Below are 72,089 nucleotides of genomic sequence, written 5' to 3' on the forward strand. Positions count from 1 at the left end.
TGCCGAATCAATCACAGTTGAATCAATCATAAGCTCTCCATAAAGTATAATTTAATGCTTAGAATATGATAATTTCGGGGGACAAAGGCCTGTTTTTCTTCCCTTCCCTACCTTTTGTTTTGCCATTCGAAGGGAGCTGCTAAAAAGGAACAAAGCAAACCAGACAATCTCTCGGAAGCCACCTCAGATAAGGATATTTTAGAAACTACAAACAGAGAAAAAAGAGTTAGGGAAATCACCTAACAACCCGACTCACGTGTCGGTGACTTCGTGTTTCATTTTTGAAATATGACTAGAAAGGAAAATGGAGAAAATACTTATATTTTCATCATGTAAAAAGAGAAGTATCTTCTGTTTTAATGCAGAGCGTCCCCCCCCCCCGGGGGGTTTTGGCGGAGCAAATGTATAGCAGAAAAGACTTACTGGTTCTTGTCTTGCAAAACCATATTTTGTTCCGGATCTGTAAAAAGAGAAACAGATCAGATATGAATATTAGCTTATTCAATTCACACAAAAGACATAGCAATACGAAAACAATCACCTTGGAAGAAAAGTCAGCCACATCTAGCAGCAGCAACTTTGATTCAAAGTGATGTGCTAAAGCCCTGGCAAGCGCTTGCAGGTAAAACTCTGCCCAAAAAGCAGATTGAAAAATGAAAATGACGCTTACGTGGGTCAAACAAACATGAAAACCCAACACAATCTTGTGCAGGAACATAATCAAGAGAGTACATAAGACATCTACATAACATACCTGCAGGCCCATGAAGCAGAATTGCCCTGCTTGCTGGTGAAAGGTTCCTGGTATGTTTGGAGAAGGAAGGTGTTTTAAATGAACAGACGCAGCACTTTTCAATAGCTCTCGGGTTCTTTCACTGTCAATGCCATTGAATATGACTTACGTTATAATATATATATATATATATATATATATAAGAGTAATAATAAATCATATTCATATAGGATTTGAAATCTGAACCAGAAGTGCTGGTCAAAAAAAAAAAAAGAAATCTGAACCAGAAGGAACCTGGTGTTTACAAAGTCATGCTACTTAAGAATAGAAGTCTCAAGTCAATCACATCAAACTCCTTGAAAGTAGAACATAACACCATGTTCACCAGTATATTACAGCATCAGGAATCAATCAGAACCGCAAAAAAAAAAAAAAAAAAAAATCTCTTTTAAAAACTAAAAAAAAAGTGCAGCTGAACAGAACATTCCGAGATGAGGAAATGCTCAAACGCTAAATCACCTTAAGTAATAAGGAAAGTCTTGGAAAGTTTCCTTGCATTCTTTTCCATCAATCACCACCTCGAAAGTTCCTGCTCGATCTGTTCGCCATAAAGCTTATCAGCTGACTCGCGATTCCCTCCAACAAGGCCTGAGCTCAACCCAAGGCCTGCTCCGAGACCAACTCCAACACCCAATGCCGACAGCAAAACGTGCTTGTGTTCCATCTCTCTGAAAGAATTTGATCTTTGCCCCTTTTAAGCAAGCAAAATTCCACCCTTGTAGCTCTGATTTCCGGGAGGAAAAAAAAAAAAGGGCAGAGGCTAAATTTTGAGAGTTCACGTACCCAACATGGGTCTCACTCTTATATAAGCAAGCCTCGACTTGGGTTGCCCGCTCCAACTCCTCAAACGGAGAAACTTAACCAACAAGTTGTTTACAAACTGAGAGACGTGGGCACCAAGATGAGAAAACTGATCCTATCTCCCTGCATTTTTACGTTCATTTAAAATCAGCCCCTGCTGTTTCATCCTCTCTAAATCGATCCAGTCCCGGAACCTTTTTTTTTTTTTTTTTTTAAACTCTGTTAATGTAATATTTTAACGTGAAGACAATGGAAAATTTTGTCTACTAGTTTTATTTAGCTCTCCCTCTCTCCGTCACTATTTTACTCATGTTACCCAAGAACAAAATTATGTCGCATTTTCCCTCTCACTCAAAAATTCCTCCCATGGCATTGAGGTTTGGGTCTGTCTCTCTAATTACTATATATACATATATGAGAGACGGGTTTTTCCACTTCTTTTTCTCTCTATTTTCATCCAATTTTCATCTTAACCATAAGATTGAAGTTTTAAAACCGTCCAAATTTCATATTTTATAAAATTATGAACAAAATGTTAAACTTTTTTAAAAATAAAAAAATTAAACTAGTAAATTTTAATCTGGATAATTCAAAACAAAAATAAAAAATATTTTATAAAATTATTTTTTAAAATGTGAAATTTGAACCGTTAAAATTTCAATCTTAATAGTCGAAATAGGAAATGAACAGAAACAGAGGAAAATGGAAGTAGAGAGACCCTTTGCATTTATGGGCTCGTTTGGATTGCTGTTACAAATGGCAAAAACACACAGGAAAGCGTGAAACTGAGATTTGTAGTTTATTGTAGCTCGGAAGATTGTTTGAATGGGACTTTTTTCCTAATTGACTTATGGAAAAAGGTAACTTTTCTAACTGACTTATCCAATATAATCTGGATCAACTTTTCTAACTGACTTATGGGAAAGTTATGCAAAGCTTACGATCTAATTAGTTATGTGATTCTATTTACTTTAATTAGAGATCAAATAAATTTTAATTTATATTCATGTTTGTCCATTATATATTTTTAATTAATTATCTACAATGTATTTTCAAGTTTTTCTCCGTAACAAATATTTTTATTCTATAATTTTACAAATAAACTATTTATATTTTATCATAATAATTTTACGTGTTTTTTTAAACTATTATCATATTAAAAATATAAAATTTCTAACATTACTCCATGCCCTTTTCAGTCATTTTACAACTAAACTAACTTTTCTATTAATCATCCAAACAACTTTTAACTTTTTCAACTGACCTTTTAAAAGCATCTATCCAAACATAAATTGCATTATACTAACTGACTTTTACTCTAATGTCAGTTACAAAAGTCAGTTAGATTAGAAGTCAATTTTACCCAATGCGAATCCAAACATACCATATATATATATATAAGTTGTATATATTGTTCAATATTCACTTTAAGCAAAACTAAAGTGACAAAACTCTCCACAAAGAAAACACTTGAAATACCACAGAAAGGGAAAAGTCTGTAAAAGTAAATTTTACTTTACAGAATAATTCTAAATCTTCATGCAACTAGTCATTAGAGAAGTAGGGAATTGGAGTTGATGGTTCGCTTGGTAGAGTTGTTAGTCAGTGAGTCTTTCAATATGTATTGATGAGTTAAGCTATTTGGATTTTAAACAGAGCTCGATCATTTTCAACAGATTTGGATATACTCTCTATTTTATCTTTAAAGAATGTGAATAGAAAGTAACAAACTATTTTGAGAAAATTTCAACTAAGGACCGCAGATGAGAACTAATTTCAAACTGTTCCAAAAAATTCTGAAATTTCACCTAGAGATTCTGAAATACCACTAAAAGACCCAAAGGGCAAACTGAAATTAATTGCAACCCATTTTACAAAAATGCTCTGCAATCTGATATGTTCGAAACAAAGAAGAAAGAGGGAAAAATGATACTTGGTGTGTGAGGTAAACTGTTTTTCTCAAAATTTTTTGTTCTTTTGAGCTAACTTGTTAAGTATAGTTGGGTTGTAATAGTTAAATAATGTAAAAATGAGTGTTTAAATGCATGAGTGAATAGGTAGTGATGGAGAAAAAGTCTGATATGATTTTTAAGTTTAGAGAGAGATTGTTATCTTCTTCTTCTTTAAAGTTAATAAAGATGAGATGTTAGTGATTTTTAAAAAGTGAGTGAGAATAAGTGAACACTAACTGTAATATGCTCTTAAAGGAACTTAGGGAGCAAGAACTGAAAGGGAAATGAGTGACTGTAATAGCTGAAATGTATTTTCAGATTATATTTCTATCGCACAGTTTTTCTTTTTCTTTCTTTTTTTTACCCCAAGAAACCTAACAATCGTTTCATATAAGGTTTTCCCTTGTCCATTGCTTTGAAGTTTCCTAGCGACAAGATCAAATAAATTAAATATAAATAAAGTTAACAAGTTTGAACACAGAGACTGTTTTGGTCGTTTTAGTCAATAGTCATCGTTTATTTCAAGGTTCAAACCACAAAATGAAAAATTAAAAGGATTAATGCACAAACTTATCCTGAAAGGTTTTCAGTTTAGAGCCCTAGCCATCCGAATGTTTTTTCAGTTAAATATTACCTCAGAAGTTTAAAATATTACTCCTCCGATCCTTAATATAGGACTGAAGTTGATTTTGATCCTAAATATAAGATCTATTTTTTATATCTATCAGTTTTTTCCAAATCATCCCTACTAATACTTCCTCAACCATAATTAAGTATGAGAGGGAGGAAATATATAATGAAAATAATTAAGATATTTTAAGAAAAACATGTCATATTTATTATAGTTAACTAATTTACCTAATTTTCTTAATCTAATCAAATTAGTTAAATAGGTTTTATGTTAAAGATCAGAGGAGTAGCAATTTTACCTCCTAATATTAAAAAACTAATATTGACCATTAAGGTAGTGCTACTAATCGTTAAGATTTTTAATTATAGGAAGCAAAAGTACTACCATTTTAAATTTTAGAGGCAATATTGAACTCAAAAAAAAAAATTTCCAATGCCCAATACTTTTGGATAAGAACTTTGGAAATAAGTTTCCATCTTAACTCTAAATTATATATAAACAAACCTACCAAAAGTATGAATACAAAAATTGTACTGCTCGCTCTAATCAAGAGAACGTACGTCGTTGCTTATTTTAAACAACAGATGATGATTTTAAACTTGCTTTTGAATTTCTATCATGGGTTATGCTGTTTTGTCCATTTATGAGACAAGTTTCACCGCAACTCTCTCTTGTTTTTTCCGTCCTCAAGTCCTTTTCCAATGGGCAAACGCAGCATATTTGGTTAATTACTTCCCTAGTCATATTCACAAGATAGGGAGAGAAGGTTTTTTTTTTTTTTAATTCTTTTTGCAAGTCACAAATTAAATATTTGCATAAATATGCTATTTTATTATTTATTTATTATTATACTGTTATTTTATTAAAAAATGTATATTTTAAATAGACACGAAGCTGAAAATTTCTTAAATTTTAAGGCAAAGTTAATTAAGTTTAGGGTTTTTTTTTTTAAATTTTGGTGAAACTTATTGAAAGTGACTAATTGATTAAAGCTTTTGTTTGCCTTGGCTGTTTTTCTCTTCTTATATTTAGCCACCATTACAATCATAAAATTATCGCTTATACAAAGAAATGTGTCATTAGCCTTGAAGCCTAAAATCTCTTTTGTAAAGTGGAAAGTTGTGGTTCAATCCTAAAAGGATTTGATGGTTCGCTTAATAGAATTGTTAGTCAGTGAGTCTTTCAGCACGTTTTGATGAGTTGAGTTATTTGGATGTTAAACAGAGCTGGATCTTCAACAGATTTGGATATACTCTCTATTTTATCTTTAAAGAATGTGATTAGAAAGTAACAAAGTATTTTTTAGCACACTTTTGTTTATTATCTCTCTCATGTCTCTGGTAATTAATAGAGATATAAGGGGGCAAATATAATTAATTCTCATGACAACTTTTTAAATGTTAGATCATAATTTCATTATAGACTTCCTATGTTGTACTACAGTGACAAATGTAGGTTAGGCTCTTTAATCACGTGTATTGGATGATAAGAATTATCTTTTGGTAGGAATTCTTTACAATCAACCAGGATATTTTGGAAAAAATAAAAGACAAAGTGAACTGATATCTTATATTTACGATTAAATCTATATCCCAACTAGTTCTTTATAAAGGATCAACGATAGTACTCAGAGGTAGTAAGTCTATTTTTGGTTGAACCTTATTTTTTAATTAAATATTATGTCATTAATCATTCATCTAATTTTTTAAAGCAAAATTCCAAAAAAAATATCTCTAAAATTTTAAAATCCCAAATTAGGAATTACTATAAAAATTTATTGTTATTTGCTTTTTAAATGTCGTTAATTATTATCAAAGTATAGTAAGTAAAGCTGATTTAAAATTTTGAAATTAAAAAAAATTTAGGATATTGTACTCATTTGATCCTTAATATAAGACCCATTTAACTAATTTGATTAAATTAAAGAAGTTAGGTAAGTTAGTTAATTATAAAAAATATGACACATTTTTCCTAAAACACTATAACTATTTTTCTTAATACCCCATCTTCCTATTTTACTTGATTATGATTAAGAGAGTATCTATAAAGATAATTTAGAGAAAATTAATAAATATAAAAAATAGATCTTATATTTAAAATTAAAATTAACTCAATAATTAGATCATATATTAAGAATCGGAAGAGGATGCAAGAGTGTATTTTATTGAAAATGGCCACCATATGTCTCGCTCACTATCACGGTGGTCCCCCCGCCGCCGACTTGGACTTGTTCTCAGAAAACCTCATGACCAATAATCATTACTCATTGGCGCCATGTCGGCAAAGAGGCCAATACGGCAACCTCGCCATTGTATTGAAACCAATTATTATAATACCTACTCATCCTGTACTTAATATAAGATTTAATTATTGAGTTTGTTTTATTTTTAAATATAAGATTTATTTTTTATATTTATTAATTTTTCTAAATTACCCCTATAGATACTTTCTCAACGATAATCAAACAGAAGAGGGAAGGGGTATTAAGAAAGATAATTATGGTGTTTTAGGAAAAACGTGTCACATTTATTATAATTGACTAACTTACCTAACTTTCTTAATCTGATCAAATTAGTTAAATGGGTCTTATATTAAGGACCGAAAGAGTATTTGATTAATTTAAGTAATTAAAAAAATTAGTTAAATTAGTTATTTATAATAAAAAGATGTTGCCTTCTCTAAAGTACCTTCACTAATTATATGTGTTAGTTAGGACTATTATTTGATGAAACATTTAATATATGCAACTATTATAAAATCTACTTTAAAAATGAATAAATATGAGAAATGAAGGGGATTGGGTCTTAAATTTACGATCAAATTGAACGTCAAACTAATTCTCATATCAAGGAGCAGAGGTAGCTTTATTCATTTTCATAACATCAAATAACTGAATTGTTCAGTTTAGGAGAACTATTAAAATCAGTTTAAAATAATAAATATGTAATAAACATATATTTTTAAATATGCTCTAATTTATAAGCGGGTAGGTGAGAGTAAAGAAAAAAAAAGAAGAGAGAATGTATGAGAAAAAGATAATGGGAAAGAATATATTAATTATGAGTAAAATGATAAAGGGGGAAAAAAAAAAAGACAAACCAATTTAAAAATTTGGTTATAAGACAGAGGGATGTATTATAATTGTTACAGCAACTTAAAGTTTTATGAGAGAAGTTTCATCCAATTTGAATTCTTCTTCCGTCTGGGCTTTGGATGTTTTTAGCTGTTGACTTGTGTTGACCCCACAAATATTTGGGAATACATATGCACATATGTACATGCATGTATATCTCAAATAGCCAGCTTCTCTCTATTTTTCACATAAAAACTTCTCTCCATAGTTTTTTAAGGGTCATTTAAACCGAAAATTTATAGGCTAAGAAAAAATAAATTTTTGAGAAATGACAGTCGAGCCACAAAAAATTAATTTAAAATAATTAAATTCTTGAATTCTTTGAAATGAATAGGGCATATTAAGACAAATAATTACAAATTTAAGAAATTTCGATCATAAATCAAGCATTTAAATTTAAAATAAATTCTAATTTGCAAATAAAATTTCCACTTACAGCTATTTTGGAGATTGAATGTATTTTCAAATTATTTTTTTATCGCACACTTTTCTTCAAGAAACCGAACAATCGTTTCATATAAGTTTTCCCTCGTCCATTGCTTCGAAGCTTCCTAGCGACAAGACCAAATAAATTAAATATAAATAACTTTAGCATAAGTTTGAACACAGACTGTTTTGGTCGTTTTTAGTCAAGAGACATTAGATTGCTCGCTCTAATCAAGGGAGCGCACGTCGTGGCTTATTTTAAACAACAGATAATGATTTTAAACTTGCTTTTGAATTTCTCGCATGGGTTATGCTGTTTTGTCCCTTTAAGACACAAGTGCCACCGCCCCTTTCTCCTGTTTTTTCGGTTCTCAAGTCCTTTTCCAGTTGGCCAACGCAGGTGTTGAAATAGAAATGAAACAATAGTTTTAAAAGTGATTTTATGATATACAAAATAAATATGTGGAGGAGTTTGTTTTAATTTTAGAAAAAATTCTTTTAAAAAGCACTTTTACAGCTTCCCAAACACCCTAATAGTTAACTATTACTTTCGATCTTGATTATAAGATCTTGTAGACTACAAACAAGATCTTATAATAAGGTTTCTAGTCATATTTATAAGATAAGGAGATAATTTTTTTTTAAAATTCTTTTTGTAAGCCACAATATTTAATATTTGCATAAATATACTATTTTATCACTTATTTCTTATTATTATACTGTTATTTTATTGAAAAATGTACATTTTAAATAGATGTGAAGTAGAAAATTTTTTAAATTTTAAGGCAAAGTTAATTAGGTTTAGGGTTTTTTTTTTTAAAATTTTGGTGAAACTTATTGAAAGTGACCAATTGATTAAAGGTTTTGTTTGCCCTGGCTGTTTTTCTCCTCTTATGTTTAGCCACCGTTACAATCATAAAATTATCGCTTATACAAAGAAATGCGTCATTAGCCTTGGAGCCTAAAATCTCTTTTGTGAGTGGAAAGCTGTGGTTCAGTCCTATTTGTAACCTTAAACTCTCAGTGTTTATCTTCAATTCATATGCACACACATATATATAACTTAAAATATAAAGGAAAAAATAATTTTTGATCATTCAAATATTAACTTAGTTAGGCTTAATTTCTCAATTATAACTCGATGAAATTAAGTTTCTAAATTTTTAACTCAATTAAAACTGAGTTCCTAATTTTTTCCATACTTAATAAATTAACGCTTATCATACATAACTCACTCTTCCATTCTTCAGTTCCTTGGCAGAAATTGCTTTGTTCGACACCTTCGCAACCATGGGTCCTATTTTCACATCAGTGCCATCTCTCTTGAACTTGTCTTCAGCAAATGCAATAATTCTCTTGTCAAACGTGCAAAACAGAGGGTATCTAATTTAATAATCAATAATATCACATATTAATTGCTAGTTTAGATTATGGTATATTGATCACAAATGAGGCACGGAAAAAATATGAAAAAAATAGTTATGTATGAAAAGGATTAATTTATTAAATATGAAAAAAAAATTAAAGACCGGGTTTAATCGAATTAAAAGTTTAGAGACTAAGTTATTTTGAGTTATAATTGAAAAACTGAATCATAACTGAGTTAAAAATGAAAGACGAAAAAAATTAATTTTCCTGATAAAATAAATATAATTAAATTTAGTATGAACACAGGCTGTAATCACAAAAAGTATATCATTGGGCGCTGTAATCGAGAGAAGGTACATCATTCCTTATTTTAAACTACAGATAATGATTTTAAACTTGCCTTTGAGCACCTAACACACGTTACTCTGTTTTGTTACTTTTTGATTTTGTCCCCTTATGAGGCAAAGTTTCACCGCAACTTTCTCTTGTTTTTTCTTTGGTTCTCAGATCCTTTTTATATACACACACGCGTGTGTCTATAAATATATATATATATATATGTGTGTGTGCGCGCGCGCGCGCACGCATATATTTTCACTCAAAAAAAAAGTACTCTTCCTGTCCTAATTATAAGACTCAATTGATTTATTTGAGGAGATTAAGGAAGTAAGTTAAGTTGGTTATTTATAATAAATAAGTGTTGTCATTCCTAAAATATCATTGCTAATTAAATATGTTGGCTAAAACTATCATTATTAGAAGGATTATCTTGGAAAAAAATGCATAAATATAATAGACAAAATGGATTGGGGTCTTATAATTAGAACCAAATAAAAAGTCAAATGGGGTCTTATAATAAGGACCGGAGGAGTATATACGTATATATACGCGCGCATAGCTTGCCCTACTTGTTTTCTTCCTCTTTTTTTTTTGGGCCAACTCTTCCTCTCATATTTAGCTACCAATCCCCGTTCCTTAATATAAGACCCATTTAACTAATTTGATTAGGTTAAAGAAATTAGGTAAGTTAGTTAATTATAAGAAAAGTAATACATTTTTTCTAAAATACTATAATTATCTTTCTTGATACCTTCTCTCCCTCTTCTACTTGATTATGGTTGAGGGAGTATCCATAGGGGTAATTTAGAGAAAATTGATAAATATGATAAATGAGTCTTATATTTAGAACCAAAACTAACTTAAGAATTGGGTCCTATACTAAAGACCGGAGAAGTATTATATTACAATCATGTGACAGACTTGCATCTTGCCCCTTCGCATTACTCTGAAGCTTCATCACGACACACATAAAATAATTAAATTTAAAGAAATACGCAGAAAGTATGAATGAACACACAGAAATATGGGGATTTTTTGGTTAAACTAAGGCATTAACTGTACTTTTCTCGAGTCCCTATCAGCATGTGAATTTTGCTTCCTCCTTATGTTTAATGTCTTACTTCCCATGACTTGTTTTATTCAGTTGTCCTCTATGGTAATCAACAGATCGCCATAAATTTTTGGCCAATAAAGTATCACTGATCATGCCAAAAACAGATTCTCCCCAGAGAATCTGAATAGTTTTTAATTGATACCTAGAAGAAGCCAAATGATGCTTGACATTAGCTTTTTGTATTCCTTTTTAAAATCCAGACCGATGTATTTGGAGTTGCTAATGACCCAACCAGACGCTCTCCCATAATCCTACAGTACCTTCTTAACTAAGCCAACCTCCTCCGATACCTCAAAGAATAGATACGATTTAATACATAGAAATCAATAACTTAATTATATATAATTTATTTCCAAATTAAAGTTCTCAATTATTTATTCTAACCTCTTGAAAAAATTTTCCTCAGTCCAAACAATTCGTTTGAACTACAAGCCAACCTCAAATTTTATTTTATTCAATTGTATAAAAATTCTTAATTTGTAATTTAAGCTTCAGACTTCAAAAATTTTCTGATTATATGTCCTCAGCATTTTCAACGTTATAGACTGATTAAAATCTTCATAATATATCAACAAACCAAATAAATTATTTAACTCGAGTTCAATCATATAAATATTGTATATATATCTTAAATAAAAAAATTTTCAAATAAAATTTTAATTTTAAACTCTAAAAATATCTAATAGACGAATCTAAAACAATTAAAATTGATTACTAATTTACTTTTAAAATCTTATGGTCATATATTGTCAAATTTAATATTTATTCCATACTCAAATCCCAAAAGTTTTCTCTAATCACCATAACATTATAAGTAGATCTAGTTAAGTAGAATAAATTTTATAAAAAAAAAAATTTTGTAATTATAAGTAGTTCCACTTATCAAAATTGGAAAATGAGAAAAATGGCGGAGATCAGCGCGAGAGAGGGGTTTTCTCTCTCCTCACCTTAACGTATAATATAGCAAGGGGTATATTACACCAACAACCCCATGTAATGCTTCAGAAAGTTAGGGTTTAAAACCCCTTTTTTTCAATTTTTTTTTGTAATCCTTTTATTCCAACAAATCATGTTTTAGGTAAATCCTGGTTGATCTAGTACCCTTAAATATTTTTGGGAGAATTGCTATATAAAGTCTTAAGTAAAGAATATAATTATTAAACAGTCTAAATAACAACATAATACCTTATAATGACAAGTTTTAAAGTAAGAAATAATAATTTCTTACTTGTCATTAGACTTTTTTTCATACTTACTTTTCATATTTATTTTATGTATTCAATAGTGTAAAGTATTTTGCGATTCATCTAATATTTTGAAGCATTTTTTTAGTATTTTCAACACTACAAAATATTCTGTGATTCATCTAGACCCCTTAAATATTTTTTTTCAGGTATATCTAATACTTTAAATATTTTATAGCACAATTTTGCCCGGCAAATATTAAGGTGCAAGGTACAAAGAGTTCAATAAACAATAAAATACTTTAAGATGCTAGATTGACCACAAAAATATTAAAATTCTGGAGCACTTGGAAAAAAAAAACTTTATAATGTTGGATCAACCTTAAACATTAATATTCTCTTATTTGTTTAGTTATTATTAGTTATTAGAGAAATTGATTTTAATAAAATATAAATGAGTTTTCATGAACTTTTTCTCTTTTCAACAAATATTTAATTATGAGATCGACAATATGATAATACCCTAATAAATATTATGGCACCCACATCGTACATACATCAATTTATTTTATGCTTAAATAATTAAATTATTGGTTATTGTAGGATTATAATTGAAATAATGAAATTTGGAAATTTTCAAATTATTAGCGAAATCATTTCTCAAAACTAGCAAGAGAACATTGCAGGGCAAGCAATCTAATGTAAAAAATAGCGACTAAACAGTGATGAAAACCTTTTCTGTCACTAATTTTATCACAAAACTGAAATTAGTTATTTTTTGAGTTCGTGACAGAACTAATGACAGAATAGTGATGAAATTGGTGTTAGAAATTTGTTTTTCCAAAAAAAAAAAGTTCCATCATTAACCTGACATTAATTCATATTGGCGACAAAATAATTCTGCCACAAATTTTTATCACTAATTCTATCACTAATTTTACCAACAAAATTTTCCACAAATTATTTTTTTGTAGTGTTTACAGATTTAAAACAAAATAGATCAATTATTTATTTGTAATAAATATATGCTGGTTTTATGAAAGACCCCATTTAATCATTATCCCCGTCAATAAGAATTCTCTTTAATATATACAATTAATAAGAATAGTTTAGAATCTGAAAATGTACTTAAATAGAAGCTCCTCACACTGTAGATATGTAAGTTCCTTAGTGACTAAACAATCAGTGATGTCTCGATTCAATACAAGTATAATCTCTTTCGCCTTTTCCAATGCAGAAATTTCCCACAGGGATTTGGGTTCACAGCAAATACTTTTCGTTTACGGCCATGCTTTCCACTCTGAATCCCAACGAGATCAGGAAGCTATTCAATGTGCCTAAACACTCACATGAACAAAGCTCATACTTACTGTTTATTTCTTATTATGAGTCTTAAAACAGTGGCAGACAGCATCTTGGAACAGCCCTCCAAGCATAGGCCTCAAAATGACGGATGTTTTTCTTAATAAAAGTTACTCCAATGATCTGCAAACGAGGATATTAGCTGAAATACATTAAAGTAGGTGTCATTTCTACAGAGAACCTCGATCTCCATACAGCTCATTCCACTGCCTCAATTCATGCATAATTGCCCCGTGACCATCAAAACTTGCAGGAACCTGTGGTAAAATATAAGATTTAGATTCTTCTACATGTGTCCTATTGATAAATGAGTAAGCTTTCTCAAGGGCAATGAAGAAAGACCCTTCAACAAACTTATGATCTCTCGTAGCAATATCAGATTTACCTAATAATTTTAGGTAGATTAGGCTGTGTCCTGAAATTTTACTAAGTAATTTCTCACAATGGCGCAAGAGAAAGCAAACAGAGAGTTTCAAAATCAACCGACTAAGGACATGTGTGTGTTGAATTTCAATTGCTAAGATCAAATGGTATTATTAATGAACACTAAATCCACAACCAGCCATTTATTGCGAGTATTTTCACATAATATTAGAAATGAAAGCAAACAGAACTGAAAGAAAATAAAAAGTATAGGCCAAAATCAAGAAAAAATCAGTCATTAATGTAAATTGTGAGGGGTTTCAAGTTAACCCTACCTGATTCTTAGCCTGAATCATGTCTTCCATATTTATGGGCCTCAAGGTAATTACTGGCTCTTCTTTGTCCTCCTTATCACTTTCTGAGCTTTGGCCTTCAGCATCTTTCTTATTCTTGTCCTAAATTAAGATAAAATTTATGCCCGTCAGCCAAAAGATAGTAATAAAGTTGGAAAGGCACAGTGAAATGATGTTACAAGTCAAGGAAATTACCTGCTCTTTTGGGCCCTCTTTGGGACTTGAAGCAGCTTGTGAGCTTTGGCCTTCGGCATCTTTCTTATTCTTACCCTAAGTTAAGATAAAATTTATGCTGGTCAGCTAAGTTGAGAAGGCACAGTGAGATGTTTTGTTACAAAGTCAATAAAATTACTTGTTCTTCTGTATCCTCTTTGGCACTTGAAGCAGCTTCGGAGCTTTGGCCTTCAGCCTCTTTCTTACTCTTTTCCTTCAATGAGAAAACATTTATGCTAATGAGCTAACAGATAATCATTAGAATGAGAGGGCACATTGACATGATGTAACAAGACAAAATTGCCATGTCTGATTAGTAACATTACCATATCCTTCAATTTCTCCTGCTTTATGAGCTCCCTAACAGGTCGATAAGCAGCAGCAGTGCACAAATTCTATTTAAAAGAAATTTAGTCTCAACAGCTGGTGGCCACGTGTTACAAGTAGGAAAATAGAATCACAATATTAAAAGGAAAGGCCAAAAAACGCAAACCTTGAGGTCGCTTCCAGTATATCCCTCTGTCATGACTGCAACCTTTTTGAGGTCTAAGTTTTCAGTATTTTCCTTAGCCAGTAGAGTTTTCAAGATAATCTCCCTAGCCTCGACAGATGGCAGACCAACCATGACTCTGCTCAACATTGACAGTTGCAAAGGTATCAATAATAAAATCATAACAATGTGTATTTAAAAATTGAATTATCCAACAACGTTACTCAGAGATCAAGCCCAAATAAAATTTCCCGGTGATGCTTTAGAGAGGTTTTGAATAGTTACTACTTACTAATGCAAAAATTGAAACTGGGACTTGATTAGCATGCAAGAAACAAACAGGACAAAGACAAATCAAAGGTTCATAAAAATAAGGATTGTTAGGGATTAAAAGTTTTACCTGAAGCGTTGGGAAATTATAGAAAGCAACAGAAGTATATGTCCTCGAAGGGTGTCACTACTGTGCTATGTGTAATTTTTTAATCATTTGAAGACTAAAAATTTAGCTTCGTGAAAATAATCTCTCTGTTTTGATAAAATGAAGTAGAAATGAACGAAGATGTATATACCTTCGCTCAAACCGTCTTATGATTGCATCATCAAGGTCAAATGGCCTATTGGTGGCAGCAAGAACTAGAATACGCTCGTGTTGTTTTGTCAATAGACCATCCCAATGGGTCATGAATTCATTCTTAATCCTCCTCGTAGCCTCATGCTCTCCACATCTTGATCGTCGCCCGAGCAAGCTATCAACTTCATCAATGAAAATGATAGTCGGAGAAACCTTTGCAGCTAGAGAGAACAGAGCACGGACATGCTTCTCAGCTTCTCCAAACCACATTGATGTGATGGTAGACATGGAGACATTGATGAAACTAGCTCCTGCTTCATTTGCAATTGCCTTTGCAAGCATTGTTTTTCCAGTACCTGGAGGTCCAAAGAGCAATATGCCTCGACAAGGCTTAAGAAGTCCACTTTTGAAGAGCTCTGGTCTTCGAAGTGGAAGCATGACTAGCTCTTGTAGTGATTCCTTAACTTCCTCCAGTGCACCAATATCTGAGAATGTGACACCTATCTCATTCGCGGGGATAAGTTCATCTCTTATGTGCCTCTCATGCTTACTGTCCGGACGAACATCCTGCTAGAACAAAATTAAACCGAAAATGAGATACAGAATGAAGTAACCACGTAAAACATTGGTTAAACACTCATTTTATGCATAATTGGACCCTCAAAAGCTGAGTCCCATTGCACAAATTTAAAATATTAGTCTTTCATCATCCACGTCATCTTTTTTCCTTCTCTGGAAGCATTTATGCTGATCCATTTTGCCCTCACTCATTAGAGTCAATGTAAACGTACCTTCTTTCCATTTTTCACTTGCTTCTTTCCATCGTTGTTACTTTTCTTTTTGCGAAATAGATCCAAAGCATGGCACAAACTGTGAATTTTCAGGATTAGTCACACCTCACTAGGACATGTTTTCCTTAACAAATAAATAACTGGTCCAAATTCTTACCTCTCAGATGATATCACAAGCTTTCCATTCCGATATTCTGGATCCTTGGTATTCATTAAGTAGTGAGATATTGCAGATACCACAATTTCTTCAATATATTTACTCAGTATCTTTGTGTCGTCATGGCTGATTGAATTCAAGTCTCTACATTCAACATCACTTGCTGCCAGTACTTCAGCGATGTGGTTCCTGTTATCTTGAGACTTAATTGTTTTCTTGTTCTCTTCCAGTTGGGCTTTCCAATCTTCAAGATCGGTTTCATCTTCTGGTGGTTTGACCTTAATGATGTAAGGGAATAACGCTGCGAGCCTTTCATCAACCTTTGAACGTTTATTCACTTTTGGAGGCGGAAGCATCCATGGCGGGAGATCTATTACAATAAAAAAAAACACAACCATCATATTTGCATAATATAACTTTAAGAGAGAACAAAGCTTAACATATGTTGTGCCACATTTTCCCTTTCAACTTCTTGTGGAAAAAAAAAAATTCATAACACAATTCTGAAGCAAATGCATTTGACTCCTGCATTAATAATGTAAAAAACCAAAAATGATAAACATGTGTTCAAGCTTCTCAAATAAGACATCGGCCTTTATTTTTATACTTTTATACAAGTATATACTCTTTCACTAACTCATTTTCTAGTTTAGTTCCTTAATCATATTCTCAATTGATTGAAAAAAACCAGATCTTTATAATGAAATAGAATATATATCACTGTTTTAGCAAATAATTTCTTTTTATAGTTCCATTTGTCTTGTGTATCTAGTCTTAAAAAAAATATTCGGATACAAATTTTCGGTGCCTCACCAGGTTTTTTGGGTATGTCCGCGATCTTGGAACCAAGAATCAGCACTGGCCCTGGAAGTCTCCCTAGCATTTCATGAAACAAGTTATACAGTTGCTCTGATTGGAGGAAAATCTTGTCAACATCCCTGATGTACAAAATGATGGAACTCTTTTCTGACACAGAAACCAAGACCTGGAAGAATCATATTCATCCCGCTAGTTAGCTAGGACCAATTATTGAGAAATTCTCTTTTCTCTTGAATGTATTTCTGTGCCAAGATTCTATTTAAATAAAGAACTGGCTTGAGTTAGAAAGAGAAGCCCTGATGATGACAATACCTTAAAAAGCAACTGCATAAAGAGCTTTTCATTGACACACAAGCTGCTTTTCTGCTTCGAGGGAACTGAGAATGAAGATTCAAAGCAACAAGCAAGAAAACATTTAATTTTATGTGCAATCAATCATAAAGCAGAGCATCAACTATTTCAGGTAGATTAAGAATGGCAAGCATGCGATAATTAAACAACAGATGGATTTGCTGATTAAAGCAATTAGCAGTGCATACATTTGAGTTAAAATGCAGGGTTATTGAAATTAAATTGGAGAAAGATGAGTAAGCCCAGAACTCGCAGACTTTAGCAACATATAGCTCTGGAGATTAGTCTAACTTTAAAATGGTTGTCTTGCAATGGAGAGAAATCTATCAAGAAAATAAATAATATGCACATGAACTAAAACAGGAGAATAGAGAGAAAAATGTGTTCAAGTATAACCAGAATTTGCTGGAGCAGATTGGGAACCAGGAGTCCCGTGAAGCTTTGAATTAATATTGGGACTTTCAGTAGCTTTACCGTTTTTGTCAAGAGTGCCTGCATAAAAGTAGTCAATCAAGATACACTGATGCGATATAATACAAGTTAGTAAAGCATCGAAAGAGGTCAAGAACTGAAAAGTATTCATTACCACAAGATCTGCAAGTTGAGAGTGAAGATTACAATAACTTTTGCAAGATCATGAGTTCATGACTATGATTAAAGTAAGAGATATTTAACTTGAACAAGAGTACGACACCACTACTTGCTAAATCAATCATATGATTAAATCAGTCTTAAGCTCTTTATGAAATGTCATTTAATGCTAAGAAATATGGAGCAAAGGCCTGTTTCTTCCCTCCCTACCTTTAGTTTTGTCATTTGAAGAGAGGACTGAAAAGGAACCAAGCAAACCAGACACTCTCTCGGAAGCCACCTCAGATAAGGACGGTTTAGAAGACTACAAACAAAGCAGGGGAGTTAGGGAAACCACCTGATTGACAAACCAACTCAAATGCTGGTGACTTTGTGATTCCTTTTCAAAATATGACTAGAAAGAGAAAATGGAGAAAACACATATTTTTATGTAAAAATGGAAGTATCCCAGTTTTTAATGCAGAGCATAACAAGAAAAAAGCAAACAATTGTAGAGCAGAAAGACTTACTGATTCTTTTGTTGCATATCCGTATTTGCTCTGTATCTGCAAAAGAGAAATAGGTCAGATATGAATATTAGCTTATTCAACAAACAAAAGAAATTGCAATATGAAAGTAATCACCTTGAAAGAGAAGTCAGGTACATCTAGTAGCAGCAACTTCGATTCAAAATGATGTGCTAGAGCCTTGGCAAGCGTTTGTAGGTACAATTCTGCCCCCAAAAAAATGAAAAATGATAATGAAGCATGTATGGGTCAAACGGACATGAAAACCCATCATAACTTGTGCAGGAACATACACAAGACATCTGCATAACATACCTTCAGGTCCCGAAAGCAGAATTGCCCTGCTTGCTGGTGAAAGGTTCCGAGTGTGTTTGGAAAAGAAAGTTTGTCTTAAATGAACAGATGCAGCACTTTTCAATAACTCTCGAGTTCTTTCACTGTCATTTCGGTAAAATAAGACTTGAGTTATATATAAGGGTAATAACAGCTCACATCTATATGTGATTTGAAACCTGAACCAGAAGGAACCTGGTGTTTACAAAGTCACTCTAATTAAGAATAAATGTCTCAAGTCAAGCAGATCAAATTCCTCCAAATTAGATCATAGCACCATGTTTATTAGTACATGAGAAATCAATCTGAATCGCAATAACAAAATAAAAAAAATAAAAAAAAAAGTGCAGCTGAACAGAATATTCCTAGATGCAGAACAACATATCTATTCAAATAAAGTAAGTACTCTTGATTGCAAGAAATCTTCCAAACGTTAGATCACCTCAAGTAAGACGGAAACTCTTGAAAAGTTTCTTTGCATTCCTTTCCATCGATCACCTGCCTCAAAAGCTCCTGCTCAATCTGTTCACCATAAAGCTCATCACCAGACTCGTGATTCCCTCCAAGCCCTGAGCTCAACCCAAGGCTCGCTCCGAGACCAACCCCAACACCCAATGCTGACAGCAAAACGTGCTTGTGCTCCATCTCTTTGAAACAATTTGCTCCTAACCTCTTCTGAGCAAGCAAAACTCCACTCCTTTTAGCTCTGGTTTTGGAAAAATACGCCAAAGGCTATTTGGCAGTTCAAGTGCCCACCATGTGTGTGATTCTCTTGACCCCTCTCCCTATATAATCTAAGTATGACTTGACTTGGGTGCGTGAATTCCTAAAAGGGAGAAACTTAGCTCACAAGTTGTTTAGAAAGAGACGTGTGGATTAAGATGACAAAATCAATCCATTAGTCCCAGCATTTTAAATTCATTTTCACGAATATATTTGCCCATTTAAAATCAGTCCCCACTGTTAGCTACAGTTTAAAAGTTAGTCCTTACGATTCATCGTATCTAGACAACAACTCCACCTATGGATACCTCGCATTAACACTGTTAAGTAACTGCTGAGGTGGCGCGAAACTAAAATTGAACAATGATGTGGCATATATGTTGCATTAAAAATGGAATGACGATTTCGATCATTAAAATGCACACTTGACCTCTGCTTTGAATCGGAACAAATTACTGTTAAATGCAAGAGTGGGATGAGGCAATAATGTGGAAAGTATAATCCATTATATCATTCGGCTTTACGAAAAACTTGGCCTGCTGAACAGATTCAGCAATCCCTAAATGTAAAGTTCTCCTATCCCAATCAGCATTGTCAGAGGGAAGCGAACAACTTTCCCTATAGAAATAGCGGCCTGTATCCCTCTCTTTCTATTTGAATGTATTTGATTTGCCTGGTTTTAGAGAAATCACAAAAAACTTCACAGAATGTTTAGTACTTTTCTTGCATGGGATTCGCCATTGCCATCGTCGCAATGTAATCAGCACTGCATTCAGGCGATTAACCCCAAGAACTTTTATTTGCTCTTTCCACAGTCTCCGCCCCAACTTCCCCGGGACCATTCCTCCTCCTCTCTCCATTACTGACTTTGCGCTCTTCCTCCTTCCGGCAACTGCTTTAACCACCACCGCGACCACCACGCTTCTCATCGATTCCGCCACCGATCGCCACTTGTCCTACTCAACCCCGGAACGGATTACTTTTGTGTGGAAGGGGCAGAAGAGATTGCCAGCAAAAATACCCATATTAATTATGCTGTTTGTAGTATATAGGCTAAAAAAAATTTATTTAATAATTAATACTCTCCTCTTGGCCAAAAAAATTTCCTTTATAAAAAACAAATTACTAATTCTGAAAAATAAAAAATAAAGTTAAAATAGTTAAATTTAATTAAATATGTTCCACATATAACATTATTTCCTGAAATGTCCTCATTTAATAATTGATTATTGGGTTTAATAATTAATCTTACTGACAAATATATATTTGTAATGAGAATAAAAAAATTGCAATAAATATTTTAAATAAAAAGTTGTTCTTTCTTATAAAGAAAGCTATGAAAATTGTTCCACAAGAGTAGACCATACAGAATAATATAAAATATTATTTATAGTATAAACACAATTGTTGTCCGATATCCACTTTGGACAAAACATATATAAATGACAAAAGCCCCCTCCCACAAAGAAACCACTTCAAAAGCCACAAAATGGGAAAAAGCTTGTGAAAGTGATTTTTAATGGATACTTTACCTTTTAAAAAAATTAGAGATTAATCTCCCATTACAAATTTAATTGATAAATGGTTCTTAGAATGATTGATTATATAAAGAAAGATTAGTTATATACAAAGAAAAGTAAGTTGCATAAAGACAAGATGGTTTGCACAAAACATTATTTAGATATAAAGGGATTATTTTACATATAGGAAAGATAACTTGCACATAAGAAAATTTCATTTGTACAAAAGAAAATTAAGTTGCACATTGCACAAATGAATATTATTGCACATAAGAGAAGATAAATTGCATACGAGAGAAGATAAATTACACATAGAGAAAGTTAAATTGTATATAATAAAAGTTAAGTAGTATAAAGTCCTCACGTCCTGTTTGCTAACTAATTTTTCAATAAAATATTTATTCATAATTTTTTCTTTTTTTGTAATTGTTTTAATTATAAGTATATACACCATCTGATCCTATTTAGAAACTTCAAATTTAAAGATGGTGTAATCTATTTTATAAATTTCAATTTAGAGTTTATCTAAACATTTAATGCATTTTTTAATTTTATCCTTAATTATTTATTCTCCCTCTTCTGTTCTATTCTCTTATCACATTTCTTTGTACACTCTCTTTCATCACTTTTTTTATTAATTATAAAGAACATATTTTGAAAAGAAAATTATATTTTTAACTAATTATTTATTATTTGTAAATTAGCTCTTTAAGAAAAGTTGGGAGTATAATTCACGCACACCAGACGGTCGGCAACTTTGTAATTGCCTAATAGGTATATAAGGTCAGGAAACTGGAAACGTCATTGGCGCTATGTCAGCGCATAGAAACAAAACATCACCACCTGATCCTAAGACTTTTGCTCTTCTTTGTTCTTTCTTCTTCTTTTTTTTTTTCCCCTCTTTATACGTGTACACCTAGTATCCTAACTAATTTCTTAGAAAATTACAAATCAGATTAATTCAGAGCGGGTCATGGTATGATTCACATGGATGGCGATCTCATCACCTATACTGCTGTGTTCCCAGATAATGGAACCCATAACCTTTGGTTCTGAAACAACTTCTATCAGTTAATCCAAACGATTGTTTTGTTTGTTCTAATTGTTAATTGTGAATGGTAAGAATGAAAAAGAATAAGGAAAGAGAATGAGAGATGATTTGAAAATAGCATTGTTCAAAATAGTTTTAGGTTATTTAAATTTAATAATAAAGCTACTATAAATTAATATGTCTACTCTTAATCAACCACTACTTTCAGGGCTTAGAGAACTCGCCACTTCATTGGAACAAACTTTTATTATTACCCTACCTTTAATATATGACCAATTGAGAAGTTGGATTTGTTATCCGTAAAAGATCTTATTTCAGTGTATATTTTGTATTTATAATTTTTCTTAATTAATTTACTTAACTTATAAATTGATATAAAATTTAACGTTATATTTATTATAATTAAATATTTTATTTGACTTCTTTAATTAATTTAAAATAATCAAGTACCTTTTATATTAAAAATGTAAGTGTTAGATCCCCCCTCCCCTCCAAAAAAAAAAAGTTTCAAGAGAGAGGTTTCACTTTGATTTCTAAATGGGTTAGGTAAGGAGAATCTTGTACCCTTCCATTTCGGCTGTGTTTGTTTTCAGCTGTTGATTGATGTTGATTAGACGTCTATTAGCTGACTTTTAGTCCTTCACACACAAACATAACCACATGCTAATGTCTTAACCTAATTATAACACTTCTTCTAGAAATAATATAAAATCTATTTAACTAATTTGATTATATTAAATAAATTAAATAAGTTAGTTAATTATAAGAAATATGATATGTTTTTTTAAAATTTCATAATTATCTTTCTTAATATCATACCTCTTTCTTCTATTTAATTATTGTTGAGAAAGTATTAACAGGATAATTTTAAAAAATTAATAAATATAATAACTATATCTTATGTTTAGGATTTGTCTCGTGAAAAAGAATAGAGAGAATGATTTGTATACCTTGTGCGGCAATTACTTTAGGCAAAACCTAAAGCCCTCCACTAACGTAACATAGACTGCTTAAATGGCCACCAAATTTTTTTTTGGGGGGGGGGTGGTGTTTGATTTTGAAGAAATTATAATTCTTCATGGGAGTGCACTGGAGTTGAGGCTAATTGTCTAAAATAAATATATTCTTCTAGGTTCAATTAAACCAAAAATTCATAAATTTTAGATGCTCAAAATTAGATTTTTAGGATATGATAATTAGGTGATAAAAGTTCAATATAATGAAAATTAAGTTATTGAATTTTGTTTCTGGAAATGAGTCGCAAATATTAATCTAACTAGTTGTAAATTGAGACATGTAAGTTTAAAATATAATTCTCAATTTGTAACTGAGATTTTTTAAGTTAGAGTTATTTGAAGATTAAATTGGTACGGATCATTTTGAAAATAATGACACATAATTTATTCCTTGTGCATTGCTTTGAACTTTCCTTCCGACAAAATGAAATAATAAAAAAATCTGCCGAAAGTAACTACAGAGACTGTATTATTGGTTGTTATGGTCAAGAGTCTTTGTTTATTTAAAGCCCAAAAAAATGACTTTGAATTCTTTTAATTTGAGCCGCTAAGAGCTTGTGCTGCTCATCGATATGTTCTTTAATTTTCTTTCTTGTTCCTTTATGAGACAAGTTTAATTGCAATTTCTAAAAGCATTAGGAGGTAAGATTATTCAACTTTAGATCAGTCACCTTAATCATATATTATTGCTTTTTTGGGTTTAATTGGTACTTTCTTCTATTCTAAGTGTTAATAGAGGGGTTTGTTTTAATTCTACGTGTAAGACCCTGATTAACTCACTTTATCTTTTAAATTTATAATTTTTTTTTCTGAACTCTTCTTATTAGTTATACAGATTAAATGATTTTTTTACGAGATTATTAAATAGTTTTCAACAAAAAATAATTAAAATGAGTAATTTAAAAAAATCAATACAAAATTTTTATACTTAGAATTTTTAATATATACAAATTAGTTATATAAATTTTATATTTAGAATAAGAGAGCGTACAAGATAAGAATTGTATCATTGCAATGGGAATCAGCGGAGGCAAAGTTGGATCATTCTTGTGCCCAGAATATTCCTTTTTTATTATTCAATTTTAAAAAAAATTGCCGAAAGTATGTATGAGAAGGCCGAAAAAATATGTGGAGTTCTAGTCATCAGGCACCACCCTCTTAAACCAAGGCATTGACTAGGAGTCCGTAACAAAGCTGATTATTATTTATCTATTTATCTATTTTTATTTTTTTGGGATGTTTCCCTTTAATTTCTAACCGTGTGAATTAAGGCATAGAAGTGAGCTTTTTATATGTATGTTTATCCATATTTATAATGCAAAGAGCATATCCAAAAGATGGAAAAAGAAAGCAAAGAAATAAAAGAGAGACAATCTCATCACATCAAATATCACGTCTGATTTTTCCACATTCTGTGAGACAACCTTTTCTTGCTTCGCCATTATCTAACGTCCACCTTTTCTAAAGCTCAAGGGAAAAAAAAATCAAAGTGGACACTAAACCAATTAAAATGAAACCAATAGTAATATAATCATATGAACGACTGATTTTCATTAGTTCATTCTGGTTTGATACCGGTTCAATTTCTAGTCAGTCTAGTACTCAAACTAGATCGAACTACTAGTTAGTTCATCAGTTTTTTGATTAACCTGACTCAACTGGTCTAGTTTTCTTCCTTGCTAAAGATCCTTGAAGTACATTTGTGAACATGTGGCTTAGCTTTTTCTAAGGTCGATGGCTCTTTTTGGCCAGGAAAAAGAGACGCTGTAATAATGTTAGCTCTTTCATTTCATCCAAGGCAGATTGATACCTTTCTTTTCCTCATGGAGAAAGGAATTTAGCAGTTTATCAAATTATATAAAAATCATATAAAAACTATACGCGGCTTGTGATCCTTTTTTTATATATAAAAATTTAAAAAATATATAATTTTCTATTCCAGAGATATTATGAATAAGATTCCTTATTCAGTATTACATGCATGATGATCACATTATATATATCGTACACAATTTTTTTTAATATTTATATGTTGCGACTAAATCTGATCTTTATTGCTCTATTTAAATCTTCATGCAACAGTTTATTATTTGTTTCAGACTGGTCACTTATTATTATTATTATTATTATTATTATTAGGATTAAGGTGCCTCCAACACCTTAAAATGTATCCAATACTTTAAAATAATTTTTTAAATATGTCCAGTATTTTAAAGCATTTTTTGATCAATCTAGCACCTTCAAGTATTTTTTTTAAGGTAAGTCCAGTATTCCAGAAAAATTTTTGTTGCATCTAGCACCAATTTAAAAGAAATACTTTAAGGTGTTGGATGCACTTGAAAAATATTTTAGGACGCTGAATGTAGTACAAAACATATCAAGATACTAAATGCACTTTAACACGTATTTGTTATTATTACTATTATTATTATTACAACTATTATACATTGTAAGTTATCTCAGATAAAAAAAAATACATTGTAAGTTATCAAGCACACTAGGTGGTGGGGTAATAGAGAAATTTCAATCCAATTTCTAAATGTGTTAGGTATAGGAGAATCCTTTATCCTTCCACTGTGTTTCGTTTAGTTGTTGACTTATGTTGACAAGACCATTTCAGGCAAAACTTATCGAAGGAAGGATAAAAATTGAGAAAATAACATAATTACTAAAAAAAAAATAGTAATGATAAGTGAAAAATTCGAATCTGTTTATTGTTATTTTACTCTAAAAAAACCTGCCATTATTTTTTACACTGAAATTTATCATTATAAATTGCTTAGTTGTTATTAGGCTTTTTGGTGAATATATTTCTTCTTTAAAATCATATAATAATTCTTTTTTGGTGAATATATTTCTTCTTTAAAATCATATAATAATTCTTTTTAAAATATTCTCCCTAACTTTTATCATGACCACATTTTTATGTCTTAACTTCAGTAATTGTTTTATTATACTGGCTCCATTCTTATGATCAAGACAAAAGTAGGTGTGATATTCCTACACATAAAACAATTCACTAAATTTTAAGAATGATTAATATTTTCTTAAATAATCATAATGAATAAATAAAATGGCTTGACCTACATTAACATATAAAGTTAAGAAAATGATATTTATTAAAACAAGTTAAGAAAAAATTGCCGGCAACTATTACGAATAGAAATGAAAAGATAAAATAAAGTGAGAAATAAACTAATTAATAAATTAAATGATTGTCTCATGCAAAAGAATAGAAAGAATGCTTTTTAAGAAGAATTACAATGAGGTCCTATGCAAGAAAAAAATTACAAAACAAGTCATAGAAGTTGTTATTCTCCACTCTAGAACTTGTCATTACAGGCTGTTTAGGTTATTAGCGGACCTTTTAGTAGTTATTTCTCTTGTATGGGATTTGATTGTAATTCTCCCTACTTTTTATATATTGTACGGTATTCACTTCGGGCAAAACCTAAAGCCCTCCACTTACAAACTGCTTTATTAAAAGGCCACACAATGGAAAAAAGCTTATGAAATCTGTTTGATTTTAAAAAATAATTCTAAATGTTCATGGAAGGACCGAAGTTGAAGCTCATTTTCTACAATAAGTATATTCTTTTTGGGTTTGCTTAAATATATATTTTTGACAAATGTTAGTTATTTTTTTTGCCAACCCTTGCGAAATGTTAGTTAGGTCATAAAAGATCAGTTTAGTAACAATTAATTTATTTTTCAAAAAAAAAATAGTTGCAAATGGCAATTCATATTGCAATCGAGGAGTTTCAATTACAAATCAAGCCGTTGAATTCCAATTATTATTTATAACTATTTTTAGATTAAAATGGTCTTTGCAAACTATTTTCATCAAAAAATTTTAATTCAGCTGTTATTTTCATATACTACCTCCAGTAATTAACATAAAAGCTAAATAATTAATTTATATATATTAGTTTTTTTTTTTTTTTGGGTGAGACGAAGACTGACTTGGAACCCCTACTTCACTTGGGTTACTCTGCTTTTAATTATTTGTTTTTGTCCCTTTATGTGAAAATTTTCACCGCAATTTCTGAAAGCTCGTTAAGAGAATTATTCGCCCATCAACATCATAGATCATCATCCTCCCCTATCATATTACTCTTCCCATATTTAATCAAAAAGTTACTTAATTAAGATAGATTTAAAAATTACATAAATAAATTAATTGTAATAATATGATATGATATCCCTCAAATACCGATGTGTAATATAATATTATATATCAGTTTATAAATTAAATAAATTAATTTTAAAAAATTATAAATATAAGAAAAAAAAACTGATTGAGATGTTATATTTAGAATAAAAACTAATTCGACCTTGACTAAGTCTTACAGCTACAATGCTTTTAGCTTTTCTTTGGGACCAAGTAAGAATACATTCTAGTGCAATTATCAAAGAAGGGAGAGTTGGATCTCTTCTGGCCACAAAAATTGATCGATCTTTTTCAACAAAAGTACGTGTTACCATTTTCTCACTAAAATTATAATGACCTCTATGGAAAGTGGAGACCATGGGCAAATCATTCATCCAAATTCATTACTCCGACATGAATATCCAAAAGCTCTCGAATCAACATCATCAATCTCAAATTATTCCAAAGCATCATCAAACGTGATCAACATCGATCTCAAGCATTTCACGTCTCCCATCTTATGTTCTACTAGACATGTTAAAATACGTAAGGAGCTCCGAAATATGAAAATCTTAAAAATAATCTCTCAATTGTTTTAACTTCCATGAAGTTTTAAAGATCATTTTGGAATTAAGTTTTTTTTCTTGTGAAATGATCTAATTATTCACCCATACCAAAAATCTTCCACCATCGTTGAAAGTTAGAGCTCCGATGGCTTTTTGGGCAAATATTGGTTTAGGATTTTCAAAAAGATATATGATTATCAGGCCACTAAAGCTTCTTGGTTATATGGTACAAAATGTTATATTACCTCCGGTTTTTAATATAAAACCTTGTTTAACTTTTATTTTAGTTCTAAATATAAGATTCTAATCCATTTTATCTCTTATATTTATGCTTTTTTTTTTCCAAGGTAGTTCTTCTAACAATGATAATTCTAACTAACACACTTAATTAGCAAAGATATTTTAGGAAAGACAACACCTATTTATTACAAATAACTAACTTAACTTCTTTTATTAATCTCCTCAAATTAGTCAACTAGCTCTTATAATTAGAACCGGAGGTAGTATAAAGATAACTATCAAATTTTAAGATATATAAAATGACTAGAACAACTAAGAGAATAACAAGTCATTCTCCCTGCTAATGCTGAAACATAACAATATGCCATGTTGATTAATAATATTATTTAAATATTAATTTTTAAGGGTTATATATATATATGAATATTTTTATATTTTATTAAATTATATTATTTTAAAATGATTGTTTTGATCCTCAATTCAACCACAATTAGACTAGTAACCCTTAAATTATTATGTATTGATCCATCCACGATTCAACGACCAGTCTAACTTTTAATATTTTATTTACCTGTAGTCACTATTAATGTCATTTGGTGGCCGAGCCAGACCATTTCGATTTACTCAAAAGTTTCGTAATTATAAAAATAAAAGAATTAAATTTAAATAAATTTGCCCAAAGTATGTATGAACAAGCAGAAATATGTGGGGTTCTAAGTCAGGCGCCACTATATATCCTCAATAAATAAACCAAGGCATTGACTAGACTTTTCTTGAGTCCATGAAAAAGGTTGCTCTCATGTATTTATTTTTATTTTTACTTTTATTTTTGTTTTAAGGCCCTTTTCGAGGAAAGCTTCCCTACAATTTGTATATGTGATTTTCTTTTTCTTGCGTTCAACATTTCTGACGTAATGCTTCTTTTCTAATATGTTAATCTTATCCACTGGGGCTTAAATAGTTAAATCTTATGTTGTCTTAAAGATTGATATTTTTTTCTGCCAAATTGTTTTAAAGATTATATTGCTTTTGAATATTCTCAAAGAAAAATCTTTACTAAAATATTATATGAGGGTCAAAATATTAAGATAGATTGATTTAATTAGTACCGAGAAGAAGCAGGTGTGCAAGTACTTGGAAGTGGAAGAAAAAGAAGCAAATTATTTATTAAAAGATTTAGAAGTGGGCTTTCATATGTGTTTATGTAAATTTAGAATGCAAAGAGCATATCCAAAAGAGCAAAAGAAATTAAAGGAACAAAAGAGAGGCCACTAATTAACATTGATTTTTTTCCACATTCTCTAAAGGAACCCTTTTTTACTTTGTCAATATCTCATCCACTTTTTCTGAAGATTCTTTCAGTGCATTTGTTAACATATGGCTTTTTCTAAAGGTGATTGAAAATCCTTATAAACATCTTAAATTCACGAATGCAAATAAAAAACGAAATGCTTAGCTCACTTCTCACCTAAATGGGGAGATCCTTTAAATGAAAACCAGGATATTTTTCTTGTAAGGGAATAAATTAATCATAACAAGGCCAAAAGTGGCTGATATTTTTTCTTTGATAAAAATTAAACAAGTATGTAATTTTATATTTATAAAGATATTATGAAGCCCAAAACAACAAAAAAATAAAAACCTAAATCATAGGGGGCTCAGATCCCAAAGACGCTTTCTCTACTAAAATCAACTGGGATCCCTAATAAAAGATTTTGAAAGACTTTCATTTGCTAACGTATCAGCCAGTTGGTTTTATTATCTTGAAATAACCTACAACCTCAGCTTCCAAGAGTATCTCATGAAGTTTTGAATCTGAATGGAGATTAAACTAGCTCCTCTGTTACTTTTGATTATCTTGTATCATATCCAGAAGATTTTTCACATCAAATTGCAGTATAACTCTCTTAGATCTGAGATCCGAGCAAGATTCAAGCCTTTAACTATTGCCCATTCTCTGTTTCAAGAGCACTGCAAGTAGCAATAAAATGAGAGAGGCCAACAATCCAATTACCAGTTTAACATGAATTGCTCCACCACGTCCAACTTTATTGTTTGATGAGCTCATAGCACCGGCTACGTTTACTTCAATACACCCCACTATGCAGGTAATGGCCAAACTAATCGTTCTGCGGTAGCAGTCTTTGAATTTCTTTTTCTTGGTTAAGCACAAATATCTTTATATTGAAGGTAATTCTATTCTTGAAGGTTTTAAGTAATCAGCTTCAATCAAAAGATTATTTCACCATTTTCAAAGGCTACAAATAGCTACTCCCCAAATTTAATTACAAAACAAAGAGGCCTCCCATCTACATATTAAAGAAGCCCAATATTTAATTTAATCCATCCCACTTTGCAGCTAAGGCAATTGCCAAACTAATCGTTCTGAAGTGACAAAACTATTAGAAGCGGTTTCCTCCTGCACCTGAACATATTTCTTCCAAATCTGCATCATAACTGTAGTAGGCTCCCAAGATTTTTTTTTTTGTTTTTCCAGATATCCTTATATTGAAAGTAATCCTGTTCCAAAAGTTTTAATTAAAGAGCATCAAACAAATTATTATTTCTCCATTTCCAAAGGCCCAACATTGGGAGGCCCACTGAATGAGAAACAGAGGACAAAACAGAAAAAGTAAACTACAACTCAAACATAAACACTCATGAAAGTTGACCCAAATGGCTGGGTGAAGATCCAGTTGGCTAAGCCCAAGCCACAAAGACAATTCTGTAGCTTCAATAACCAACAAAAAGCAGTTTACCAAAAAAAAACACCAACAAAGAGCACGAACAAGCATGCAAGAGGAACGCCACAATCGTTCACCGAAGAAACCAACGACCCACGACATAGTTGACCCTCAAGCTATTGGAAACATCTTTGGCCAAAAGCAGAGAAATTCTGCAGTAATGAGCTTGATCAAGAATTAATCACACAATTAGCCTGCCAGTGTTTTTATAGCCGCCACAGCACTACGCATTCTAGGACAATTCCATCACATATATATATATATATATATATATCTGTGTGTGTGTCCTCTTCATTTTTCCTCCAGGCCAGCCTTTTTGGTAGCAGGCTCGTTGATCCACAGTGAATATGTGAACTCCGATGTCCATCCGTTACTGTCATTAGCCTCGGCACCGGTCATTGCTACTAGGATCTTGGAACTACTTTTTACAATCAATATGGATATTTTAAAAAAATATTATAAATTTAAGAGACAAAATTATATTTATGAAGAAATATAATCTCCAACTATCTCTTCTTCTTCTTTTTTTTTTAAATAACCCATTGGGTTGCCCAGTATCTAGCACTTTTTCTTAATCCTATTATTAGGTATCCAAGCAACCAAGTAATCTGAATTGAGCTTTGTAGGATCACTTTGAACTATAAGCTCTCCCAGCAAGTTTTAACGTAGCTGCATACCCTGGGTGTGAATATGAGACCACTAGTTAATCTGGACAAATCCCTCACTAATTTGACCAAGCACTTGTTACACTACAAAAAAGAAACAGTTGATTGGCGACGGAATTTGTGACAGAAACAAATTCCGTCACTAATTTCCGACGGAATTGCGACGAAAATTTCATCGCTAATTTTTTTGACAAATTAGCAATGAAATTTTTTCATTGCTAATATTAGCAACGGATTAGTGACAGAATTTATGTCCATCGCTAATTCGTCGAAAAATCTGCTAATAAATATTTAGAGACAGAATTAGTAACGGAATTTTTTTCGTTGAAAATTTCTGTCGCTAAATTGTTTTTCACAGAAGTTTTTGTCACTAATTCTGTCGTTAATTCTATTCTATCGCAATTCCATCGCTAACCCCGTCACTAATTTTAAATTTCATTATTTTAAATTATAATCTTACAAAAATTTATATAATAACAATTAAGAATATAATGATTTTAAAATATTTTTAATTATAAAATAAATTGATATATTTGTGGAGTTAGTATTAATGAAGATATTGTCATCATTCATGTTATCATTAGGTATATACTAAAAATAGAAAGACAATTTCTTAGAAAACTTGTTTATATTTCGTTAACATAAATTCCTTTTGATTATTAATAATAATTAAAAAAATATAATAACAATATTAATAACTTTCTTATACAAACTGAGATAAAAAAGAAATAATTTTATCATATGTATAATATATTGAAATATATAATATATGATAGAAATTCAAAACCAAAAAATGAATTTATATGAACGGAAACTAATATTGAAGTGAATTTTGAATTTCAGTCATTAAACAATAAAATTTAATCATGATATAATTAATACCCATAATATAGATTGATTTTAGTCTTCAATACAAAAAAAAAAGTATATACAAAGAATTTTAAGAAAATAAATTACATAGGATATATATATACACACAAGTATGAGAATACTGTTTATCATAATCTATTCACATCATTTAATTTTTTATATAGAATAATTTATTAGATTTTATTATAGTAGTTATTTTTTTAATAACAAGATTTTTTCGACTAATTGTAAATGATTTTCTTCAAATATATAAAACACATATAGATAATATGAAATAATGTAATATAATACATATATAATTAAATTGTATATCTTATTAATGTTAATTAAAAAATAAATTTTAAAAAATATTTATAAAAAATTTACTTATGATTTAAAATTCAAAATTAGTGCAGTTAGAAATTAAAATTATATTAAAAATATTTTTTAAAAAATAAAACATTATAAAAAAATATTTAAAAATTATTTTGTCATCAAAATAGTTATGATTAAAATTATCATGTAGTAAATTTTTAGTTTTTAATAATGTATATGTATATATAATTGTTTGTGTAAAATAATATTATACTAATCCGGTTCTTAATATAACTTCCAATTGTTAAGTTTATTTTGATCCTAAATATAAGATTCATTTCTCATATTTATCAATTTTTTCTAAATTATCCCTATAGATACTCTCTCAACCATAATTAAGTAGAAGAGAAAGAGGGAGTATTAAGCAAGATGATTATAGTATTTTAGAAAAAATGTGTCACATTTCTTATAATTAACTAACTTACCTAACTTTCTTAACCTAATCAAATTAGTTAAATGGGTCTTATATTAAGGACCAGAAGAGTATATATTTAATTTTATATAATAAGTCAATAGGTTCATTGTAACTCAACCGGTAAAGCCACACGTGTGCACAGATGAGGTCCTAGGTTCGAGCCATAGAGAAGTTACTTTGAGGAGGGAATTATGTGGTGGCGACACGTAGCAGGCAAAAGTGACATGTGATGTGATAGCAGAGGTGAGGTGATAGCACATGTGGCAGGCAGAGGTGAGGTGACAACGACATGTGACAGTCATCATTGAGGTGGTAGGGATATATAGAGGTGGTCACTGGCAATGACGTGGCGATTGGTAGAAGTACCACATGGCATTTTAATTGAAATTCCGTCACTAATCAATTAGTAACAAAGGAATTAGCGATGGAACAAATTCCATCACTAAAAGCATGTTTTTTTTTAGTGTTAATTGAATCTCTAACTAGGACCAATGGTAGTAATTTAACATTTCTTTCATATTTTTAGTCTTTGTTCTTATTATTGGGTTTCCAATACTTTATAATAGATTTTTTGAAACGTTGGACTTTTTATCCTGCAGTTTGAGCTTTTTTATGACTTTCATTTCACATGAAACGCCTCACACTATGCTGTTTGGTGGATAATCCCCCGTGTGGAACCTTTTTTTGATCAAATGAAAAAACATTATTGATCACTGGGAGAAAGCTTACTTTACCTTTCTTTTTTCCAAGATGCTTAAACTCCAAGCATGTGCTAAAAAAAATGCATTGTTATTGCAAAAATTAGTTTTATTTTTAAAGTTTTGTTAGATACAATGGGATTGAATGAGAGAAAGGAGTCTGGAATGACAAAATGAAAATAGTAAAATATGATTGTTGTTGTCTCCAATATTACCACAAAAAAGAAATGGGTTAAGGAAAATGACATGACAAACCAACATAAATGTTTGTTATTTTGTCAATCAATATTTAAAAGAAACAAACTAACACAGTAAATGCAGAGCAGAAAAACTTACTGATTTTTTTCTTGCACATCCATATTTTCTCCTCACCTATAAATAATCAAATAGGCCAGTTACAAATATACTTGCTAATTCAGCTTAAAGAAATTAAATGAAAATGTGAAAGTAAATCACCTTGAAAGAGAAGTCAGCAATATCTAGCAGCAGCAACTTTGATTCAAAATGATGTGCTAAAGCCTTGGCAATTTCTTGCAAGTAAAGTTCTTCAAAATTTGTAGAGAAAGCTAATGAGTCAAACATACATGAAAACCCAAACAATTATGTGCCAAACTCATGAGTTATTTTTTCCTCCAGCCCTTGTTATGAAGCAATCATGCTATAACCACCTCACTAGAACCAAGAAAAGCTAGTTGAATCATTGACTTGGTTTAAAAACAAAAATTATTTTCCACTATGCCCATATTTAAAACTATCCATTGTTATCATAAACCAGTGAGATGGAGGAATAATTGCATGGGAAACTGAGTGTGAAGGAAAAGGAATAGGAAAACACTTCATCCAATACGCCAATGAAGAAAAGTCAAATCAAAACCTACTTGATAACTTTTCATAGCTCTGATCCTTGATACAAAAGCTAATATAAAAACTAGTTGACTAATTTGATTAGATTAAGAAAATTATTTAAGTTAGCTTTTTGTATTAAATATGTATTGTCTTTCTTAAAAAATCCTTGTTAATCACACGTATTAACTAAAACTACCATTTGATGAAATATTTAACATGTGCAACTATTACAAGGATTACCTTGAAAAAAAATAGATAAATATAATAGACAAAGTGAATTGCGGTTTTCTATTTAGAATCAAATTGAATGTCAAACTAGCTTTCATATCAAGGACCAGAAATAGTAATAAGGATTATCTATTCTTTCTAGGGGGAATTTCACTGTAGGACCGCAGAAGACAATTAATATCAAAGAGCCCCAAAACTTTCTGAAACCTCACTGCAGGACCAAGGGACCAATCTGATATTAATTTTTAGAGTGAGATTACAATAATACCCCTCCCTTTTTATTTTATTAAAAAATAAATATTTACCGGAGTTACTGTTCTGACCACCGGAGGTCGGAGGTCCGGCCACCGGCGCTCAGGTGGCTGCCGTCGGGGTCCAGTCACCGGTGGCCGGAACAGTAACTCCGGCGGACCTCCGGTGGCCGGAGTTTTTTTGTTTAAAACAAAGTGGCCAAGGGAGGGTTTGAACCCAGGACCCCTTGGCACACCAAAAGATTCGAAACCACCAAGCCAAGCAACCCATTCAATCATAAAATGCAAATAAAACTATATATAACAAAATAAACGCAACAGTCCAAATGTAAGTGAACAAGTGAAATTAGACAATTTACAAGTGGAATTCAGCAATTTACAACAAAAATTAGACAATTTACAAATAACATAATGGAACTCACAATCCCAAATACAAGTGTTTAAGTGTAAATGAGCAAATAAAATTTGAAGATTTACAACAAAAGTTTATAGATTTGCATATGAAATTCGACAATTTCACTTGCTCATTTGCACTTAAACACTTGCATTTGGGGTTATGACTTCTATTATGTTATTTGTAAATTACCTAATTTTTGTTGTAAATTGCTGAATTCCACTTGTAAATCGTCTAATTTCACTTATTCACTTACACTCAAACACTTACATTTTGGATTGTGAATTCTCTTGTGTTTGCCAAATTTGGGTTGTAAATCCATAAACTTTTATTGTAAATCTTCAAATTTTACTTGCTCATTTGCACTTAAATACTTGCATTTTCGGTTATAACTTCTATTATGTTATTTGTAAATTGCCTAATTTTTGTTGCAAATTTCTGAATTCCACTTGTAAATCGTCTAATTCCACTTGTTCACTTACATTTGGACTGTTGTGTTTATTTTGTTATATAAAGTTTTATTTGCATTTTATGATTGAATGGGTTGCTTGGCTTGGTGTTTCAAGCCTTTTGGTGTGCCAGGAGTCCTGGGTTCAAACCCTCCCTTGGCCACTTTGTTTTAAACAAAAAAACTCCGGCCACCGGAGGTCCTGCCGGAGTTACTGTTCCGGCCACCAGTGACCGGACCCCGACGGCGGCCACCTGAGCGCCGGTGGCCGGACCTCCGACCTCCGGTGGCCGGAAGAGTAACTCCGGTAAATATTTATTTTTTAATAAAATAAAAAGGGAGGGGTATTATTGTAATCTCACTCTAAAAATTAATATCAGATTGGTCCTTGGTCCTGCAGTGAGGTTTCAGAAAGTTTTGGAGCTCTTTGATATTAATTGTCTTCTGCGGTCCTACAGTGAAATTCCCCCTTCTTTCTAAAAGGTGCTTTATCATAAGAGACAAATATGCATAAAATACCTGTTGGTCCAGGGAGTAAAATTGCCCTGCTTGTTTGTGGAAGGTGCCGGATGTGTCTAGAGAAGATAAGTTGTTTGAGATGAACAAATGCAGCACTCATCAATAACGGCCGACTACTTTCACTGTTAATGCAATGGAATAAATGAGAATTATACTATCAGGTTGCCCTGTTTCAGCTCATGTTATGATTTTAAAGGGTTAAAAAAAAAGAGAAAAATTAATCTTTTGGTCCTTCAACTATTGACTCACTTATAACTCAGTCCCTTGATTATGACTCAGTACGACTCAGTCCCTTAACTTTTAACTTTCTTATGACTCAGTTTCTTATTTTTGCCTTTTTTAATATTATGATCCTTGTCATCTCCAACTAATCATGAGTGATCCTATGTGACAAGAATGGGTAAGAAAATCACTTCCAACTCAGCACCACATAAGCAACCAAGAGCGAGGACTGGAGAAGATGGTGAAGAGGGAAAAATAAAAAGAAAACACACTATGAACCCAGTACAGGAAACAAAGAAGAATCTGAATTGAGTTAAGCAAGGCGAGTCAAATTGGGGTGTTGGAAAAAAAAAAAAAAAGAATAATCTCTAAAGGTAGAGAGGGAATGAGTTCGAAAATGATTCTAAATAGTAAGGAAATTTCAAAGTAAATCCGTCAGATATGAAATTGAGCAAGATGCGAAGATGGTGGGAAGTATCTCTGAAAGAAACAAACAAGAGTCACCGTATAACCACACCACATAATTAAAAAAAAAAAAGAACAAACATTCAACTTGCGAACGACCACACATAGAAGATAACCCACCTATTATACCTGTCCTCCTCTTGCATTTTCATGTTTTTTGAAATGACGAACCAAATGCCTTCTCCTATTATCACATGTTGTGACACTTTTAGCCCATTCATCGTATTAAAACTTTGAATTCCCAGATTTTTCTTAAAAACCCAAAAAGAAAGATTGATTTTAAAAAAAATCTTTAAAAATGATATAAGATGTAATATCCTAAAAAAATTAATTGAAAAGTAATATAATATAATATAATAATATTTTATTATAATATTTTTTTAAAAAAAAGTCCAACTTTCCACCGATATTTCGGTGGAAAGTTGGAGGGGGTGGAAAGTTGGGGAGGGTCGGTGGAAAATTGGGGGTTGGGTTTGAAATTCCCTCTCCACAATAAATGTGTGGGGGTGTTAAATAGCCCCCCACAATTCATTTCCACCCCCAGCAGGCGCAAGAAGGAGGGAGAGAGAGAGAGGGGGGGCCGAAGTGTGTGAGAGGGAGAGAGGAGCATACCGGTAAAGGAGAGGGCAAACTTTGAAGATATTTTAGGTACATAAAATTACTTCTTTTTATCAAAATTTTTTTATAAATATTTCTTGTATATTTTAAACTTCCTATTTACGTTATTACTATAGTGATTGGAGAAAATTTTGAGACTTATATATGATCTAAGTATTGAGTTTTTACAAAAGATGACTATCGAAATTTAAAAGTTAATGAGTTGTTAATTTTAATCGGTTTATATTTGTCTATTTTTAGTTTTAGTATTTAAATTAATTTATTTAGTTGAAAATCTGTCATTTATGGGATATACCATATTTTTACCGATTAAATTTAAGTTAAATATTTATAAAAAAAGTTTGATAAAAAGAAGTAATTTTATGTACCTAAAATATCTTTAAAACTTATCCTCTCTTTCACCGGTATGCTCCTCTCTCTCTCACACACTTCGGCCCTCTCTCTCTCCCCCTCCCCCTCCTTCTTGCGCCTGCTGGGGGTGGAAATGAATTGTGGAGGGTATTTAACACCCCCACACATTTATTGGGGGGAGGGAATTTCAAACCCAACCCCCAATTTTCCACTGCCCCTCCTCAACTTTCACCCCCTCCAACTTTTCACCGAAATATTGATGGAAAGTTGGACTTTTTTTTTCATAAAATATTATAATAAAATATTATTATATTATATTATATTATATTAGTTTTCAATTAATTTTTTTTTTAGGATATTACATTAGACATGTCGGAACTGGTTGTCTTCTCGTTCCATGGTAGCGTGTCTTGCTCTTACAAATTAAACCAAAGAAGAGTGCTTTGCTGAAAAAAGTATATAGCATTCGGCCACATAGGATGACTGTACTGGGCTCTAAAATCTTTTAAAAAGTTTGCAGCATTTTTATGGTGGGTTCTCAGCAGTTCAGATCCTTCTTCATCACCTGCACAGGGTTCGTTGCGTCGTCGTCTTCTTTTTCCCGTCAACTTTTTTTCCCTCTTCACCTTCTTCGCCGGTCATCCCATCTTCTTTGGTTACGTGGAGCCGAGTTGGAGTTGCCATTCTTGCCATAGAGGATGACTCATAATTAGCTGGAAATGACAATGACCATAATATAAAAAATACAAAAATTAAGGACTGAGTCATAAGCAAGTTAAAAGTTTAGAGACTGAGTTGCACCGAGTCATAGTTGAGGACTGAGTTATAAGTGAGTAAATAATTGAAGGACCAAAAGAATAATTTTCCCAAAAAAAAAAACAGCATCATATATTTTTATTAGCATAAATAGAACTAACAGCTACAATATGTGTAAAATCTGTAACTGAACATGATAATTCTAAATCTGACAAAAACCTTAAAGTAAATGCCAATTATTTCTTCATTGTGCCTTTTTCACAAGACTAATCTTATGAAGAAAGTGACTAAGTTAATATAATCACCTTAAGTAATAAGGAAAGTCTTGGAAAGCTTCTTTGCATTCCTTCCCATCAATAACCTGCCTCATAAGTTCTTGCTTAATTTGCTCATTCCAGAGCTCTTCTTCCTCATCAGAATTCCCTCCAAGCCCTGAACTGAATCCAAGCCCTGCTCCAAAACCAACCCCAATACCCAATGCTGACAGCAAAACATTCTTGTGCTCCATATCTTTCCTGCTTCTTTTCATACTTTTTTTCTGATATTGTGATAGAAGAAGATGCATACGTGGTCTAAAGGCTGACACTATTGGGTCAGATTTAAGTATTGTTTGGTATACACTAGGCAGCTCTACTAAAGATGTCTTTTATGTTCATACGGACTCGAACCGGAGGCCAATTTGGTAGAATAAGCCCAGGTGACTACTAAGGCAGATGCCTATTATTTGGAGATGGGGATTAGAGGAACAAAGAATTGGTGGCTGCTGCTGTGGCCTATATGTGACCCTTTTCACCTCTCGCCTCCATATATACACGCGTGTGTGTAGAGAGAGAGACACACACACACACAAAAACATAGACACGCGCGTGCCTTTTGTAATATCCTAAAAAAAATTAATTGAAAAGTAATATAATATAATAATATTTTATTATAATATTTAAAAAAAAAAAGGTCCAACTTTTCACCGATATTTTGGTGGAAAGTTGGAGGGGGTGGAAAGTTGGGGAGGAGCGGTGGAAAATTGGGGGTTGGGTTTCAAATTCCCTCCCCCGATAAATGTGTGGGGGTGTTAAATACCCCCCACAGTTCATTTCCACCCCGCAGCAGTGCCCAAGAAGGAGGGAGAGAGAGAGAGGCCGAAGTGTGTGAGAGAGAGGAGCATGCCGGTAAAAGAGAGGACAAGCTTTGAAGATATTTTAGGTACATAAAATTACTTCTTTTTATCAAACTTTTTTATAAATATTTCCTGTATATTTTAAGCTTCTTATTTACATTATTACTATAGTGATTGGAGAAAATTTTGAGACTTATATATGATCTAAGTATTGAGTTTTTACAAAAGATGACTATCGAAATTTAGAAGTTAATGAGTTGTTAATTTTAATCAGTTTAGATTTGTCTATTTGTTAGTTTTAGTATTTAAATTAATTTATTTAGTTGAAAATCTGTCATTTATGGGATATACCATATTTTTACCGATTAAATTTAAGTTAAATAATTTATTTGGATTGTTTGATATATTATTGAGATTTTAATCGGTTTACTTTTATTTATTGGGTGACTGGAGGTTTTAAAATAATTATTGTAGCTAAAAAGTTTATTATTTATGGAAATATATATATATATGGTAGTTATACCATTAAAGTTTTGATTATATTATTTAGTTATAAATATTTAAAGTATTACTAAATTTTTAAGAGTTTGATTTTGAGGTTTAAACTGAAAATGAGAGTTTTTAGAATTTAGAATATAGTAATTTTATATTTGGAAATTGTGGAAAATCTTTTTATTAAGGTAAATAATTTGGAGGTGTAAATAAATAATTTGGGGTTGTTAGAAATTTTAAGTTGTTTTTAAAATAATTAATAATTTTTGGGTTACGAGAATTGCGGGAGTTTAGAATAAAAATTTAATTAAAGTATAAATTTAACTAATATAGAGAAGTTTAATTAATTAATTAATTAGTTTATATTAATATGTGATTATATTAATTGTGTAGATTAATTATTGGTTAAGCAAAGAATTGACCTTGTGGTAATCCTTAGTATTGCTTTGGAGAGAGGTAACCACTTTCCACTTGTTATATGTGCTAATATGTTGTTTGTGAGTATTTTGCTGTTTTTAAAATAATATTTGATATTTGGAACTTGAGTAGATATGTTATATCTTTTGAGCTATGAAAATTGTCTCGTGGGATTTTTGGAATTGTAATTGAGAAGTTTGGAAAAGATATATGATTTATATCTTATGGATTATACTGAGAAAAGACTGAGACATCTTAGACTCTGCATGTAACGCTCCTTCGAAAGTGTTGACTTTTGACTAATGAGCTTTATAGTTTATATTAAACTGATTTATTAGTTCGTATGTTTGAAAATATAAGTTTGGTTTGGGCTAATGGTTGAATGATATTTCTGAACTTTGAAAGTCCAACGCCCAAGGTAATGATCGATGTTACTCTTATTATAAGTGTATTTTTTTTAACCATGATAGCGATTTTAAAATTTTAAGGTTTCTTCTTTTCTATTATAGTTAATCATTTAAATAAATTGTTGGATTTAATCTAAAATGGTTTTGAAAGAACGGTTGTCACACTTTTGAGTTGGTGGCGTTAAATGAATTCCAAGAAGACAAAGAAGCTTTCTTTATTTTGTTTTCTTAGTGTCCAAGTCTCACGCTAATTCCTTAAAGCGTAGGAGAAAATGGAGAATTATTCCGTCTTTACCATGTGATACTCAAATATGACCGCTGCTTTGTTTGGGGTTTAACTGAACGGTGCCTTAAACAGAAAAGAGGGGGGGGGGGGGGGAGTTCTTGTCCAAAAAAAGTTCTTGTCCACATACAGTGAAACTAATAAAGCTGGAGTTTCTAGTGCTAGACAATAATCTTTATATATATATATAAATATATATATTTGACAAGAAATCCTTTAAAATTCAGTAATACCTTAGTATTTATAAGTAGGCATGATTTTTTTTATAATTATTTGAACCATAATTTTTTGAGGTCTGGGTCTTTTTTAATAATAGTAAAATAGCAAAAAAAAAAACTTTATAGCAGATTTTAATAATAGTAAATTGGTCACATTTATTTATATATTATTTGTGTAAAAGTATAATAATAATTTATAAAATATTAAATTTGGATTATTAAAATATTGATCAAGGGAGGGAAAGGAAAAAGGAGTCCATCCCATTTCCACAATTTTATATAAAGCGACAGAGACAACCCATAATGTTTTTGGTCAAGGAAAAACCATCGTTGACTCTATGCCAACGTCACCAACCAGACCTTACTCTTTTAATTTTTTTTAAAATTAAATATTTAATCCTAATATAGCGTCAAAATACGTTATCTTATTACTTTTGTCAGTAATGTTCATTTAATTATTTAACTTCCTATATTTATACTGAAATTATGATATCCCTTATAATTGTTTTGTTTGTATTTATATATCAAAACCATTAATTTCTTATAATTATAAAAATTTAACTTGATTTTTAGTATTATAAAGATAATTTTTTTAAAAATAGTACCAAGTCTTAACTTGGAAGCAGGCATCATGTCTTTTTGATAAAACAATACAGAAGGATATCAGGACAAAACCATTTGTAATTGTCAATGAGCACACAAAATTACCGCTAGAACAAGAAGAATATGTATTTTTTTTTTTTAATTTTTCAAACATAGAGGAAAGAATATGATTTAAGGAACCAAAATAAATGTGAATGAAGCCAGTTAGGCGCACTGTATCAAAGCTACAAGTTAAAGATGAGGTGATTAGGTATCCAATACTCATAGCTCCTTTTCTTATTCCCCTCTGATTTAAAAAATAAAAATAAAAAGTTCCCACCTTTTATCACTTGAAATTTGACTCAGTGGGGTGGCATGCGGTGGAGAATAACCATATGTATAGACTTATTGCCCTTAATTTTTTTTTAAAGAATGACGTCATTATCAATTTTCATGAGTAATAAGCATTAGATTCAGACACGTGTCCTAAAACATACGCCTTTAAAGAAGAGTATATGGTTTTTTTTTTTGACACTGTTATATCTTTTAGATGTTTTGTTTAGTCCGTCCTATAAAAATACACTGTTTGGGTGCTCTAAAACCGTGGTTTCAGAAGTACTTTTCCACAAAACGAGATAACCTCCTCCACATATTTACTTCGTAATCCGTAAAAGCACTTCTGAAACCATGGTTTGGTTTTTATCCAAACACTCCCAAAGTCAATGATAAGTTGTCTCAACGGCAACACTATCCGTCAGGCTTGAAATAAGTTTTAGGCTCAAGTCTAATGGTGACATATTTATATACGTGTATGTCTAATTGTATAAAAAAAAAATATTTCCCATAAAAGACTATAAAATTTAGTAATGCGCCTAGGAATTTTTTCCAAGAATACTCAAATATCATAGTACCTCCTATCTTAATCTAGTTTGATTTGTAGTGCAGTTAGTGAAGATTTGGAATGAAATGTAATGGGACGTTTTGTCCCTATGTTTAGTTTTATCTTCTCCTATTGTTATTCTTCAGATTAAAAATATCAACTCTTATTTTATGTGAGACGAAAATGGATATTGCCAAGTAGAAGGCTAGGGACCTAGATTCATAATTTCTTAGCCATCATATTTGTCATTAGAGAGAGGATTCCAAAAGAGAGAAAAGAACATTAACCAAACAAACTTAGCAGACCCTTGCCCCAAAAAACAAAAAAAGTCTTAGCAGATTTGCGGTTGCGTGGTTGGCACAAAATCGGAAGTAACACAATTATAATTAAAATGATATAATTTAATTAAAATATATAAAATAATCATATATAACCTTGAAATGAGTAGTATTTAAATGAAGAGATATTAATCTACAAGTAAATGGAACATTCATGTATGAATTGAAGGAAGCAACCCAATAGGACGGGTGAATACAAGTTTCTCAGGTTTTTATACATCCTCTCTCACTTATATATTGTGTGCAAATATACCGCAGAGGCCATGATATTCTTTTCCCAAGTGATTCAGCAATCAATCATGTCTCCATTCAAAAGAAGAATAATCTCTTTCCCCTTTTCTAATGCAGAGATTTCCCAAAAGGATTTGGCATCACAACAAAGATTTTAATTTCATTTGGGGTAATGATTTCTACTTTGAAGCCTAACAAGATCAAACTATTAAATGCGTTTAAATGCTCACATGCACAAACAACCAGAAGATATATCTCAAGCTTACTTTTCATTTCTCATCATGAGTCTTGAGCAGTGATAGTGTCTTGGAACTGCCCTCCAAGCATAGGCCTCAAAATGACAATGTCTTGCTTTAATAAAAGTTAATCCGATGATATCATAGAAGGATATCAACTGAAAGACATATAACTAGGTTTCATTTTTACGGTAAACCATTCTCCTACTAAAAGTTGCTCCAACTGAAATTCATTTAAGTGATATTTCTACCGCGAACCTCGTTCTCCATACAGCTCATTCCACTGCTTCAACTGATGCATAATTAATCCGCAAGCATCAAAACTCGCAGGAACCTGTGGGAAAATTTAAGATTTAGATTCCTCTACATGCGTCATTGATAAATGAGTAGGCTTTTTCAAGGGCAATGAAGAAAGGACATTCAACAAATATATGATCTCTTGTAGCAATCTCAGATTTACCTAATAATTTAGGTAGGTTTGGCTATGGGCTGAAATCTTAACCTGTTATATGTATTTTCTCACAACAGTGCAAGAGAAAGAAAACTAAAAAGTTTCCAAAATCAATGGACTAAGGACATTTGTTAGTTGAATATTCAATCGAGATCAAATGGTATTATCAATGAACACTAAAAGCATAACCAGCCCCATATTATTTACACAAACATCCATTTATAGCAAGTATTTTCCCATAATGGTTGAAGGGAAAGAAAAGAAAAAGTATAGGCCTAAATCAAGCAAAGATCATAGTCATCCATATAAATTGCGGGGGTTTTTTAGGTTAACCTTACCTGATTCTTAGCCTGAATCATGTCTTCCATATTTATAGGCCTCAAGGTAATCACGGGCTCTTCTTTGTCCTCCTTAGCACTAGAAGCAGCTTCTGAGCTTTGACCTTCAGCATCTTTCTCACTCTTGTCCTAAATTAACAAAAAATTTTACGTTCGCTTAGTCAGCTAAGAGATAATGATTAAGTTGAGAAGGCATGGGGAGATGATGTTTTTAGTCAAGGAAATTGCCTTCTCTTTTGTATCCTCTTTGGCACTTGAAGCAGCTTTTGAGTTTTGGCCTTCAGCCTCTTCTTTATTCTTCTCCTTAAATGAGAGAAATTTTATGCTAGTCAGCTAAAACATGATAATTAGAATGAGAGGGCACATTGACATGATGTAACAAGCCAACATTGTCAAGTTTGGTTAGTAACATTACCAAAGCCTCCAACTTCTCCTGTTTTATTAGCTCCCTAACAGGTCGATAAGCAGCAGCAGTGCACAAATTCTATTTAAAAGAAATTAAGTGTCACGAGATGGCGGCCAAATGTTATAAGTAGTAAAGTAGAATCACAATATGAAAAGGAAAGACAAAACTAAGAAACCTTGAGGTCGCTTCCAGTATACCCCTCTGTCATGACTGCAATCTCCTTCAAGTCTAAATTTTCAGTATTTTCCTTACTTAGAAGGGTTTTCAAGATAATCTCCCTAGCCTCCACTGATGGAAGACCAACCATGATTCTGCTCAACATTGAAAGTTATGAAGATATCAATCCTAAAATCATAACAATGTGGATTTAAAAATTGAATTATTCAATAATGTTACTAAGAGATCAAGCCAGAATAAATTTTCCAAGAGATGCTTTATAGAGTTTCTGAATGGTTATAGCTTGCTTATGCAAAATTGAGACTGAGACTTAATTATCCATGCAAGAAACATATTGGACAAGCACAAAGCAAGGACTCATAAAGATAAGAATGGTTAGAGATTAGAAGTTTTACCTGAAGAGTTGGGAAAATATAGAAAGTAACAAAAGTGTTTGTCCTCAAAGGGTGTCACTGGTATGTTATGCGTAACATCTTGATCATTTGAAGGCTAAAATTTCACTTATTGAAAACTAATCTTTCTGTTTCTTATGAATACGTAGCTACTAATAAAGGTCATGTATGCATTTGTTCTCAAGCCAAAAGTAATAAAAGAATCAGAAGTGAATGAAGAAGACTACCATGAAGACACATATACCTTCGCTCAAATCGCCTTATGATTGCATCATCAAGGTCGAATGGCCTATTGGTTGCAGCAAGAACCAGAATTCTCTCATCTTGTTTTGTCAATAGACCATCCCAATGGGTCATGAATTCATTCTTAATCCTCCTCGTAACCTCATGCTCTCCACGTCTTGCTCGACTCCCGAGCAAGCTATCAACCTCATCAATGAAAATGATAGTTGGAGAAACCTTTGCAGCGAGAGAGAACAGAGCACGGACATGCTTCTCAGATTCTCCAAAGCACTTTGATGTGATGGTAGACATGGAGACATTGATGAAACTAGCTCCTGCTTCATTGGCAATTGCCTTTGCAAGCATTGTTTTTCCAGTACCTGGAGGTCCAAAGAGCAATATGCCTCGACAAGGCTTAAGAAGCCCACTTTTGAAGAGCTCTGGTCTTCGAAGTGGAAGCATGACTAGCTCTTGTAGTGATTCCTTAATTTCCTCTAAAGCACCAATATCTGAGAATGTAACTCCTATCTCATTCGCAGGGATAAGTTCTTCTCTTATATGCCCCTCATGCTGATTGTCTGGACGAACTTCCTGCCAGCACAAAATTAAACCAAAACTGAAATACCGGAATGAAGTAGCCACATAAAACATTGGTTAAACGCTCCCTTTATGCATAATTGCACTCTCAACCAGCTGAGTTCTATTGCATAAATCTAGAATATTAGTCTTTCACCATCCATGTAATCTCTTTTTTTCTTTTTATTCTTTGGAATGCCTTGTCCTGGTCCATTTTGCTCTTACTCATGAGTTTGAATGTAAACGTACCTTTTTTCCCCTAGTTTGTTGCTTCTTTCCCTCGTCCCTGCTTTCCTTTTTGCGAAATAGATCCAAACCATGGCACAAGCTGTGAATTCCCAAGATCAGTCACTAGAACATGTTTTCCTTAAACAAATAAACAACTGGTCCAAACTCTTACCTTTCAGATGATATTACAAGCTTTTGATTCCGATATTCTGGATCCTTGATATTCATCAAGTAGTAAGATATTGCGGATAACACAATTTCTTCGATATGTTTACTTAGTATCTTTGTGTCCTCATGGCTAATTGAATTCAAGTCTCTACATTCAACATCATTTTCTGCCAGTACATCAGCAATGTGGTTTCTGTTATCTTGAGACTCAATTGTTTTCTTGTTCTCTTCCAGCTGGGCTTTCCATTCCTTAAGATCATTTTCATCTTCTGGTGGCTTGATCTTAATGATGTAAGGGAACAATGCTACGAGCCTTTCATCAACTTTTGAACATTTATTCTCTTTGCGAGACAACACTATGTATGGTGGGAGATTTCCTATAATCACAGGCAACACAACCTTTGTATTAACAAATAATATTATCACTTTAGAGAACACAGACTAATATATATTATGTCCCACTTGGCCATAATTCGTTTTAAATTTCAGAACACAATTTCAAAACAAATGCATTTGGCTCCTACATTGATCATTTAATGAATAAAAAGATCATAAACAAATGTTTCGGGTTCTCAAATAAAAAATTGGCCTTTATTTTTCTGCTTTTCCAAACAACTGTATACTCTTTCACCAACTAACTTTGCTTTTTTAGTTCTTTACTCATATTCTCAATTCATTACAAAATGAAGCTTTATGATGAACTAGAACACAAACACACACACATCACTTTTTCAGCAAATAATTTTTGTAATAGTTCCATTTTCCTTATGTATCCGGTCTTGAAATAATATTCGGATAAAAATTTTGCTAGCCTTACCAGGTTTTTTGGTTTGGACAGCGATCTTGGAACCGAGTATCAGCACTGGCCCTCGAATTTCCCCCAGCATATCATTAAACAACTTATACAGTTGCTCTGATTGGAGGAAAATCTTGTCAACATCCCTAATGTACAAGATGATGGAACTCTTTTCTGACACAGAAACCAATACCTGGAAGAATCATATTCATCCTACCAGTTAGCTAGAACCAATTACTGAGAAATTCCCATTTCTTCTTGAAGCCATGATGATGACAGTACCTTGTAAAGCAACCGCATAAAGAGTTTTTCATTGATACACAAGCTACTTTTCTGCTTAGCTGTGGTTGAAGATTCAGAGCAATAAGCAAGAAAACATTTAGTTTTATGTACAATCAATCATAAAATAGGCCATTAACTATTTTTGGTGGATTAAGAATGGCAAAAATGTGATAATTTAAACAATAGATGGATTTGCTAATTAAAGCAATTAGCAGGAAAGAGGTAAGTAGTGCCAGTGTGTGCATCTGAATTAAAATACAGGGTTATTGAAATTAAACTGGCGAAGGATGAGTAAGCCCAGAACTTGCAGACCATGGCAACCTATAGTTTTGCATACTAGTCTAATTTTAATATGGTTATCTTACGATGGAGAGAAATCTATCAAGAATATGAATAATATGCACATGAACTAAAACAGTAGAACAGATAGAAATGAAAATGCGTTCAAGTATAACCAGAATTTGCCGGAGCAGATTGGGAAGCAGTAGTCGCACGAATATTTGAAGTGATATTGGGACTTCCAGTAGCATTACTGTGTTTCTGAAAAGTGCCTGCATAAAAGTAGTCAATCAATATACACTAATGTGGTATCATACAAGTTATAGAAAGAGGCCAAGAACTGTGAATATTACCATAATCTTTTCCAGGATCATGAGTTCATGATTATGATTACGGTAAGAGATATTTAACATTGAACAAGAATACAATACTGCTAATTGCTGAATCAAGCATGGTTAAATCAGTCTTAAGCTCCCCATGAAATGTAATTTAAGGCTAAGAAATATGGGGCAAAGGCCTGTTTCTTCCCTCCCTACCTTTAGTTTTGCCATTTGAAGAGAGGACAGAACCAAGCAAATCCGACACTCCCTGGGAAGCCACCTCAGATAAGGAAATTTTAGAAGACCACAAACAAAGCAAATGAGTTAGGTAAATCACCAGATAAACCAACTCAAATGTTTCTGACTTTGTGATTCATTGTTAAAATATGACCAAAAAGAGAAAATGGAGAAAAAGCATATTTTTATGGAAAAAGGGAAGTATCTTCAGTCTTTAGTGCACACCATGACAAAGAGGGGGGGGAAGAAACAAGCAAATGCAGAGCAGGAAGACTTACTGATTCTTTTCTTACACATCCATATTTGCTTTGTATCTGCAAAAGGGAAATAGGCCAAATATGAATGTTAGCTTACTCAACAAACAAAAGAAATTGCAAAATGAAAACATTCACCTTGGAAGAGAAATCAGCTACATCTAGGAGCAGCAACTTTGATTCAAAATGATGTGCTAAAGCCCTGGCAAGCGTTTGTACGTAAAATTCTGCCCAAAAAATTTGAAAAATGAAAATGAAGCAAGTATGAGAGTCAAACCGACATGACATGAGACATCTTCATAACATACCCGCGGGTCCAGAAAGCAGAATTGCCCTGCTTGCTGGTGAAAGGTTCCAAGTGTGCTTGGAAAAGAAAAGTTGCCTTAAATGAACAGATGCAGCACTTTTCAATAACTCTCGAGTTCTTTCACTGTCAATGCGGCGGAATAAGACTTGTGTTATATACAATGGTAATAATAACTCAGACTTATATATGATTTGAAACCTGAACCAGAAGGAACATGTTGTTTACAAAGTCCCACTCCAATTAAGAATAAATGTCTCAAGTCAAGCACATCAAATTCCTCCAAAGTAGAACAGATCACTATGTTTACCAGTATATTATTACATAAGGAATAACTTCGAACCGTAAAAGTAAAATTAAAAAACTAAAAGAGTGCAGCTGAGCAGAATATTCCTGGATGAGGAAGACCATATATATTCGGAAAAAGTAAATGCTCCAGATTGCAAGAAATGTTCAAAACTTTAGATCACCTTAAGTAATACGGAAACTCTTGAAAAGTTTCTTTGCATTCCTTTCCATCGATCACCTGCCTCAAAAGCTCCTGCTCAATCTGTTCACCATAAAGCTCATCACCAGACTCGTGATTCCCTCCAAGCCCTGAGCTCAACCCAAGGCTTGCTCCGAGACCAACCCCAACACCCAATGCTGACAGCAAAACGTGCTTGTGCTCCATCTCTTTGAAACAATTTGCTCCTAACCTCTTCTGAGCAAGCAAAACTCCACTCCTTTTAGCTCTGGTTTTGGAAAAATACGCCGAAGGCTATTTGGCAGTTCAAGTGCCCACCATATGTGTGACCCTCTTCACCCCTCCCCCCATATAATCGAAGTATGACTTGACGTGAGTGCGTGAATTCCTAAAAGGGAGAAACTTAGCTCACAAGTTGTTTAGAAAGAGAGACGTGTGGTAAGATGACAAAATTAATCCCTTAGTCCCAGCATTTTAAATTCATTTTCAAGAATATATTTGCTCATTTAAAATCAGTCCCCACTGTTAGCTACAGTTTAAAAGTTAGTCCTTATGCTTCATCGTATCTAGACAACAATTCCACCAATGCATACCTCGCATTAACACTATTAAGGGAGTGTTTGGATAAAAACAAAACCATGGTTTCAGAAGTACTTTTACGGATTACGAAGTAAATATGTGGAGGAGGTTATCTCGTTTTGCGGAAAAGTGCTTTTGAAACCACGGTTTCAGAGCATCCAAACAGGCCCTAAGTAACTGCTGAGGTGGCGCGAAACTAAAATTGAACAATGATGTGGCACATATGTTGCATTAAAAATGTAATGACGATTTTGATAATTAAAATGCACACTTGACCTCTGCTTTGTATCAGAATAAATTACTGTTAAATGCAAGAATAATTCAGTCTCCAGGGCAAGTGGGATGAGGCAATAATGTGGGAAATATAGTTCATTATTTAATTTAGCTTTACGAAACATGCTAAAAGCCCGGAATTATATTCCATTTCCATTTCCAAGGGAGCAATTCCATCGTACCAAACGTGAGCAACCCAAAGATTTCATTTCCATCTCCTTAGTTCTCATTTTTAACCTTTACTCGCCACCACCCACCTTCGTAGCCTTACTCATCGGTGATGTCCACCCACCCCCCCAAATCAACTGCTCACTCACCGGAGACCACAGCGATAACGGCGAGGACGATGCGGCGGCGATGACGACGGGGGCGATGCTGTGGCGAGGACGATATGGCAGCGATGACGGTGATGCTTTTTCGTCGACGAGTCAAAATGAGGAATCATCATCAACGATGCTCACTCTCTTGCTTGAATGCTCTCGAATCCGGCCTCCCACCCTCATTTACGATTTTGCTAGATCTAGTTCTTGATCTTAGGCGTCTGGGTTTGCTGACTGGTGGGACGGAGTGAACATTCACTGGATACTAACCCCATTTTCATGTTTATTTCTACTTCTATGTTCATGTCCATTTTCATTTTTCATTTTTAATTCCATCAAAATCAATTCCAGTGTATCAAACGGGCAGCCTGTTGAACAGATTCAACAATCCCTATATGTAAAGGTCTCCTATCCCAATCAGCATTGTCAGAGGGAAGCGAACAATTTTCCCTGTGGAAATAGCGCCCTGTACCCCTCTCTTTCTATTTCAATGTATCTGATTTGCCTGACAAATATGATAGAAAAAGGACAAAAAATAGTGATAGATTGATACCTTTTTTTTTTTTTTGCTAGTTGCCGACTATATCTCCACTCCTAGTTTACAAGCTTTGACCATGAAATAGTTTGTAAGCTTTGACCATGAAATACTCAACACGGCTGGAAGTTTCATTTTGGCGGCGTGAGGGTTTCATAAGAATTGAAAAGCAAAAGCTGCGTTTCATCACAGAGATTTAATGAGTAAGAGGGTTTTTTTTAAATATAAAATGACATTTTAATCATTATATAAAAGAAATATAATTATTATAAAATGATTATATCATATAGGATGCCATATAAGATGCTATATAGAATGCAAGGTGTCTTGTGTTGATCTGACATGCCAAATTCTATTAAAAAGATAACAGTGAGTTAATGACAAGGCCTACATAATAAAAAAATAAAAAATAAAAAATAAAAGGGGTTGAATTTAAACTTTTAAAAGTCAGGGAGGTTATCTTGAACTGGCCCATAGTTTAGTGGGTTTTGTATAATTTAGCCTTTAAATAAATAGTTATTTTTTCTTATAAAGAAAACTATGAAAATTGTTCCACAGGAGGAGACCATACAGAATGATATGAAGTACGAGCATTATTTATAAGCCTGTGGAGGTGATTTTCCTTTTTTTTTTTTAATTTTACACTGCAAAATAATTTAATATACTGGATTCACGTGAAAAAAAATAGTACAAAGTACTTGATGCAATTTGACGGTTTGTAATCTTCAAATTGTATCTTCTCTCTCTTCAAAATCAAAAGGAGATAGATAGATAGATAAATAAATAAATAAATGGTAAAGGCTCATCAAATGTTTTGATCTTATTTTTCAAGCATAAATCTAGTGCTTTCATCTCTTTCATGATGCATCTATTACCATTATCTTATTTTTAATATATCCACTACCTTAATTTTATTTCTGATGTATTTAACATCCCAAAAATTAAGGTATTAGATGTAACTAAAAAAAATAATATTGGAATGCTAAATGCAACTGCTGGAGGTGCTATAAAAAAAGATTAAATTATCACATGCCACCTGAAAAGTATATATAAGGCGTTGGATGTATCATTAGCTATAAATAAAAAGATAAATAAAAACATGATTGGAATAGTTTATAAATAACTTTTAATAATGATTATATAGAAAAGTTTTATCTTAATTTACTCCTCCGATCCTTAATATAAGATCCATTTAACTAATTTGATTAGATTAAGAAAGTTAGATAAGTTAGTTAATTATAAGAAATGTGACACGTTTTTCCTAAAATACCATAATCATCTTTCTCAATATTTCCTCTCCCTCTTGTACTTGATTATGGTTGAGGAAGTATTTATAGGAATAATTTAAAGAAAATTGATAAATATGAGAAATGGGTCTTATATTTAGGATTAAAACTAACTCAACAATTGAGTCATATATTAAGGACTGGAGGAATATATAAAGTATATTTATAAATCATTTTAAACATGATCAGTGAGCCAAAATGAACGAGGCTCATTGAAGTTTTTATTGATAGAAAGAGATAAATCGTTAAACGATGATCATTCGTGGAATCTGGACCAATTGGTTGCTTAGATATAAAACGACCAAAGGTCTCAGTAGGGATATAACCTGCCTACTTGCCAGCACACTGGAAAAGTCATTACTTATAAAGATAAGATCTTGTTTATTAGTATAAGATCTTGTTTCAACATACTCCTCCGGTCCTTATTATAAGACCCAATTTGACTTTTTATTTGGTCCTAATTATAAGACCCAATCCATTTTGTCTCTTATATTTATGTATTTTTTTCCAAGATAATCCTTCTAATAATGATAGTTTTAGCCAATATACTTAATTAGTAAGGATATTTTAGAAATGACAACACTTATTTATTATAAACAACCAATTTAACTTACTTCCTTAATCTTCTCAAATAAGTCAATTGGGTCTTATAATTAGGACCGGAGGAGTATATTATATATTTATTATTTTTTCTTAATTAATTTATCTAATTTATAAATTGATATATAATCTAATATTATATTTATTATAATTAACTAAGTTATTTAATTTCTTAATTATTGCAAAATAATTATGTACCTCTTATATTAAAAATATGAGAGTGTCAGAATTTTTTTTTTTTTTTCAAGAGAGAAGTTTCAATTTGGTATCTAAATGTGTTAGGTAAGGAGAATCTTGTTTCCTTCCATTTTGGCTGTGCTTGTTTTTAGTTGTTGATTTATGTTGATTAGACGTCATTAGCTAACCTTTATTCCTTCACACAAAAACATCACCACATGTTTATGCTCCCTCCATCCTCAAAAGACAAAATTTTAGGCGTAATATTTGCATATAATATAATACTACTTCCGATCGTAATTATAAGATCCCGTCTTAGACTATAAATAAAATCTTACAATTAGGATAATAGGTAGTAGCAAAATTATACAAAACTCCTCACATCACCTTTAGGTCACTTACTCATAACCCCTTCCTGACATTTTAAGATTTAAACTTCACAACCTAACATTTTAATTTTTTTCAATATTCACTGTGTTATGTTCTCATTATCTTTTTGACAAGAATCAACACATCAGATTAATAGAAGACACATGAGATCCTGTTCGTTGGGGGCCAAAAAAAAAAAAAAGACAAGACACATTGCACCCTACATAATATTCTATGTAAGTGAATAATTTTATAAAAACTCCTGAACTTAAGACTCGTCACATATACATCTTAATATTTCAAAATTTAAATTTAATTTTTTAAAATTTAGAGAGATATGTTATGCAGTTGAGGAGGGCATTTTATAAAATTATTAACTCACATATGATGCATATAATGTGTCATGCTTTTTTTGTTAATTTAGTGTGGCAATTTCCGTCGAAAAAGATAAGGCTGCATAATGACAATGGGTTCACGATTAGAAAAAAAATAAAAGGTCAGAGGGGTTAGATTTAAACTTTGAAATATTACCGGGCGGTATACAACTGACCCTAAGCTTAGAAAAAATTTGTATAATTAATTTAGCCTATTCTAATTGACAAGTTTTTTAAGAATAATTAATAATTTTTCTACAATACTCCTCATAAATAATAAAAAGACATGACCCACATTAAAGTAAAGATAAGAAAATGGTGAGGGTAGACATGAAAAGATGAAAAACATTTCAAGACACAACATAAATTTAAATTATTTAACCAGCAGTATGTGTACTAAATGAAATAATTTTTTTCTCATGAAAAAGAATAGAGAGAATAATTTGCATACGTTGTACGGCAATTACTTTAGGCAAAACCTGAAGCCCTCCACTAACATAAACTACTTAAAAGGCCACAAAATGGACAAAAAATGTTTATGAAAGTCTGTTTGATTTTAAAGAAATTGTAAATCTTCTTGGGAGTACAGTGGAGTTGAGGCTAATTGCCTAAAATAAATATATCCTTCTAGGTTCATTTAAACCAAAAATTAATAAATTTTAGAAGCTCAAAAATCGATTTTTAGGATATGATAATTAGGTGATAAAGGTTCAATATAATGAAAATTAAGTTCTTGAATTTTGTTTCTGGAAATGAGTTGCAAAAATTAATTTAACTAGTTGTAAATTAAGACATGTATGTTTAAAATATAATTCTCAATTTATAACTGAGATTCTCAGTTAGAGTTATTTGAAGTTTAAATTGGTAAAAATCATGTTGATCAAAACCCTACAATTTTCATATATCTTATCCTTGACAAATTGCTTTGAAGATTCCCAGTGATGAAAATAATGACATATAACTCATTCCCTGTGCATTGCTTTGAACTTTCTTTCCTACAAAATGAAATACTACCTCCGGTCCTAATTATAAGACCTAGTCAACTAGTTTGAGAAGATTAAGAAAAAATTTAAGTTAGTTATTTATAATAAATAAGTGTTATCTTTTCTAAAATATCCTTACTAATCAACTATATTGGTTGGAACTACAATTATTAGAAGGATTACTTTGGGAAAAAATGTATAAATATAAGAGATAAAGTGGATTGGGGTCTTATATTTAGGACAAAAATAAAAGTCAAACAGGATCTTATATTAAGAACCGGAGGTAGTAATTAAAAAAAATCTACCGAAAGTAGCCACAGAGACTGTATTATTGGTTGTTATAGTCAAGAGTCTTTGTTTATCTAAAGCAGGAAAAAAAAAAAAAGACTTTGAACTTCTTTTAATTTGAGCCGCTAATAACTTGTGCTCCTTATCTGTTCTTTAATTTTCTTTTTTGTCCCTTTAATTATGAGACAAGTTTCATTGCAATTTCTAAAATCATTAGGAGGTAAAATTATTCAACTTTAGATCAGTCACCTTCGTCATATATTATTGCTTTTTTGGGTTTAATTCGTACCTTCTTCTATTCTAATTATAAGTGTTAATAGAAGGGTTTATTTTGATTCTAAATATAAAACTCTGATCAACGCACTTTATCTTTTAAATTTATAAACTTTTTTCCTAACTCTCCTTATTAGTTATACATATTAAATGATTTTCTTTACCAGATTGATTAAATAGTTTTCAACAAAAATAATTAAAATTGATAATTAAAAAAATCAATACACAATTTTTATACTTAAAATTTTAATATATACAAATTAGTTATGTAAATTTTATATTTAGAATACGAGACGTACAAGATAAGAACTGTATTATCGCAATGGGAATCAACGGAGGCAAAGTTGGATCACCCCTGTGCCCAGAATATTCCTTTTTGATTATTCAATTTAAAAATAAAAAAAAAACATTGCCGAAAGTAATTATGAACACACAGAAAATATGTGGGGTTCTAGTCATCAGGCACCAGTGTCTTAAGCCAAGGCATTGACTAGACTTCTGTTGTGGACCGTAACAAAGCTTATTATTATTTATCTATTTTTATTTTTTTGGGATGTTTCCCTTCAATTTCTAACCATGTGAATGAAGATACGGAAGAGAGTTTTCTAAATGTGTTAGGTATGGAAGAATCTTTTATCCTTCCATCTTAACTGTGTTTCTTTTTAGTTGTTGACTTGTGTTGACCATATCATTTCAGACAAAACCCATGGGAGGAAGGATAAAAAAATTGAGAAAATAACATAAATACTAAAAAAAATTACTAATGATAAGTGAACAATTGGAATCTGTTTATTATTATTTTACTCAAAAAAACCTGTTATTATTTTTCATACTAAAATTTGTCATTCTAAATTATTTAGTTATTATCAGACTTTTTGGTGAATAAATATATTTTTAAAAATCTTATAATAATTGTTAGTGGAGGGCTTCAGATTTCGCCTAAAGTGAATGCCGTACAATATATAAAAAGTATTCTTTCTATTCTTTTGCATGAGACAATCATTTAATTTATTAATTAGTTTATTTCTCACTTTATTTTATCTTTTCATTTCTATTCTTAATAGTTGCCGGCAATTTTTTCTACAATAAGTATATTCTTTTTGGGTTTGCTTAAATAAATTTTTTTGACAAATGTTAGTTATTTTTTTGCCAACCCTTGAGAAATGTTAGTTAGGTCATAAAAGATCAGTTTAGTGACAATTAATTTCTTTTTTAACGAAAAAAAAAAGTTGCAAATATCAATTCACATTGCAAACGAGGAGTTTCAATTACAAATCAAGCCGTTAAAAATTCCAAATGTAATTCCAATATACAAATGAAATTATTATTTATAACTATTTTTAGATTAAAATGGTCTTTGCAAACTATTTTTATCAAAAAATTTTAATTCAGCTGCCATTTTCATATACTACCTCTGCTGCTTAGCATAAAAGCTAAATAACTAATTTATATATATTATAAATTTTTTTTTGGGTGAGACGAAGACTGACTTGGAACCCCTACTTCACTTGGGTTACTCTGTTTTTAATTATTTGTTTTTATCCCTTTACGTGACAATTTTCACCGCAATTTCTGAAAGCTCGTTAAGAGAATTATTCACATATCAACATCATCGATCGTCATCCTCCTCTATCACATTCCTCTTCCAATATTTAATCAGAAAGTTACTCAATTAAGGTAGATTTAAAAATTACATAAATAAATTAATTATAACAATGTGATATGATACCCGTCAAATACCGATGTGTAATATTAGATTATATATCACTTTGTAAATTAAATAAATTAATTTTAAAAAATTATACATATAAAAAAGCAAAACTGATTGAGATATTATCTTTAGAATTAAAACTAATTCGACTTTGACTAAGTCTTACATCTGCGATTGTAACTATACTGTTTTTAACTTTTCTTTGGGACCAAATAAGATTCCATTATAGTGGAATTATCAAAGAAGGGAGAGTTGGATCTCTTCTGGCCACAAAAATTGATCGATCTTTTTCAACAAAAGTACGTGTTACCAATATTTTCTCACTGAAATTATAATGACCTCTATGAAAAGTGGAGACCATGAGCAAATCATTAATCAGAATTCATTACTCCGACATGAATATCCAAAAGATCTCAAATCAACATCATCAATCTCAAATTAGTCCAAAGCATCATCAAATATTATCAACATCGGTCTCAAACATTTCTCATCTACCGTCTCATATTCTACTAGACGTATTAAAAGATGAAAGGAGCTCCGAAATATGAAAATCTTAAAAAATAATCTCGCAAATTGTCTTAACTTCCATGAAGTTTCTAAAGATCATTTTGGAATTAAGTTTTTTTTGTGTGTGTGAAATGACTTAATTATTCTCACATACAAAAAATCTTCTGCCATCACTGAAAGTTGGAGCTCCGGTGGCGGGAATTGGAGAATTTTTGGGCAAATATTGGTTAAGGATTTTCAAAAAGATATATGATTATTAGGCCACTAAAGCTTCTTTGTTATATGGTACAAAATATTATATGAGATAACTATCAAATTTTAAGATATATGAAATGACTGGAACAACTAAAAGAATAACAAGTCATTCGCCTTGCTAACGCTGAAACATGACAATATGCCATGCTGTTTAATATCATTATTTAAATATGATTTTTTAAGGGTTATATATATATGAGTATTTTTCTATATTTGATTAAATTATATTCTCTCGGATCCTAAATATATGACCTATTTTGTAGTGTAAATTATACTACAAAATAAGTCTTATATTTAAGACTGGAGGAGTATTATTTTAAACGTGATTGTTTTGATGCTTAATTCAACCACAATTAGACCACCAACCCTTAAATTATTGCGTATTCATCCATCCACGATTCAAGGACGGATCTAATTTTTAATATCTTATTTACCTTTTAGTCACTATTACTGTCATTTGGTAGGCAAGCCAGACCATGTCGAATTACTCAAAAGTTTCATAATTATAAAAATAAAAAAATTAAATTTAAATAAATTTACCCAGAGTGTGTTCGCAGAAATATGTGGGATTCTAAGTCAGGCGCCACTACATATCCTCATTAAATAAACCACGGCATTGACTAGACTTTTCTTGACTCAATTTGTATGTGATTTTCTCTTTTTCTTTGCGTTTAAGATTCTGACGTAACGCTTCTTTTCTTATGGTTAATCTCATCCACTTGGGCTTGAATAGTTACATCTTCTGTTGTCCTAAAGATGATATTTTTTTCTGCCAAATTGTTTTAAAGATTATATTGCTTATGAATATTCTCAAAGAAAAATCTTTACTAAAATATTATATGAGGGTCAAAATATCAAGATAGACTGATTTAAGTAGTACCGAGAAGAAGGATGCGTGCACGTAGGTATCTAGAAGTGGAAGAAAAAGAAGAAAATTATTTATAAAAGATTTAGAAGTGGGCTTTCATGTGTGTTTATGTAAAAAGCATATCCAAAAGAGCAAAAGAAATTAAAGGAACAAAATTCATAAATGCAAAAGAAGCCTTTTTTCCTTTGTCAATATCTCATCCACTTCGTCTGAAGATCCTTTCAGTACATTTGTGTAGATGGCTTTTGCTAAAGGTAAATTAAAATCATTATAAACATCTGAAATTCATAAATGCAAATGAAAAACGAAATGCTTAGCTCACTTCTCACCTAAATGGGGAGATCCTTTAAATGAAAACCAGGATATTTTCCTTGTAAGGGGATAAATTAATCATAAAAAAAGCCAAAAGTGGCTGATATTTTTTCTTTGATAAAAATTAAACAAATATATAAACTGGCTGGTACGTTAGCAAATGAAAGTCTTTCAAGATCTTTTATTATGGATCCCAGTTGATTTTAGTGGAGAAAGCGTCTTTGAACTTTTCTTTGGGACCAAGTAAGAATACATTCTAGTGGAATTATCAAAGAAGGGGGAGTTGGATCTCTTCTGGCCACAAAAATTGATCGATCTTTTTCAACAAAAGTACGTGTTACCATTTTCTCACCAAGATTATAATGACCTCTGTGGAAAGTGGAGACCATGAGCAAATCATTAATCAGAATTCATTACTCCGACATGAATATCCAAAAGCTCTTAAATCAACGACATCAATCTGCAATAAGTCCAAAGCTTCATCATATATAATCAACATCGTTCTCAAGCATTTCACATCTACCATCTCATATTCTACTAGACATGCTAAAATACGTAAGGAGCTCCGAAATATGAAAATCTTAAAATAATCTCGAATTGTCTTAACTTCCATGAAGTTTCTAAAGATCATTTTGGAATTAAGTTTTCTTTCTTGTGAAATGACCTAATTATTCACCCATACCAAAAATCTTCCACCATATCGTTGAAAGTTAGAGCTCCGATGGCTTTTTGGGCAAATATTGGTTTAGGATTTTCAAAAAGATATATGATTATCAGGCCACTAAAGATTCTTAGTTATATGGTGCAAAATATTATATAAGATAACTATCAAATTTTAAGATATATGAAATGACTACAACTAAAAGAATAACAAGTTATATTCCCCTTGCTGATGTTGAAACATAACAATACGCCATGTTGATTAATATTATTATTTAAATATTAATTTTTAAGAATTATACATGTGAATATTTTTATATATTTTAATTAAATTATATTATTTTAAACATGATCACTTTGATCCTTAATTCAACTACAACCAGACCACTAACACTTAAATTATTGTGTATCGATCCACCCACAGTTCAATGACCGATCTAATTTTTATTATCTCATTCACCTTTTAGTGCTATTACTGTCATTTGGTAGCCAAGCCAAGCCAAGCCAAGCCGGACCATGTCGAATTACTCAAAAGTTTCATAATTATAAAAATAAAAGAATTAAATTTATATAAATTTTCCCAAAATATGTATGAACACGCAGAAATATGTGGGATTCTAAGTCAGGCGACACTATATATCCTTAATAAATAAACTAAGGCATTGACTAGACTTTTCTTGAGTCCATAACAAAGGTTACTCTTATATATTTATTTATTTTTATTTTCATTTTAAGGTCCTTTTCGGGGCGAGTTTCCCTACAATTTGCAAACATGTGATTTGCTTTTTCTTTGTGTTGAACATTCGGACGTAATGCTTCTTTTCTTATGTGTTAATCTCATCCACTTGGGCTTAAATAGTTATATCTTATGATGTCTTAGAGATTTTTTTTTTCTGCCAAATTGTTTTAAAGATTATATTGCTTTTGAATATTCTCAAAGAAATTTTTTTTACTAAAATATTATATGAGGGTCAAAATATTAAGATAGATTGATTTAAGTAGTACCAAGAAGAAGGATTTGTGCACGTATTTGGAAGTGGAAGAAAAAGAAGAAAATTATTTATTAAAAGATTTAGAAGTGGGCTTTCATATGTGTTTATAATGCAAAGAGCAAAAGATGTGCACGTATATTTATAATGCAAAGAGCATATCCAAAAGAGCAAAAGAAATTAAAGGAACAAAAGAGAGACCGCTAATTAACATAAAATATTTATGTTTGATTTTTCCACATTCTCTAAAGGAACCCTTTTTTACTTTGTCAATATCTCATCCGCTTTTTCTGAAGATCCTTTAAGTGCATTTTTTAACATACGGCTTTTGCTAAAGGTGAATTAAAATCATTATAAACATCTGAAATTCATAAATGCAAATAAAACGAAATGCTTAGCTCACTTCTCACCTAAATGGGGATATGCTTTAAATGAAAAGCAGGATTTTTTTTCTTGTGAGGGGATAAATTAATCATAAAAAAAGCCAAAAGTGGCTGATATTTTTTTCTTTGATAGTAATTTTATATTTATAAAGATATATCAAGCCCAAAACAACAAAAAAAGTAAAACCTAAATGATAGGAGGCTCAAATTCCAAGGACGCTTTCTCCACTAAAATCGACCGGAATCCATAATAAAAGATCTTGAAAGACTTTCATTGGCTAATGTATCAGCCAGTTGGTTTTGAAATAACCTACAACCTCAACTTCCAAGAGTATCTCATGAAGTTTTGAATCTAAAATGAAGATTAAACTAGCTCCTCTGTTACTTTTGATTATCTTGTATCATATCCAGAAGAGTTTTCGCATCAAATTGCAGGATAACTCTCTTAGATCTGAGATCCAAGCAAGATTCAAGCCTTTAAATATTGTCCATTCTCTGTTTCAAGAGCATTACAAGTAGCAATAACATGAGTAAAGCCAGCAATCCAATTATCAGTTTAACTTGAATTGCTCCACCATGTCCAACTATGTAGGTAATGGCCAAACTAATCGTTCTGCGGTAGCAGTCTTTGAATTATTTTTTTTTTTTGGTTAAGCACAAGTATCTTTGTATTGAAGATAATTCTATTCTCGAAGGTTTTAAGTAATCAGCATCAATCAAAAGATTATTTCACCATTTTCAAAGGCTACAAGTAGCTACTCCCCAAATTTGATTACAAAACAAAGAGGCCTCCCATTTACATATTAAAGAAGCCCAACATTTAATTTAATCCACGCCAATTTGCAGGTAAGGTAATTGCCAAACTAATCGTTCTGGAGTGACAAAACTATTAAGGGGGTGTTTGGATGGAAATCAAACCATGATTTCAGAAGTGATTTTATGGTCTATGAGGTAAATATGTGAAGGAGTTTGTCTCGATTTACGGAAAAATGCTTCTAAGAAGCACTTTTAGAGTATCCAAACACCCCCTAGAAGTGGTTTCCTCCTGCACCTGAACGTATTTCTTCCAAATCTGCATCATAACTGTAGTAGGCTCCCAAGATTGTTTTTTTTTCTTTTTTAAAAGATATCAATGTAAGTAATTCTATTAAGTTTTAAGTAATCAGCATCAAACAAATTATTATTTCTCCATATCCAACGGCCCAGCATTGGGAGGCCCACTGCATTAGAAACAGAAGACAAAACAGAAAAAGTAAACTGCAACTCAACCATAAACACTCATAAAAGTTGGCCCAAGTGGCTGGGTGAAGATCCAGTTGGCTAAGCCCAAGCCACAAAGACAATTCTGTAGCTTCAAATAACCAACAAAGAGCACGACTGCACGAGCAAGCATGCAAGAGGAACGCCACAATGGTTCGCATAAGAAACCAACGACCCACGACATAGGTGACCCTCAAGCTATTGGAAACATCTTTGGCCAAAAGTAGAGAAAGTCTGCAGCAATGAGCTTGAATGTTAGAGATATTAATCAATAATTAATCACACAATTAGCTAAGATCTTGTGTGTTAGTGGCCTATATAAAGGATTCATAATCATAGGTTTTAGGCGTGATGGGAATGCATCTCCCCACCATGAGGAGAGGGTAACTTGAGTCTCTCTCCAGAGAGAGGATAACACAAGTGTCTCTCTCCCCTAAGGATTTTCGGATGAATTGTTGTAATGAACTTATTGCTCCATGGTTAATGAAGAAGTTTTTCTCCATTTTATTCCACTTATTCTCTCTCATTAATATGGTTTACAACATGAGTAGCCTGACAGTGTTTTTATAGCTGCCACAGCACTATGCATTCTAGGGCAATTCCATCATGTGTGTGTGTCCTCTTCATTTTTCTTCCAAGCCAGCCTTTTTGGTAGAGAGCTCGTTGATCCACAGTGAGGAAGATGTGAACTCCTATGTCCATCCATTACTGTCATTAGCCTTGGCGCCGGTCATTACCATGGGATTTTGGAACTATCCCTTACAATTAATATGGATATTTTAGAAAAAAAAACATTATAAATTTTAGAGACAAAGTAAATTGATAGTTTATATTTACGACAAAATATAACATCCAACTAGCTCTTTTAATTTTTTGATAACCTATTGGGTTGCCTGGTATTCAGCACTTTTTCTGAATCCTATTATCAAGTATTCGAGTAACCAACTAATCTAAATTGAGCTCTGTGTGATCACTTTGAGTCGCAGGCTCTCCCACTAAGTTTTAACGTAGCTACGTACCCTGGGCGCGAACACGAGACCACTAGTTAAGTTGGACAAATTCCTTACTAGTTTGACCAAGCACTTGTTAATTGAATTTCTAACGAACTTTTATATTAAAGACCAACAGTTGTAATTCAATATTTCTTTCATATTTTTAGTCTTTATTCTTATTATTGGATTTCCAATACTTTATAATAGATTTTTTGAAACGTTGGACTTTTTATCCTTAAGTTTTCTTTTTTGTTTTTTCGTTTTTGTTTTGTTTTGCCATTCTTTTTATCCTTAAGTTTGAGCCTTTACGATTTGCATTTCACATTGAACGTCTCTTATTATGGTATTGGGTGGATAATCCCCCGTGTAGAACCTTTTTTTGACCAAATGAAAAAACATTATTGATCACTGGGAGAAAGCTTACGTTACGTTTTTTTCACAAGACGCTTAAAGTCCAGGCATGTTCTGAAAAAAAAAAAACATTGTTATTGCAAAAATTAGTTTTATTTTTAAAGTTTTGTTAGATACGATGGGATTGAATGGGAAAAATGAGTCTGAAATGACAAGATCAAAATAGTCAATTTGATTGTTGTTGTCTCAAATATTACTACAAAAAAGGTTATTTTTATCTGAAATTAAAAACAGGAAAAAAGCTACTATATTCATCGGGTTTAACGAGTAGCGGGCTCTTTTTCTTTAAAAAAAAAAAAAAATTCAGTTCCTCGCCATTTTCAGATCTGTGTATCAGTTCCTCGCCTTCTTCTCTCGCCATTTTCAGCTCGCATTCCTCCTTCCGAGTTCCTTCTTGTTTGTCTCAGTCTTTCCTCCTCTCGCTATCGAAGCTTGATGTGAAGCTTGTCATTCGCCGTCACTGTCACTAGTTTACTAGTTGCTCACTGTCGGCTGTCGCTGTGCATTCTCGCCATCTTCAGCTCGCCGTGAAGCTCATCGTGCCTACTCATCATCACGGTTAGATCTCTGGTCTCGGCGTTCTCTAGCCCATGGGTCTCGTGGTTCTTTAGCTCATGGGTCTCTCATTCTTCCCTCATTTGGTTCGGCTCGCCGTAGTTCATAGTGGGTCACCGTCCTTCACTTCTCCTTCACTTAGGGGAAGTTACAAACTTCTCTGGGTAGAGTGGTTGGTAGAGTATAATTTGTATTGTGCTCTTAGACTTGTTAGAATAGTTATGCTCTAGGTGGATTTTTTAGTTTTTATTGTTGCATTTTAGGCGTTTGATGAAATGCCCATGTGTATCCAAAAATAGCTTAATTTTTGATGAACCCCGTTTCGAAAAATGAGGCCCGCTTGGGAGAGCTGTTGGAGTATCTGGATTTGAGACCAAAAGCCAGATTTAACATACATTTTGAATAAGCTGAACTAAGGAGCTTATTCAAATTAAAACCAAGCTTATGGACCGTTAGAGAAATAATTAACATGTCACATTGGTTGTTTTCCCCACTCCTCCTCATTATTCTCTCGTATAATATTCTGTGCCTTTAGATATCTACATTCATTCTTCTCATGCTGAAAAGGTTGCCGCTGGACAGAGCCGTCGCCTCCACCTCGCTAGCTCCATCCGCTCTCCGCTGTGAGGTTCGTCTGGTGTTGAGTGTGGTTTGGGTGATCTCTTCCTCCATCATTTCTCCAAACGTGTTTGAGCATCCGATCTGCTATCACCCTCGTTGAAGCGGTGGTCGTCGCAGCTCTGCATTTGGGTTGTGCTTGGAGATCTTAGGTTCCTAGTAGAACGCATGCTCCGATCTACCTCTGTCACGGTTCATTGTCGCCAATCTGGTACAGGTAGGCAGGATCTCTGTCTTCTTCGATCTGTGCTGATTGCATGTAATGACCAATGAAAGTGTTGATTTTTATTGGTTATGTGGAGTTGATATGATGTAATCGAAGTATGGATTTGCTTGGTAGAAACTGTTGTTCTTGGGATTTTGTCTGAGCCTGGTTTCTGTTGACATCATTCATTGTGTTCTTCCTCATTTTTCGTCTTCCCTGTTCTTGCCTGTGTTTTTTCTTCCTTGTTCCTATTTCGGCCAAAATAACAGAGAGCATGGACCACATTTCGGTGCTGAAGTTTTGTTTATTGGTAAATTGTCAACGTAAAACTCAGCATTTATTCTGAGTTGATAATCCTTAATCACGAGGGAATCAAAGAACATGCCAATATATATGTGTGTGTGCGCGAGCGCATGATGGGATTCAATGAAAGAGCAGTTTTTATATACATATTCAATAAATCTCTTATATATTCAATGAGTCTCAAACAGAAATTTAATCTTGGTTCGATCACAGAGTAGAGTTATCCTAGCTCAGCAATTCTCGTTTACTTATTTTTTGATTCCTCCTCTTTGCTTTCTTATGGCGTACCATAATCTGATTTCTCCTATAATTTCAATACATTATGTTCATTTACATTTGTGCATAGGACTGCTTCGTCAGTTGCTATTTGTGTCATCTTGTGCCGTTAAGTGATGTTTACTTGATGAAACAATGGTAACTTAATCTTTACACCATGTCTGACTTGACTTCTATTTGGAGATTATAATTACTAAGTTAATTTTTTAATTTTAAAAATTTAAAAATTTATTCTTTTAGTTCGAAATAGTCTTAATTTAATCTTTGCTTATTATTTTGTTGTATGTGCAAACTATACATTTGTATCATTTTTTAGTCATATCTATTGAAAATATTCGGTTAATATATAAATTGTACAATAAAATTTGAAATTTTGATTTTTTTTTCCATGAGGGTTGAATAAAAGCTTTTATTAATTCAAAGGACCTAGTTGCAAATTTTTAAACAATAACAAGACTAAAGATTATTTTCATATTTCCCTTTTCATGATCAATTGGTATCCAAGCAAGTTTTAAGAATTAGACATTGCTTGATTTTGTCTAATTATGTTAATGTAGGTGAATTCCAATTTTAAGAAATTCAGACATCGGGGATTGATATTTGTAGCAGATTTGATGAAAAAATTCAAAGATGTTCTGGCTTCGGGAGACTCTATGTATGCATTATCAGCCTCACAGTCTCAGTCAGTACATGTTCCAAAGGCTGACACAAAAGCAGAGGAGGATATTTATAGAATCGGGCTGGACCAGGAGGAAGGGTTGGGTGACAGTGAGGACAAAAATTTTGGTATTAACCTAATAGCCAATATAGGAGTGACAGGTGATTTGGCTGGTTGTGACTTAAACAACCCTACAAGTAGTGAACTAGGTGATCCGGGAAGCGATAAAAAGAGGAAGAGGTGTGAGACGTCTAATGTGAACAAGAAAAAAAAAGTCGCCACCTCTACTAAAATTGTTGATAGCCTTAGTGTTATAGTTGCTGCTTCTAAGCAACGAGCAGCAACATTGAATGACGATCCCCATGCATTTAATAAGGTTTTGGCGCACCTGGCTGACCTTAAAGAGCTTAATGATGACGGTCAACTATATTATGCATGTGCTAAGATGCTTACACGGTTGAGGTGGGCTAGACAAGTTTATTTGACACTTATGCATAATAAACGTAAGTTGTTGAGGTGGTTAATACCGGCAGCACAAGACCCAGACACATGGAAAGGATTTATAGTTTAGGACTTGCTTACTTCACTGTTGGTATTGTATTTGTTAACTTGAATTAATTACTGTTTTAATATGAACTGATGTGGCTTGTTGTAGGAATTTAATTAATGAGTATGTAATATATTTATGCTAATTTCTACTTGTCATTTATGTATTTGGTTTATTTGTTAAGAGTATGAAAAATATTTACTTTCTCGTTATAATGTTTACATTTTCTTCTGATCACAGTTACAGGGTTAATTATATAATGGTTAATTGGAATGATGATTCATCATAGAGTAAAGATACTTTGGGGAATTAGAATAACGATTCATGGTGGAATGAAGGGAATGCAGATGACCATTCAATATGGTTATCCATGATTAATAATGGATTAATACAATATGAAGCAGTAGGCGTATCGGTGGGTCATTATTGTGAAATGTACATACTTAAATATCCTTGCAAAACTTGTGAGCAAACAGGAAAATTTATAGATGCAAGGCATTTTGACGGGTTAAGATGATCAATGTCATGAAATGTTTAGAGTGGATAAACGTGTTGTCCACCTCTTATATGCTAAATTGGAGGAACATGGTTTATGCAACTCTAAGTATGTAGGAATTGAAAAAATCGTCGTGATGTTTTTAAACATGGTTGCACATGAACAATACAATATGATGATTTAGGAACGATTTCAACATTCAGGGGAAATTGTAAGTAGGCAATTTTATAATGTATTGCAAGCTTGCTTTAATCCATTAAGGGAACTTATTTGACCCGTAGATTCTACATTTTATGAAACTCATAGAAAAATTAAGAATGATCCACGTTATTATCCATTTTTTAAGGACCCAATTGGAGCAATTGATGGTATTCATATATCATGTGTTGTCTCTGCTACAAAACAAGACAAATTTGTTGGCAAAAAGGGAATTCTAACACAATGTCATGGTTGTATGTGATTAGGATATGTGTTTCACTTTTGTCTTAGCAGGATAGGAGGGATTCGCACATAATGCTTGTGTATTTGACAATGCTATTACAAATTCATTTCTAAATTCCCCTCATCCACCTCCAAGTATATATTTATAAGTTTCAATTAAGCTAATTTTTAATTATTTTATATTTTTATTCATGTCACAATGTCACAAATTGTTTCATGAATCATTAGGAAAATATTACTTGGTTGATATGAGATATCCAACACCAAATGGACATCTCAGTTCATACAAATCTGAGTGTTACCACCTTCCAAATTTTTGACGATAAGTAGGATTCCGGAATAATAACGAAGCCTTCAATTATTATAATTTCAGTTTAAGGTACACAATAGAAAGAATGTTTGGTGTTTGGAAGAATAAATTTCATATCTTACAAAATATGTGTAGTTATGACTTCCAAACACAAGTGTATATAGTTTGTGTAATAATGGTCATTCATAACCTTATAAGGAGACATTCGAGCCCCAACACCTTTTTTATAGAAGTTAAAAATGGTTATGTAGTTGACGAACATGATCAGGATAAAGCTGGTCAACCATCGTCTTCAAATGTAACATCACAGTTTTCATCGCATATGAATCGCGTCCATGATGCAATCAGAGACCAAATTATCCATAGTTTATCAGTTAATTAATTATGTAATATTATTTCATTTCACCTTGTCATAATACAATGAATTGGAGTTCAAAACATTTTTATTCATTCAAATTATGTTTCGCTTTATATTTACAATAATTTTTTCTATTTCTCTAATGTTTTAAAGTTTAATTTATTCATTAAATTTCACTTCTTCATATTAAATTAATTTAAATTCATTGTATTATATCAATTCATTTTTTATCATGTTTTACTTTATATTTAAAATATTTTTTATGATTTCTCTAAATTTTAAAATTTAATTCACTCACTAAATTTCATTTTTTCATATTAAATTAATTTATATTCGTTGTATTATGTAAATTTATTTTTTAATCATGTTTCACTTTATATTTAAAATATTTGTTGTAATTTTTTAAAGTTTTAAAATTTAATTTGCTCCTTAAATTTCACTTTTTTATATTAAATTAATTTAAATTCATTGTATTATGTAAATTTATTTTTTAATCATGTTTCACTTTATATTTAAAATATTTGCTATGATTTTTCTAAAGTTTTAAAATTTAATTCACTCCTTAAATTTCACTTCTTCATATTAAATTAATTTAAATTCATTATATTATGTAAAATTATCTTTTTAATCGTATTCTATTATTTATTAAAATCCATACCTATTTTGATAATTTTACAAGCAAATTTACTTTTACTCAATGATAATCTAAATAACTTTTTACCAATCTCACTTTTACAAATTAACTTTTTTAAACTCCAATTCAAACACAATTCACCTTATCCAATTTAAGTTTTATAAGTCTTACTCTTCTAAAAGTCAGATTGGAAATAAGCTACTTTTTCCACTACCAATCCAAATGGACCCATGATTAGCTTAGGCTTGTATGGAATTAGTTAGGATGTTATAGTATGGAAGATTTGGTTATGATGAATTGTTTGTTTGTGGTCTGTTTTGATTCTACCAAGTTGCTGAATTGCAAGTTGAATAAAAATACTGCATGCAACATAATTCAATTGCCTTTTTTTATAAAAGAAACATTTTTGTCTGTTCATATAAAAACAGAAGAACATGATGATGCATATTCATCTGTTTTATACGAATAGATGAATATGCAGCACCTATATTCATCTATTCTTATAAAACAAATGAACATAATATTAGTTTGTTATATTCGTCTGTTTTGAACCAGATGAATATAGTCTTTCTTATATTCGTCTATCATATAACAAACAAATATATAACTCTTATCTATGTCTCTTCAATCAACATCTCTTTCTAAGCAAATAAAAATAAGCCCCCTAGATAAAAGAAAATAGCATAACTTGTAGTAGTGAAATTATAAAAGACCCCCACAAACTCCAAACAATTTGCTTGTTACCAAAGAAAAAAAAAACCACTTGACTAACATGTTTTTTCATATAACTTCCTCTAACAGAATTAAAAAGATTGAGCTGTGATTTTAACATTAAAGTTTTAGGTAAACAGTATCTAACGCAATTTAGTTTTGAATAGTATAAAATTAGATACTATTATTGAAAAAAAGGAACAATTTTACCACTTTTGTTGATAAATCCAAACACACGTTATTTTTAGTTCACCGAGATCCAGTTGATGTCGACGTTATTTATACCCACCAATAAAAATGCTCCGACTGCCCCAAAATTAAGGCTGAACATGGATCAGACCAGGCTGGGCAGGGCATTAGCCCGTGGTCTAGTCCATTTTGGTCTTGACCAATCTTGCTCAGTGAGGAACCTGTTGTTCTTCGAGTTGGGCAGACTGGACCAGACTAGACTGGGTTACTGGTCCAGTAGGTTTGGTCCAGTGAGCTGGAGAGCAGTGAATTCTGCATTCCAAAAAAGGGAAAACAGATATTAATAAACTCCAACATGGACAAAATATTCTTCTCAAAGCAATACTAAATTGAATTTTAACTAGTTAAGCGGGCATTTACCATTAGCTAGACTTTATTAAAATTCAAAGATCATACATGTGCAACTGTTTTGTTGACTTAGGCTGTTCTTTGAGAGAGTAAAAAATAATAGGAATCAAATTTGAAAATGCAGTTAAACAGAAAGCATGTGTAGAAAGAATCCTTATTTTCCTTCCTTCTCCAAAATATCCAACATTTATATAACTAGGCACTTGTTAAGAAAAGCATGCTAGAGGTTAAAGTAATTTTTAGAATAAACCTGGTGGCTAGGTCTCATTAGAAGAACGGTCCTCCCTTGCTTGTCAATGTAGTTAGATCTATAGATCTTTCCTGTTTCCGCTTCATGAGCAACCTCTTCCTACATTATCAATAGAGACATATTAAACACCTTTTATCAAACGAATATCACTATGTGAGAGTTCAGCTAAGTCTAGAGCTCTTGCAGGTCACAAAGAATCCAGTTGAATAACCAATCAACTAAATTCATTTAGTCAATCAAACTTACCTGACGGTGATGGAGCTGAAGAGCAGTGCGAGCCGGCAACTGGCAAGCAAATAGTGAGCTACAAATCGAAGGGCCAGGAGGCAAGCTTGGTTACTAGCTGCTAGGGAATGGGGGTCGCCGGCGCTACGCAAATCACAGAAGGGGATGGGCATGATGAACTAAGAGCCTGAGACACAAATGCCTTCGCCATCTTCACTAATCGCTGAGAGCCTGAGACGTTGATGCCGCTGCTAGGTTTGGAGGGAGAGAGAATTTGGGAATGCTCATAAAGGATGCCTGATGAAGTGATGGTATGATCTCTGATGGATTCGAACATTCGGTGGGGGCAAGTGTAACATCCTGAGTTTTATCGGGTTTTAATATCCTCTTTTTGGTTGATTTTAAGGATATATTAGTGATTTTAATGTTGATCTTGGTGTTTGGGTTGGAATTGAGGTATGTTGGAGGAATAGGTGAACAGACCCCTCTCAGGGTTTGTTTGCCGCAGCGAAGTTTTACTTCACCGCGGTGAACCGGGAGTTCCAGGGGGAGTGTCTTTTCAGGAAGGTTTGGCTGTGGCGAAATCAGAGTGACGCCATGGCGAAGTTGTTTAGGTGAGCGAGGTTTCCCTCTCAGGAAGGTCTTGCCGCGGCAA

At 32.0% G+C, this 72,089-nt stretch overlaps 2 protein-coding genes and 1 long non-coding RNA gene across 4 annotated transcripts; all 3 read right to left on the reverse strand.

Moving 5' to 3' along the window:
- Positions 1–406: 406 nt before the first annotated feature.
- Positions 407–825, reverse strand: LOC114751245 (uncharacterized). Its single transcript, XR_003740728.1, has 3 exons — positions 755–825; positions 542–630; positions 407–460 (listed from the first exon to the last, which is right to left on the reverse strand). It is a non-coding gene; the product is annotated as an uncharacterized LOC114751245 (long non-coding RNA).
- Positions 826–13,091: 12,266 nt separating this feature from the next.
- On the reverse strand, positions 13,092–39,351 carry LOC114751247 (ATP-dependent zinc metalloprotease FTSH, chloroplastic-like). 2 transcript variants are annotated; one of them, XM_028939905.1, is made up of 17 exons: positions 39,057–39,351; positions 36,340–36,461; positions 34,110–34,198; positions 18,312–18,347; positions 18,013–18,106; positions 17,608–17,703; positions 17,173–17,237; positions 16,855–17,026; positions 16,042–16,411; positions 15,885–15,963; positions 15,092–15,660; positions 14,526–14,661; positions 14,359–14,427; positions 14,172–14,246; positions 14,015–14,089; positions 13,802–13,921; positions 13,092–13,360 (listed from the first exon to the last, which is right to left on the reverse strand). In XM_028939905.1, the coding sequence occupies exons 1-17, from the start codon at positions 39,314–39,316 to the stop codon at positions 13,274–13,276; spliced, it is 2,514 nt and encodes an 837-aa protein (XP_028795738.1). In that variant the 5' UTR covers positions 39,317–39,351; the 3' UTR covers positions 13,092–13,273. The 2 variants fall into 2 exon arrangements, with proteins under 2 accessions (XP_028795738.1, XP_028795739.1); XM_028939906.1 differs by lacking the exons at positions 34,110–34,198; positions 36,340–36,461; positions 39,057–39,351 and adding exons at positions 18,426–18,514; positions 18,624–18,745; positions 19,084–19,415.
- A 4,824-nt stretch (positions 39,352–44,175) lies between these two features.
- Positions 44,176–50,221, reverse strand: LOC114751248 (peroxisomal biogenesis factor 6-like). The gene is made up of 16 exons (XM_028939907.1): positions 49,850–50,221; positions 49,384–49,505; positions 49,214–49,302; positions 49,100–49,135; positions 48,801–48,888; positions 48,441–48,536; positions 47,986–48,044; positions 47,725–47,896; positions 46,912–47,284; positions 46,761–46,839; positions 45,958–46,526; positions 45,320–45,455; positions 45,154–45,222; positions 44,967–45,041; positions 44,739–44,867; positions 44,176–44,283 (listed from the first exon to the last, which is right to left on the reverse strand). Exons 1-16 carry the CDS (start codon positions 50,050–50,052, stop codon positions 44,197–44,199), a joined length of 2,382 nt encoding a protein of 793 aa, XP_028795740.1. The 5' UTR covers positions 50,053–50,221; the 3' UTR covers positions 44,176–44,196.
- Positions 50,222–72,089: the final 21,868 nt, after the last annotated feature.

This window comes from Neltuma alba, unplaced genomic scaffold (genome assembly GCF_004799145.2).
Source record: "Neltuma alba isolate B1F8T4 unplaced genomic scaffold, ASM479914v2 tig00006837_pilon, whole genome shotgun sequence".
NCBI lineage: Eukaryota > Viridiplantae > Streptophyta > Magnoliopsida > Fabales > Fabaceae > Neltuma > Neltuma alba.

Excerpts from the sequence above, each read along its gene's own strand:
- LOC114751247 (XM_028939905.1), bottom strand. The coding sequence starts at position 39,316 with ATGCATCTTCTTCTATCACAATATCAGAAAAAAAGTATGAAAAGAAGC. Across the intron at positions 18,348-34,109 it reads TTGCTGACTTCTCTTTCAAG|ATACAGAGCAAATACGGATA; the intron begins GTGATTTACTTT and ends TCTCTTTTGCAG. Across the intron at positions 14,662-15,091 it reads ATAAGACGGTTTGAGCGAAG|AGTCATGGTTGGTCTGCCAT; the intron begins GTATATACATCT and ends AATGTTGAGCAG.
- LOC114751248 (XM_028939907.1), bottom strand. The coding sequence starts at position 50,052 with ATGGAGCACAAGCACGTTTTGCTGTCAGCATTGGGTGTTGGGGTTGGT. Across the intron at positions 48,889-49,099 it reads GATGTGTAAGAAAAGAATCA|TCTTCTAAAATTTCCTTATC; the intron begins GTAAGTCTTCCT and ends CTTTGTTTGTGG. Across the intron at positions 45,042-45,153 it reads AGGAGAAGTTGGAGGCTTTG|GAGAAGAATAAAGAAGAGGC; the intron begins GTAATGTTACTA and ends CTCTCATTTAAG.